Below are 71940 nucleotides of genomic sequence, written 5' to 3'. Positions count from 1 at the left end.
GATCAAAATCAATACAGCTCTTCATGCATCTGGAGCTTGTGAAGGACTTCTTAGTCAGGCAGGACTCCTGTTCACTGCTAAACAGTTACAGCTTCACAGAAAGAACCTTGAGAGCAAACTGCTGCTGAAGCTTAACCATCACTTCACTGAGTGAAGAAATGGCACATTTTTGCTAAATATGCAGAAATAAATGCACACCCATACAACTTATGGTAAACTGAGCTGCCTTGTATGTTGAAGTTGCCGTGTTCTAATGTTTTCTCTGAGGCTGCTGTGCCATTTGGAGCAAAATGAATATAAAGTTTACAGCATATCTTGTCACTAGAAATTGTTTGCACTGTTTATATATTTATATTATTTACTGTAGGTATTGGTGAAAAAAGCTTTATGTTGTGGAAAAACTGAAATCTGGAAATTAGAATTGTTGTGCCTTATTTTGTTGATCTTTTTACATATATTCCTGTTGGAAAATACTACAATTTGTATATTTATTTATTTTTGTTTGTCTGATAGCATTTATTTAAAAAATAAATCGGACATTTCAAACAGTTACTCACTACTTGAGTAGTCTTTTCACCAAGTACTTTTTTACTCTTATTTGAGTACAATTTTTGGATACTCGACCCATCTCTGGTTATCATTGAATACAGAAGTCCCAGTCATGTTAGCCTGTTAGCTAAATCTTTGTTGTCGGTGGCTACATGGCCAATGGAAAACATGTAGTGTAGTACAGCTTGTCTGAAAAAACACTCCAAGCTGTTTGTACTTCAAAAAATTATGAACATGACTGCCAATATAAACCCAAGGTATCGCAATAGTTCAGGGACTACAGGGGCTCATTAAGCTTGTTTGGGCCTGGTTAGAACTTGGATGGAAATACCAGGTGGTTTGAGTGCCTGCGTAGATCAGAACCAGTCCGTTTACCATTACTCAAGCAGTGTGACATCATCTTGTCAGAGAATGGAACAAAGGGAAACAACATCCAAAGAAGAGCTTTGAATGCCCCTCAAGAAGCCTTGAGAACTATTCCTGAAGACTAGTTAAACAAATTACATGAAAGCTTTCACAAGTTCAAGTCATGGTGAAGAATAAAAGTGGTCATACCAAATATTGACTTTCAAGCTAGTTAGAATTGTAAAAACTGTTTTTGCTTTATTCGCTGTATTTCACTCATGTCTGTTTTGATGAATTGCTATTTATACTGCCCAACAAAAGCAGCAGATACCACAGATGTGTGATGGCAGAGGTCTTTAGAGTGAATGAATAAAAAAAATAATAATAATTTAAAGACATTTTTCACAGATAGTAATCTAGAACATGCACAGCTATATGTAATTATATAGCCATTACACTTAATTGCAGGAAACCATTTTCTATTTAATATATATTATTGTTTATACATTATTGCCAATAAGTTTTAAGCACTTATTTATAAACAGTGAAAACCCGTAACATGTCATGTTTGTCATCTTCTTAAATAAATAAATACCATGGCATATATCACATTATACTGCCCTTGAAATGCTGTCAAAGCTCTACAAAAAGAAGCAGTTGAAGGACTGGGTTAGGGCTCTTCATATCTAATTGATATCTCTATAAAATAAGACTCCAAGGATTCACTTCAGTAAATTGCTGTTGTCTCTACTTGTTTTTCATCTATCTGTTTATTGGCGCCTCTGCTACTCCCTGGTGGGAGGAACTAAAACGTGAGGAGAGGAAATGATGTGCAACTGTGAAATGAGAAAAGAGTGTAACATCTCTATGTGCAAACCACTCTGATTGGTGTGGAGGGGTGCGTTTCAAACAGATTACATATTTATATCCACTTATATATTTCTTGATGATGAATGGGAGCAGGAGAGGCATGGAATCATATACATAAAGGAACGTGAAGAGAATAACAGCAAAGTGTTGGCTTTGTTCCACTATTTAATTTAGCTACTTTTTTTCTCACCTGCAGAAAGTTTTCAGTTTCAACTTTTTTATTGGTTCTGTTATGTACGTGTGCTGTCTCCCACACAGGCAATAACGGTAAGAAAATTCAATTCAATTCAATTTTCAATTCAATTTTATTTATATAGCGCTGCTTGCACACTACCTGCAATTAAATGAAGGACCCAAGAAGAGCCAGGAGGCACCTGATGGCTCTTACGCACTCTATCTGGTGTTTCTGTGTTTGGGAAGTCTGAACTGCCTCCTGGATCCCCTGCTCTACTACTTCGGTTGTTCGCACTGATTATGGCTATTGCCCTGTTGTAAAAGCTGTGCTTAAGTCTGTTTGTCCCCAACATCAGTAGCTGAATCTCCTGCCAGACATCAGCAGCTTAAACCCCCGGTGTCCCAGGTGTGTCCAGTCCCGTAGGATGCTGCGTGTCCTCTTGAGACAGCGAGTGCTGTACAGGTCCTTCAGGGAGGGAAGAGGATGTCCAATGATTTTTTTGGGCCATATTGATGACTGAAGTTCCTTTTTGTGTGCCATGGTGCAGCTGGAGAACCATACACAGATGCAGTATGTCAGCACACTTTCAATGGAGGAGAAGACAATCAGCAGCTCCTTCTTCAGCTCCATTTTTCTGAGGATTCTCAGAAAGTGGAGGAGCTGTTGGCCTTCTTTAAAACCGCTGAGGTATTTGAGCTCCATTGGAGGTGTGTGTCTATGTGCCCACCCAGGAACTTGAAACTGGACACCCTTTCCACACTCTCCCCTATTGATCCTGACAGGCTGCACCTCAGATTTCCTCCTTCTGAAGTCGACTACCAGTTCTTTTGTCTTGGTTGTATTGAGGTCCAGGTTGTTGTCTGCACACTAATCCGACAGCCTCTGAACCTCAGCTCAGTATGTTGTCTCGTCGCCACCAGAGATGAGCCCCACCATCTGCGAACTTAATCACTGCATTGCCTGGGTGGGCAGTAGCAGTTTTTGATACGGGCGACACGGGTGGTTGCCCGGGGCGGCATAGTGGTGGGGGGCGGCATCACGGTATCGGCCAAAAAAAAAAAATTGCTCATACTCATGCTGCCCCGACGTCATGCCAGCGCATAGTGGGAATGGCATAGGCACCGATCGGTTTTCTATCGCCCATTTGCTGGGAGAGGGCGGGGCTGCGGGGGATTCTCTGGCTGGAGCAGCATCTACCAGCTCACAAAATAAAACAAAATAAAAAACAAACCAACAAACACGAAAAGACCAGACATCATGATACAGACTTATAATTTGCACTGATGTTTTTTCGAAATTCTTGGATGCAAAAAAAAAATGCAAAACGTGAGCGCGAGAGCCCTCGGTGCGCCTGCTCGCTGCTGAAGTCAAAGTAAACTTTATTGTCATCTCCGCTACATACAGTACAGTACAGTATATAGAGAGACGAGACAACGTGGCTCCAGTTACAGCAGTGCAAGTAAACAGACAATAAATATAAGAAGAGTAAGAAAATAAATATATACTTTAGGACTCGGGGTAAAAGGATCAGTAACAATTTAAAATTTATAATTTACAGTTTGATGATTTAAAGTTTCACACGCAACCCGTCGAAAGGGGAGGGGGGTGGCTGCTTCCAAATAGAGCACATTTCATTCATAATGTTGTAAATCCAAGCCCATTATGTATTCAATGTCAACCTGTTAACGGACTCAGGCGCAGATCAGGAATCCTTGTAGAGAAGACAGTTAATTTATTTATACAGACAACACCAGGTGATAATATATACAACATGCTGGGGGGTGGGGGGGTGGGGTACATGGCTCCAGGGTCCGTGAGGGAAAGGAAGGGGATCAAACGCGCTCCAAAGGGTCTCCAAATCACTCTCCTCACTCCGTAACTGGGTCACACACATCCACACACTCGTTCACAGGATTACAGGCAGGCAGGGAAAAGTCCGGGAAAGATCTGCACACAAAAACTTCAGTTAGAGACGAAACTGATGGAAGCAACTCACAGATTCAGATTCAGATTTTCAAACTACTGAGCGGCAGGTGTGGAGATGGCAGGTGCATGGGCCAGGGGTGGGAGCCCGTAATGAGCACTGCCCCAGCAGGAGAGAGAGAAAGAGCAAAACAACAAAAACACATGCTGCCTAATACAGGATCAGCTCTTGATCACAGGGACCATGACACAACCCGTGGTAGAGAATACACATTTTTCCAGCAACTGGTGGTTGTATCTTTCTAATTAGGTGGACAGCTCTTGTGCACATTATGCCATGTGAAAAACCTGAATATGTTCTTGCCATATTGAGCTTATTTTAAGCTTATTTAAATGTGTCATATATAAAAAGAAGATATGTCGGTATTACAAAATGTAGTAATTAAATGTTGTATTTACTCTCGTTAGAAAAATGGAATGTACAACATTCATAATACATTGTTTAAACCTAATTTTTGTTTTATTTATGGAATATATTAACATGCATGAGAAGCCTTGTGATATTTTCAAGCTAAGTTTGCACCAGCATCCCTGCCTCTGTGTTTCTTGCAGGTAGTGTTACAAAACTGTAAAATAACTGAGAATGTGGCCCAAAATGCTTTTATTTTTAAGCTGCTTTTAAGGAGCTTGTATATGCTTCTGTGCTGGGCTGCACCTAATTAAAATTTTCAACAAAACACTTTTTGCAATAAGAGAATCAAAATAATCAAGTTAGAAGTACTGCTTATAAAAACAAACAAAAGAAAACAGAGAGATGCCAGTTTGTATTGTCACCATGATATACTTGCACATGACTTACTAATTTTGTGGAAAGTCAGTGAAAGCATTGTACACGCACAGTCCACAAAGCATACAAAACGATTAATAATCTTTACATGTTTTCACAGCAGTGGGATCTGTGGGACCCAAAATAATAAAGTGGCTACAATTTCATTTACCAGGAAATGAAATTGGCATGAAATGAGAAGAGAGAGGTGTTTTGAAATAACGCTTGCCATTCTACTATAGCTTGGGAGCAAGTTTAAGATTTGAACAGAAAGAAATCATTTCTGTCTCTTCTTTTGCTCTCGTATAAATTCGCTTGATTGTCTCAGGATCAGGATGAAGAAGAATTGGATTGAGGAAGGTTTCCAGGCTCAAAAGTTACAGTACACAACAGTAAGGGAAGAGTCACATACAATGGTGTGAAAAAGTATTTGCCCCCTTCTTGTTCTTGTTTATTTTTTTCTATGTTTATCACTTTTAAATATTTCATATCATCAAATAAATGTAAATATTAAAAAAGATAACATAAGTGAGCACAAAATCAAGTTACTAATAAAAGGTGTTTATTATTATTACTATAAATATTGTTGCAAGGGAAGAATTCAAAACCACTTGGAAAGAAAAGTATCTGGACTTCTTTAAGTTTTCTTGAAGACGTTTCACCTCTCATCCGAGAAGCTTATTCAATTCTAAATGCAATCAGTGGAGAGTCCCAGATTTGAAGCCCTATGGGAGTGTCCGCACGAGCCAAGGTGTGAAAACGGGTGTGGGTCACAATCAGCCAAGGCTTTGGGTGGACCCATTGTGAAACCTTGCCCAAATATATCATGTGATTTATTGAGGTTGAGCCAGGATGTCTGGGAAGGGATCTCAAAACTGGATTATTTTTTGCCAGACAGTTGGTCTCGTAAGCCACCACCTCTGTTCAAAGACGGTTGTTCACAGTGAACATAGATGGCTTCTTTCACTCCGCTTTCAAACCATCTGTCTTCTCTGTCCAAAATGTGAACATTGACCTTTGTCCTTTAGATGCAGATGGACAGTCGAGTCTTGTCCCGTGGAGGTGGCTCTTCCACGTTGTACCATGCATTTATCAAGTGGCTGTTTTGTCTCTCGAATGTAGATGTCTGAGCATTCCTTGCAACAGGATACAGGATATGTTCTTAAGTTTGTGTTCAGGAGTTTTGTCTTTGGGATAAAACAGTTTTTGTCTGAGTGTGTGGTTGGGTCTGAAGTACAGTGGCATGTTGTCCTTGGAGACTCTCCTGGGTTTTTTCTGATAATCCAGCCCCACAGGGGATGACTATATTGTTGCGTTTGTATTTCTGATTCTTCCTAGTTGGTGTCTGATCTTCTTTTCTGTGCATCTTTGCTAACCTGATGAAAGCCCAATTATATGGCGTTATTTTTGTGCCACTGTTCTGAGCGCACGTAAAATAAATTTGCGCGCACGTAAAAAAAATTTGCAGGTGCAAGTGTTGCATTTTGAGGAGAAATTTATTTTGAGCGAAGAAAAGCTAAATTTGAGTGAACTTTTTGCTGCGTGCAAAAACTGTATTTCAGTGTTTGCTATTATCCATACACACACAATAGCAGCCGCTGTCGCTCAGTGTTTGCATTTGCGCTTGCTCGCAATGTGTTGCTTGCGCTCTCAACATTCAACATTCCGCTCAACTCTTTCTATACACCGTTATAGTTGTGCCACAAAACCAGCCAATCACAGACTTGGATGCAAAAAAATCTGATTGGCTGTTTTGGTCTCCATGACTTAATAATTGCTCAAAAAATCTATTTACTCTGCCTTACAGAAACCTGATTACAGCAGGATGATTATGTTAGTTTAAATGAATCAACTCCCCCGAGTCATTCAAACTATCAGGATACTCGAAGCCAAGGGCGTAGATTTGGTTTTGGCATTGGTGGGGATGGATGATTCAACCACCAAACCCTGCCCTGTTTCTTTTTTTTCCTTTTTGTCTTTGCTTCTTGATAAAAAAAGGGAGAAATATACTTGCCTACATATGCTATTCTACATGCTTTTAAACCATTTAAAATTACAATTCATAGTCTTATATGTGAATTATATAATGTTAAATACTACTAAACAAATGACTAAGTATTTTAGACTTTAGTTTACTTCAGCCATATTCCATATAAATCAGGTATCAAACAAAAATAAAAATAGCTTCAAATACAGTCATGACAGTAAAAGAATATGACTTTAAGGACTTAACAACATTACTTCAGTTATAGTACACCAACATCTCTTATACATTAGCACTAAGGGAAAACTGAATGACCTGGTGATTTTTGTCCATAAAACTACTCATCTAAGATTACCACAAAGTAAAAGATCTCTCAGCAAAATTATGCAACATTTTAGGCACACTATTGCCCCGATCAAATCAGTGAGCTGGTATTTTCTTATTCTAAACATGAACTACTGTTACAGCAACAGTCATGGACACAACAACCAATGGCCACTATGTGAAGGAGCCAAACACATGCTTTCTCCTCTCGTTAACTGAGATAAACTGCTGGCATATTTTTTTGACATCTATACTGTCCTCTCCTGGTGGACATGGCAACACGTTATTCATGGTTACATACAATTTTAGACTGATGTGGGCCAAAGCCTAAAACGATGTGCCGGGAGCTTGCTGTTCTCCCCGGCTCAGATATTTAAAGTTTACACAGCTACATTCTCGCCTGAAAATATGTTAAATGTTTATTTTGCGACACAGAAAGAGTAATAAGAGTAATACTAAAACTAAGGAGCTGCAGTAGTGTTAGCAATTGTTGGAAACTGGAATTAGCTGAGCCAATCTGAGACATGGTTTTTCAATTTTGTTGTCCAGAAGAAACGGAAGAAATTCGGGAGAATGGTGGCTCTGGGAGATTATCGGGAGGGGCACCGAAATTCGGGATTCTCCCGGAAAAAATTTGGAGGGTTGGCATGTATAGCGTAGTGTAGCATAGCGTGTAACATTATAATGAGGGACACATTTTATGAATGAACTTGACTTTAAGTGACTTACAGGTTTCTTTGAAAATTACTTTCTTATATCCAGTGTTGGGACTAACGCCTTATCAGGTTGTTCAGTCTGACGTCACTAGCAGGCCCATATATCAAACAATCACTATGGCATTACTGAGAGTTGAAAAACTGTCTAAAGTCTTTCATCTTTAATAAAATGATCAGCGTTCTGCTCTACCAGGTGTAACAATTGAGTTTAACATCCAGGCATCCATAAAAATGGAATTTATGACATTTAAGGGAGTTAGAAGTTAGCAGGAAGTTAGCTCGCTAGCTTCTATCTAAATACAATATAGCATGTCCTGACTGCGGGGTTTTGGAAACAAATTAAAACGTACAGCTCTGTTATCACTTCCAGCATAAATGAAGACAGGAAACTAAACAGCAGTGACGTTTGTTGGGTTACTGAAGTTGGGCTAGCTGGTATATAATGATGTATATGATATGACATATGACATTTTGTTCATAAGTTATTAGAGTTGCCAACCGTCCTGTCTGGTATTCAGAGAAAATATTACGCGTTTCTTATTAAGGTGAAAAGGAACAGTTTGTCCCGTAATTCAGCTACAATGAAAAAGGCACAAAGCTGGAGTTATTCTGTGTCTTTGCTGCACAGCTGCCTCTTCTTCTTTCATTCTCCCCCTCCCTCTCCCGTTTCTACTTCAATCCTGAAACTGATCAATGATCAGCTGATCGGCTCTCTCGTTTGTTTATCGCCCACTTTGCGCCAGAAAGAGGAAACCAGCTGATGTCGCGTTAAACAACAGCAGCACGTTTAAGCTTGATCAGCTGTTGTTAGAATGTATTTAATATTAATTTCTACTATCAGCTGATGTTTGCTGGAGCCACAGCTGCAAAAAAGCTGCTGGTCATGATATCGTTTGGTTATCTGGTGAGAGGGAAACATGAAGATGAAACCAGGAGATGTCCTTACTGGATCATCAGAGCTGAACAGGTGATGGAGAAACAGGTTTACCTTTTAGGTGACATAAATTAGTTGAAAGGAAGTTATGAACTGTTTCTGAGAGACAAATAACACCAGGATCCTTTTTTACGTAGCTGACAGCTGGTAACTGTGCAGGGGCGGGTCTAGCAAAGTGTTGCCAGGGGGCCAGGTAGGGCATTAACAGGGAAAGGGGGTCACAAAGAAATACTTTTCTTTCTTATTCTCATTTAAAATGTCTAGCTTTTAAAAAATAATTATCTGAATCTTACAACAAACGATTGATAGATTGATACATATATACCATCAAGACAGTGAACATCACTGTCACAACAGCGTTTGTTGGGAGGCTTTATGGTTTTTCCTATAATGACGGGCCAGTCTCTAGTCAAAATGCCCGGGCCAATTTTTTGTCCCAGTCCAGCCCTGTATGCAGCTCATCTGCAGTCTGGTGTTGCCTACATCTTCCTATTCAGAAGGCAGAATTTCAGAGTTCTGAGTACAATCGAAAGCACCATGACTGTGGTTTTTGTGTTGGATGTAAAAGGCGCACATGACACTGTGACGTAGGCTAGAATCATGGCGGTGGTCAATGACGGTCCAGGCGTGGGATTTCTCTCGTGGAAATATGCACATTATCTTTTCCTTTCTATTGTTAGGTGGCACAGTGCACTTGTGGCAAGTAAGCAAGCTAGAAGACTGGCAAAGTTATGGAAGCAACACATTAACAAGAAAATTCTGAGTAAAACCAAAGTTACTTTCCCTAGTAACTCGTTACTTTCAAAGTAACTAGTAATGTAACTACGTTACTAATTTAAAGTAACTTACCCAACACTGCTTATATCCAGGTTCTTCTTTTTTGCTGCCATCCTCCTCTCCTCCTTGCGGGTCTTCGTAGCGCAGGCTTGCCACTGCTAAAATTAAACAGAGCTCCCTGAAAGGCACAGCCAATCACATTGGCCATATTTGTCACATGAGGTAGGACTCCACTAGAGAACGTAATTTAACTCTTTCTGCACCGCTACGTTTTTTTCTGCCTATCGGTTTTGTTTTTCTTTACTCGAACAGATCAAATTATTGGTGGGGACATGTCAAATCTACACCCTTGCTCGAAGCACAGGTGGAGGCGGCAGTGTGGCAGCAATTTTCTACACCTGCATATTAATCAACCAAAGACCAAGACAGACTTTTCATTCATTTGAAAGCTTGATGCTTAGCCTTGTCCATCCTAGCTGCAAAACTTAAAAAACAGTCTTATTTGTGATCACCTATCGTCCAACTGGGCCTTTCGCAGAGTTTCTAATTTCTCAGACTTTTTATCTGATTTAGTGCTCAGCTCAGATAAAATAATTATTGTGGGTGATTTTAACATGCATGTAGATAGTAAAAATGACAGCCTCAACAAAGCATTTTATCTGTTGTTAGGCTCAATTGTCTTCTCTCAAAATGTGAAAGAACCCACCCACCACTTCAGTCACACTATATGGCATAGAAACTGAACATTTAACAGTTTTTCCTGAAAACCCTTTCTTCTCTGATCATTTCCTGATAACATTTAAATTTACAACAATTGATTATAGACTTAATCACAGTAGATGTCTTTCTGAAAATGCTGTAAATAAGTTTAAGAATATAATCCACCCATTGTTATAATCTTCAATGCCCTGTACCAACACAGAGCAGAGCAGCTACGTGAACGCTACACCAACAGAGGTTGAAGGTTTCTTGTTTGATGTGTTATGTTCAGTTTTGCATGTTCTGTCTAGTTGTGTTGCTAGCCCCAGCCATGTTCCCCACGTGTTTCCTGTTTCCTCACCAAATTTAGTATTTGTGACAAGTTATTATGTTTCTGTTAAGTCACAATATTTTTGTTAAGACGTTATGTTAACGCTCCATGTCGGAAATACATTGCAGAAAGCCTCTGTCTGTGTCTGTGTGTGCAAGGGGTGCAGCTGTATTGACAGGAAAAAGTGCACAGCCTGAGGAACAGACAGAACTAGCCTCTCTGATTGGTGGACTGAAATTGAGCAGTTCCAGGCTGTTTGTCATAGATACACACAGGCCACACTCTTAATAGCCCATGTTCATTAAGAGTGTGGCCTGTTCTACCTGAATAGAACTAAAGATTTTTCTCATAGGGTTAATAACATGTCTACCAATTATTTCATGTGCAAATTACTGCTGAGAGTTACTCCAAAAACTTCCTTTTGTCATGGTTCTGGGCCATGTTGGCCCAGTGTTCTTAGTTTCCTTGTATGTTTGTATTTTGTTCCTTGCTTAGGCCATGTTTTCTGAGTTGCCCTGTTGTGTTGTTCCCTAAGTGTTCTCCCTTCATGGCTCTTACCCCCTGTGTGCCCCTCTGTGTATCTGTGAGCCCTCGTCTCTCCTTATGTTTTATTCCATGCTTCCCCTGCCCATTATGTCTAAGTTCTCCCCGTGCTCTCTCTTCCCCCTGTGTGCCCTCTATGTATTTATGAGCCCTCGTCCCCTTTCGTGTTTATTCCGTGTCTCCCCTGCCTGTTACGTTGGTGTTCTACTCGTGCTCTCTCTCCTCCTGTCTGAACCTCTGTACTTCCTGTTTCACCTCTCCCGTCAGTGTTCAGTTCACCCCGCCCTGTCTCGTTATGATTATCAGTGTCACCTGTGTTCCCACTTCCCTCGTTAACCCTCTGTGTATTTCTGTCTGCGTCTCCCTCTGTTCAGCGTGACGTCGTCCCTCATGCTGCGTGGATTTCCCTGTGTCTCTCTCTCTCCGAGTGTTAGTTTACTTTTCCCAGTTTAGTTTTGTATTTCCTATGTTCTGCCTCTTCGGCAATAAAGCTGCCTTTTGAGTTCATCCCCGTGTGTGTGAGTTTTGCATTTTGGGTCCTCCTCCTGCCTGCCACACAGCCGAGCCTTGACAGTACGACGTCACCAGACATGGACCCAGCAGGCTCCTCCCGGGAAAGCGATTTGGCCCGCATCTTCGGCCTGTGGGAGCGAGTTTCCCACGCCTCGGACATTAAAACCATGTCCATTGGGATAAACGCCATCGAGGCTATTCTCAAAGGGAATCCCCATCTCCACGAGCTCTCAGGATTTTCGGGCCTACTGTCCAATCTGCAGAAAGCCAAGGAGACAGTACAAATCCGCGAGCTCGTCATACCGCAACAGCGACCGCCACAATCGGGAAACGTTTCCACGCTGCTGCCACTGGACTCCTCTCCATCCACCCTCCACTCTGACTGTCACTCACCCGCAGCAATGTGGTCGGAGGATGAGGAGCCGGCCGCGATCTCTCCGTCGTTGCCGGTTTCCTCCATCACCGCACCTCCGGCTTCCCGAAGAAAACGGCATTCACGCCGCCGACGCGCCACCCCACAGCCGGACATTCGGCCTTCTAATTCACCTGCTGTGGTGAGTGAGAACTCTGTGTCTTTTCCAGACATTATGACTGTTCATTCAGGGGCTGTGTTTTGTGTGGCGGAAGTCAATGCGAGCTGCTTATCGCCTGCGCAGCCCTTCACAGCTCCGTTAGCTCCCTCGCAGCCCTTCACAGCTCCGTTAGCTCCCTCGCCGCCACCCTCAGTTCAGTCTCCTGTGTCCCCGCTAGCTCAGCCATTAACTCCACCACAAGCTCCATTTTCACCTCTACCATCGCTTCAGTCATCAGTTCGGTCTGCCACTCAGTCGCCCTTAGCTCCATCATCCACACTACCACCTGTTTTTCTTCCACCACAACCGTCACTACACCCAGCCACTCAGGCTGCTACTCAGTCAGTCATTCAACCCATAGCCCTGCCGTTACTATACCCTGTAGCTGAGCCACTAGCCGCCCGACCCACAGCCACTTCAGCCACTCCTTCACCCGTTACACCTCCACTACAACCATCACTGCAGTCTCCAGTGTCCCCAGTGCAGTCTCCAGTGTCCCCAGTGCAGTCTCCAGTGTCCCCAGTGCAGCATCCCTTAGCACAGTCATCCACTCAATCACCAGCTCCACTTTCCCCTCAACTACCACTACCACCTCTAGCTCAATCTCCTGTGCACTCACCTCTGGTTCATTCTCCTGTGAAGTCATCTACTCCACTGCCTACTCCACTCTCACCACCTCCGTTACAACAGACATCAGTTCAGTCCCCTGTGCCAGTGCAGACGCCCTCAGTTCAGTCCCCCGTGCAGTTATCTACTTCACCACCATCAGTAGCTCAGCTCCCACTCTCATCCGCCTCTCCAGTAGCTCAGCTCGCACCTGAACCATTGGCCCAGTCCCCGATAGCAATACGGTCTTCTGTTCGGCTTAACATTCAGCCAGGGGTCCCAAACCTCTCTGGCTCTACATCAGCTCCTGCTGGAAGCTCGGATGAGCTCATCCAGGACTCCGTGGCTCCCACGCCGCCATCTACCTCGGCCGCTGGGGGTTCCAGTGAGCCCGGCCAGCACCTCCCTGTCTCCGCTGGAGGGTCCGAGGGGCCCGTTCAGCCTCCTGTCTCCGCTGGAGGGTCCGAGGGGCCCGTTCAGCCTCCTGTCTCCGCTGGAGGGTCCGAGGGGCCCGTTCAGCCTCCTGTCTCCGCATCAGCTGGAGGGCCCGAGGAGCCCGTCCAGCCTCACGCCGCATCAGCTGGAGGGCCCGAGGAGCCTGTCCAGCCGCCATCTGCGACCGCTTCGTCATCGCCTGGGCCAGCCTCTGCCTGTGCTTCTGCTACGCCTGGTCCGGCCTCAGAGCCTTCGTCTGGCCCAGCCTCCTCAGAGCCTTCGTCTGCTGCAGCCTCCTCAGAGCCTTCGTCTGCTGCAGCCTCCTCAGAGCCTTCGTCTGCTGCAGCCTCAGCCTGTGCTTCGCCTGGTCCCGCCTTGACTGGTCCCGTCTCGACTGGTCCTGTGCCCACCGGGCCTCGGCCAGTACGCCTGACACTGGAGTGCCGCCGCCGTCGCCTTCCGCACGGCCGGCCCCCGGACCCTCTTCTCCTGGGTGGCCGCCGTCGCCTTCCGCACGGCCGGCCCCCCGAACTGCGTCCACGTCGCCGCCGTCGCCTTCCGCGCGGTCGGCCCCCGGACCAGCGCTGTCATCGTCGCCGTCGCCTCCCGCGCGGCCGGCCTCCTGAACTGCTCCGTCGTCTCCTTCGGCGCCGCCTCCCGCGCGGTCGGCCTCCTGAACTGCTCCGTCGTCTCCTTCGCCGCCGCCGTTGCCTTGCGCACGGCCGGCCTCCTGAACTGTTTCCACGTCGCCGCCGTTGCCTTGCGCACGGCCGGCCTCCTGAACTGTTTCCACGTCTCCGCCGTTGCCTTCCGCATGGTCGGCCCCCTGAACTGCTCTGTGTTTGGGTTATTTTCTTGGGCTCCGGTGTCTGCTGTGCTCTTCTTTTGTTTTCTGTTCCGAGCCCTCCGTCCTGGGCCCCCGCCGCCCGCCCTGGGTTGTTTTCTGTTTGGTTTTGTTTTTCTGTGTTTGGGCTGTCTGGAGCCAGCCCTTGAGGGGGGGGTACTGTCATGGTTCTGGGCCATGTTGGCCCAGTGTTCTTAGTTTCCTTGTATGTTTGTATTTTGTTCCTTGCTTAGGCCATGTTTTCTGAGTTGCCCTGTTGTGTTGTTCCCTAAGTGTTCTCCCTTCATGGCTCTTACCCCCTGTGTGCCCCTCTGTGTATCTGTGAGCCCTCGTCTCTCCTTATGTTTTATTCCATGCTTCCCCTGCCCATTATGTCTAAGTTCTCCCCGTGCTCTCTCTTCCCCCTGTGTGCCCTCTATGTATTTATGAGCCCTCGTCCCCTTTCGTGTTTATTCCGTGTCTCCCCTGCCTGTTACGTTGGTGTTCTACTCGTGCTCTCTCTCCTCCTGTCTGAACCTCTGTACTTCCTGTTTCACCTCTCCCGTCAGTGTTCAGTTCACCCCGCCCTGTCTCGTTATGATTATCAGTGTCACCTGTGTTCCCACTTCCCTCGTTAACCCTCTGTGTATTTCTGTCTGCGTCTCCCTCTGTTCAGCGTGACGTCGTCCCTCATGCTGCGTGGATTTCCCTGTGTCTCTCTCTCTCCGAGTGTTAGTTTACTTTTCCCAGTTTAGTTTTGTATTTCCTATGTTCTGCCTCTTCGGCAATAAAGCTGCCTTTTGAGTTCATCCCCGTGTGTGTGAGTTTTGCATTTTGGGTCCTCCTCCTGCCTGCCACACAGCCGAGCCTTGACACCTTTAGTGGCTCTTCATCAGAATATTTATTTATTTGTTGACATGAAAATCAGTCACTGTGTATTTTTAAAACCTACAATTCAATGTGATGGCATTATCCTGCCAAACAACATAAAAGTATCCAAAAAGGTTAAGTATGGAAAATATTATAAATGGGAAATCTTATATTGCACTCTAAGAACAATAAATGTAAAATAGCAGGAAAGATCAATGCTCTGTTGCAGTATGCAGAGTACATGTGTAAAATTTTCACAGTACCAAAAGACACATTGCCTTTGCAGACTGATGATCAAACACAGAGACAAAGGTCACAGAAAAATTACAAATACCAGAACGTTGTTGTCTTATGTCATTCAGTCACCTAAAGGTAGTAGGTTTGACCTTCAGAGGGTCATCATGATTAGGTCTGCATGACTACTGCACCAATTTCCAGTCATGTGACTGGCTGATTAGATATTTGAGCAGGTGTACCTAAGTTACCTGATTTTAGTCATTAGGCCTTTTAAAAAGTATTACTGCCATTTGTGTCTTAATATTTCTAGTAACACTACTTTAACTGCAGTGAGCATGTGAGACATCCCTTTTTATGGAAAAGGAAGGAGAATTAATATTTATTATTATTCACATATTGCACAGACCTCTTCAATCAAATTTGCTTTGGTGGACAGAAAACAACCATTGTAGACAGTTTGGGGTTACCTTTTATAACATCAGACTAGTATTAAATTTTCAAAAGTGAAGTCAGTTCTTCTGACCAGGTTTAGACCAGGATGAACATAAGTATAATATTGAACCTGAAGTATGATCCTCCCGCCCACTAGGGAACCGCTCCCAGCTGTGGGTTCACCTCCTCCTGCTGAACTCGTAGAGCAGCAAACAACCAGTCCAGAGACAGACTCTAATGTAGCATCACTTTGATCCTGAACTCCTGTGAAGCATGACGAATGTGGCCTCTCTAAATATGACTAACTAAGAAAACATGTCAGTAGGCACCCTAGTAATTAATGACTTAATTATTTTGGGTATTATTGTATTATTATCATGTCACAAGAAAAACAATGGTGTGCTTGGTTTCAACGTAACTTTATTCTTTCATGAGTTATTTACAAGTTTCTGACCACTTATAAAATGTGTTCAATGCTGCCCATTGTGTTGGATTGTCAATGCAACCCTCTTCTCCCACTCTTCACATGCTGAAAGCAACACCACAGGAGAAATGCCAGCACAGGGATCCAGTGTCCGTAGTTTCAGGTGCTGCACATCTCGTATCTTCACACCATAGACAATTGCCTTCAGATGACACCAAAGATAAAAGTCTAAGGGGGTCAGATCGGGAGACCTTGGGGGCCATTCAACTGGCCCACGATGACCAATCCACTTTCCAGGAAACTGTTCATCTAGGAATGCTCGGACCTGGCACCCATAATGTGGTGGTGCACCATCTTGCTGGAAAAACTCAGGGAACGTGCCAGCTTCAGTGCATAAAGAGGGAAACACATAATCATGTAGCAATTTCAGATATGAAGAATGGACCCACTATCGTTGTATCCCATATACCACACCAAACCATCACTTTTGTTGTTCCAACAGTCTTGGAGAGATCCAAGATATCAACACAATTTCGATCCGCTCCTCACGTGTTAACCTCTTCGACATGTCAATGGCTGTGAACAAAGAGAAACTTGTAAATAAGTCATGAAAGAATAAAGTTACGTTGAAACCAAGCACACCATTGTTTTTCTTGTGACATTACCAATAAGTTTGATGTGTCACATGGCCCTCTTCCTATTGAAGAAAAAAAAAGTTGTATCCAAAATGGCCGACTTCTAAATGGCCACCATGGTCACCACCCATATTGAGGAGTTTGCCCCCTCACATATACTAATGTAGCTCTGAGCACTGACTGTAGCTCAGGTGGCAGAGCAGGCCAGCCACTAATCAGAAGGTTGGTGGTTCGATCCCAGGCTGCCTCCTGGCTGCATGCCAAATATCCTTGGGCAAGATACTAACCCCGTGTTTGCCTACTGGTGGTGGTCAGAGGGCCCGGTAGCGCCAGTGTCCGGCAGCTTCGCCTCTGTCAGTGCGCCCCAGGGCAGCTGTGGCTACAATGTAGCTTGCCATCGCCAGTGTGTGAATGTGTGTGTGAATGGGTGAATGACTGAATGTAGTGTAAAGCGCTTTGGGGTCCTTAGGGACTAGAAAAGCGCTATACAAATGCAGGCCATTTACCATAATGTGCCACAAACAGGACTTTAATATCACCAACCTTACGGTGTATCCATATAAATGGCCCACCCTGTTACATACCTATCAGGGTATGTAACAGTTTTTGTTTTTACTGCATTTCAATAATTTGAAGAATTTGATGTAGTTTTAAAAGTTGACAAACTTAAAAATCATTTTAAGTAACAATGACTAGATTGCTATTTCTTTGACAGGTGCTGTTCAACACACCGATTCGATTTATGAAACAGTTGTAAAGATCTGCTGGCATCTTCTGGGCTACAGGACTCAGGTAAGACCCAGATTCATGCAAACCAAAGCTGACAGAAAATATCAGGTAATTTCTGAGGACCTAAGAGTGGTGGTGAATAAATGTCTCCTTTTATTTTTAGATTGCGATTAGATTAGATAAAACTTCATTAATCCCTCGGGTGGGTTCCTCTGGGAAATTCGGTTTCCAAATAGCACAGCACCGACAGAAGTTACAGAATGTGAGCAGAATACTATATGTACACATATATAAATACAGAGACATATATAAATAAAGATTATACCAAAGGGATAAATAAAATAAATAGGAATAAGAATACAAGGGAATTGCACATTTCAATTATTGAAGTCTATTAGACCATTGAATATTAGCAAAAAGTATTGCACAGTGAAAAGGCACTACATGATAAGGTTTCCGAAAGAGACTCAGGCGCAGGCCAGGGTATTCCTTTCAGCGAAGAACAGTGCGTTTCTTTACGGTGAACACAATCACCAAGTGGCTATATACAACGTGCAGGGGGGAAAGGGGTCCGGGTCGCCAGGGTCCGTGGGAAACAGGGTTAGGGGAAAAGGTGCTCCACACTTTCTGTACAAAAAGCTCCTCCTCCTCCTCCTCAGTCACTCCTCTCAGAATCCGGTTCCAAAAACGATCTAAACACAAAAGGTCAGGTTAGTTAGGATAATAACAAAGGGCTTTCAAGATTCAGGTCGGCAGATACACACGTTTGACTGACGCTGATAGCTCAACGATCCACCGAAGACTAGCGCAGACTCGCCATCTTAAGTAGTGCAGTAATCAGCTGGGATCAGCGGCCGGTGTGGTGATGAGAGCAGGTGCGTGGGCCAGCAGCGGGAGCCCACAATGAGCGTCGCCGCGGCGAGAGAGAGAGAGCGAGAGAGGAAAAAACCACAAACATATTGCCTAATAGACGGTCGGCCAGCGAGGCACAGGGACCATGACACTACAGCTTGTCCCCCCCCTCCTTTGTCCTCCTGTTTCCCCTCCCTCTCCCCTCCAGAGAGGGGAACTGAGATGTTTATTAACCCTTTAAACAAGATACACAAATTTGTTTCTTGCTATGTCATGTTGTGTATGATATACTTTTATTATGTATTTATTATATTTTTTGTATCGCATTTGATGCATCGGATGTTTTTAGCAACTTTTTGTTAACAACAATGTTAACTTTAGACAAAAAAAAGAGTTTTGTCCATAACATTTTGAAATTATGGCAAGTATTGATCATGTTGATGAGACAGAGGTCTCAGAAACTCATGTATCAAGTATGATACAAAGGGCATTATAGGGTTAACAGTCCAGCTACAGTGTTTCAATATTTAAGTGATGCTTTGAATATGTTTAAAAGATAATTCTTATAATGTTTTTCTACAGAACAACTAAACTCCTCAGCATGGTGAAGGACTACACTGAAAAAGAAGCAGCTGGAACAGCATAACATCAAACTGCTCACTGCGCAGGAGGTAGTGATCGAGGAAGTTCCCCGCGTTCTCCATGGCTTCTGGGAGCTTCCTCCTTGTCCACTCCTAAACATGGCCTCCCAGAATCTAAGCATCCTCTCCACGAGTGTCACCAAGGCCACTTTGGATCGTGTCTCACAGCGATGGAAACACAGGTCATCTTCACCCACTCCATCCGAGACAATATGGTCGACAGCATCCTGATGGAGATCAGACAGAAATTTCCTCAAGAAATTCTGTCTATCACAATTGCAAACTTTGCGCCAGTGTTGCTGAAGACCATTGCTGATGTAGCAATGATCCAGATATCTGAAATGTTTGAGCCTCCTTCAACTCTTCCTGTTGTGAAGAACACAAATGAAGAACCCTCCTCTGACTGTCTTTCAATGGCAAATGTTCCACCAGCCGAAGGGTCTTTTCCAGAAAGTGTTCCAGCGCCTGACGTTCTCTGTAAGGAACTTCTTGCTGAAAGGGCATCAAGTCTGAGTTCTCAAGACCTTAAGATCGAAGGACCTCTTTCAGAAAGTGTGCCAGAGCCTGATGTTCCCTGTGAGGAACTTTCCTGAACCTGAATCCAGTATGAAGTCCAAAGACCTTCAGATCAATAAGAGGAAGAAGAAAAAGGGCTTCTTCAAAAGACTTAAAAGTCTGTTCTGCTGTTGTTGCAGACCAAAAGACACTGACTGACACTGAAACTGAAATTGTCACCGTACTGGGTCTGCGATCTAGTATTGGTGTTCCAGTAACTGTAAATATGTAAATGTGTTCCTTGATGATTGTTGTTCATGTTTTGGGGGTTTCAGTAGTTTTCAGTGGGCTGGGTGTTTTGTTTTTCCCTTCGTGTTCTTTAGTTAATTCTTATTCATAGTTCCTGACTTGTTTTCCTAGTTCTTTTTTCTTAGTTTTTAGTTTCTTGAGTCCAGTTATATGAGTTTTGAGTTTTTGGTTTGTTTTTTGTGACGTTTATCTCTAATGAAAATGTTTTTCCAGCAATAAAAGCTGCCGATTTAAGTTTCATTCTACGTAAGAGTCCTGAGTTTGGTCCTACAACCTGCCTATCACAGCACACCATGACAGAAATCAAATTTTATAAACTCATATTGCTTCATATTTCTACATGAGTCTCCATCTATATTACAAAATCTTTTCTTTCAAACATTTGTAAGAGTCTCTTATTGTCACAGTCCGCTGTGACGGACCGAGTGGAGAATGCGTGTAATGGACCCAGGTGCGTACACAAGTGAACAGACGGGAGTGAGCTTTAACAGAAGGCGAGCCTTTAATATGGCTGAAAACAAGGTGTGCAAATACAGCAGGGATGGCGTGGCTAAACAAAAACCTAAACTGGGAACAAACTATGGTGAGGCTATGGCTTGGAAGACAACAGACCAGGCATGGAAACACGGAGGGTGGGAACACAGACGACGCGACACAGACTGTAAGAAACACAGAGACTAAATACACATGAGGGATGATCAGGGGAAGTGGCCACACATGGGAACGCAGCTGACACACATGAACTTAACGACAGGACAGGAGGAGTGAGCTGAATACACAGACAGTGAATGCAGGCCTTCAAAGTAAAACAGGAAACATGAGACATGAACCGGGGAGACGTAGTACAGGGGGAGGTGACATAACTGACAGCATGAACTTGACAGTACAAGACACACAGACATAAACACACGAAGGGCAAGGGAGACGTAATGCAAGGGTAACATAATTACAAAAAGGACTGGACTACCTTAAAGAACCTAAGCAAACAATAAACATCAAAATAGGTTAAGCATAACACACTGGGTCACACGACCCAGGACCATGACACCTATGGTTCTCAAATTACTGCCATAAGTCCAGTAAGTGTAGTCCAGTAACATAACATATTGATGGTATTATTTTTAATACAATTTGAACTTAGTCTGTTAACATGTTAACAAAAGTAACTGAAACTGGTATATAAAATGCATTTCCTGTAGTACCGTTTCCGGTACGGATTGGGTAGCGACAGCTCTCTCTTTTTTTTCTTCTTTTTTTTGTGAATTTTATTTATAAACAACAGTATAACATACAAGGCACCATCATTAATCTGAATATGTTATATCCTCGGTTGAGCGTTACAACGAGAAAAGAAAAATGCAAAAACAAAACAATAAACACAAAGCCAAAAAGAGTCAACAAAAAAAAAGAAAGAACAGTCATTGATGGGTTTGAAACCAAAGGCTAAAAAAGGAATATGAACAAAGAAAGGGGCAATCATGATCATTAAATAGGGAGGTTTCTTTTTAACATAGATCAAACTTGTTAAATAATTTAACAAGTTTCTGAGCTTTCTTGTTATTCACAAGTTTCAGCGATTTAGCCCAGAGTTTAAAGTCATTCAGCCATCTGTTTATACATGGTTTAGCTTTAAAGTATCTGCATTTGTGAATAAATTTTTTTCCCAGTAACAAAACCGTCCTAATCATCAAGTCAAAATCTGCATTCTCAGCAAGTATTCCAAATTGTATTACTGTCACCGTCAAATAACTGAATTCTCCTGGACTGTAGCCAGCTCCACATGTCAATCCAGAAGGAGTGCACTGATTCACAGTAGAAAAACAAGTGATCCAGACTTTCAATATCATTTTCACAAAATGTGCAGGCGTTCACATCTAAGTTAAATTTCCTTCTTAAGAATTCATTGGTTGGATAAACCTCATTTATAATTTTAAAGTTAACCTCTTTTACTTTAGGGGAAAGAGGAAGTGAGATATACACTCAACAAAAATATAAACGCAACACCTTTGTTACTGCTCCCATTCCCCATGGGATGGACGTAGAGACCTAAAATTCATTCCAGATACACAATATAACCATCCCTCCCAAACAGTGGTCACAAATCAGTCCAAATGTGTGGTAGTGGGCACATCTGCTATATTGAGATAATCCATCCCACCTCACAGGTGTGCCACATCAGGATGCTGATCTGACATCACGAGTAGTGCACAGATGTACCTCAGACTGCCCACAACAAAAGGCCACCCTGGAATGTGCAGTTTTGTCTCACAGCAAAATGCCACAGATGCCACAAGCAATGAGGGAGCGTGCAATTGGCATGCTGACAGCAGGAATGTCAACCAGATCTGTCGCCCGTGCATTGAATGTTCATTTCTCAACCATAAGCCGTCTCCACAGGCGTTTCAGAGAATATGGCAGCACATCCAACCGGCCTCACAACCGCAGACCTCGTGTAACCACACCAGCCCAGGACCTCCACATCCAGCAGGTTCACCTCCAAGATCGTCTGAGACCAGCCACCCAGACAGCTGCTGGAACAATTGGCTTGCACAACCAAACAATTTCTGCACAAACTGTCAGAAACCGTCTCAGGGACGCTCAACTGCATGCCCGTCGTCCTCATCGGGGTCTTGACCTGACTCCAGCTCGTCGCCGTAACAGACTTGTGTGGGCAAATGCTCACATTCGATGGCGTCTGGCACGTTGGAGAGGTGTGCGCTTCACAAATGAATCATGGTTCACATTCTTCAGGGCAGATGGCAGCTGAGAATGTCCCAGTTCTTGCATGGCCAGCATACTCACCGGACATGTCACCCATTGAGCATGTTCGGGATGTGCTTGACCGGCGTATACGACACCGTGTACCAGTTCCCACGAATATCCAACAACCTCGCACAGCCATTGAAGTGGAGTGGACCAACATTCCACAGGCCACAATTGACAATCTGATAGACTCCATGCGACGGTGTGTTGCACTGCATGAGGCAAATGGTGGTCACACCAGATACTGACCGGTTCTGGGTCCCCAGACCCCCAATAGCGCAAAAAACTACACATTCCAGGGTGGCCTTTTGTTGTGGGCAGTCTGAGGTACACCTGTGCACTACTCATGATGTCAGATCAGCATCCTGATGTGGCACACCTGTGAGGTGGGATGGATTATCTCAATATAGCAGATGTGCCCACTACCACACATTTGGACTGATTTGTGACCACTGTTTGGGAGGGATGGTTATATTGTGTATCTGGAATGAATTTTAGGTCTCTACGTCCATCCCATGGGGAATGGGAGCAGTAACAAAGGTGTTGCGTTTATATTTTTGTTGAGTGTACTTTTTTCTTATCGCCTTAACCTCCATGGTCTCGAATTCTTTAAGAATATAATTTATTTTAACTGGATTAGGGCAAATTTCATTTATCAAAATATTCCTGATCACCTTGTTTGTAAACCTGCTGTCACCAAATTCAACTCCAGCTATGCAGAGCTGTCTCAGTCCAGGAGAAATTTTAGAGTGCACAATATCTTCTTTTATCATTGATCTCAAAAGGACCAATGGCAAATGTTCCACCAGCCTTTTATTAGGGATTTATATCTCTTAGCAGTACATCTTACATCAAATTTCTCACAAAACGTCTCATGTTTTAATAAGACCCCATTCTCGTCCATAAAATGAGCTGCAGCCCAAATCCCTTTAGATCTCCATTCATCCATGTGCACAGATTTCCTGCACAAACGGATATACCTGTTGTTCCATATAGGGGTATTGTGAGGAGTAAAGTTATGTTTATAGATTAATTTCCAATAGAGAAGGGCCTGCTGATGGAAAGCTGAGAGTTTAACAGGTAACGAACTGCAATCAAAGTGACAACGTAACAAAAAGTCTGTTCCACCCATTTTGCCAAAAATCACATTGGAAATAATGTTCCAAAAGGAATTTTTGTTCCTAATGAAAGATCTTAAACATTTCAATTTTAGTACACCACTCATAACATCAAAGTCAATGGCATTAGCCCCACCTTCTTCATAATTTTTAATAATATCATTTTTCTTTATATAATGGCATTTGTTCTTCCATATGAACCTAAAATTAAGATTATTTATAGATTTAATTAGTTTTGGAGGTAAGGGCAGAGAAAAGGCTGGATAGATCCATTTTGGTTAGCAAGATTCTCCCAAACAAAGTTATGTCCCTCTGCAGCCACCTGTTTAAAATTGACTTACACTTTTCTATATTGGCACAGATATTCTTATTTTCTGTTGATATCGTATCCTTGCAAATTACAATGCCCAGATACTTCACCTCTTTTTTGATCTGTATATTACTTATTGACTGCAGGCGACACTCATGCAGAGCTAGAATCTCGCATTTACAGCTCTCTCACCCAGGAAACACACAGTCGCAGAGAGAGCGCGTCGCCCTGTAACCATGGCAACCGTAATGCTGCCGCCTGGAACTACAGAACGTAGCTGTCAGACAAAGCCCAAATAGTCCTGACCCGCCAATATGAAACAGGAAAATACCGCCATGTAATCCATTTATTTCAACAAAGTAACTGTATTCTAAATACCACCCTTTTAAACGGTAACTGTAACGGAATAGTTACTCATATTTTGTATTTTAAATACATAACGGCAGTACATGTATTCCGTTACTCCCCAACACTGTTGACTGGCATAGAAACACACAGGACACTCCATGCTCTGTGTGTCTCTGTGTGCCCTTGTGTGTGTATGTTTCTATGTCTGTGTTTATGTTTGCATCCATGTTTGTAAATATTCCTTTGTGGATGTGGGTTATGTGTCACTGCATTTCTCTGTGTGTGTGTCCATATTTGTAAACATTGTTAGGCATGTCATTTTTGCCATTCCGTGCTCCATGTCTGTGTGTTTGTGTGAGCGTCTGTGTGCATGTGTGCGTGCATATGTGTCCATATTTGTAATTTTGTGTATCTGCTGGCTGTTCCTTCTTGCTTTTCTAATGTTTCTGCCAATTTTTCACAGTTGAAAAACAAGTAGTTTTGAGAAAACTTCAGCTTTTTTCAGCTGGCCAGTTTTCTTTTCCAATATTTCTGCTTAAGTTACTTTTCCACTAAATTATACTATTTCTGCTACTATGTTACATTTCAAATTCAAATTCAAATTCAAATTTTTATTTGTCACGTACACAGTCATACACAGTACGATATGTAGTGAAATGCTTGGACAACTGCTCGTGACCTAAAGAAAACAAAAAAAGGAAAAGGCTATGAATAAGATAGGAAATAAATATGAAAAATTAAAAAGGGTAAATTTAACTAGGAAGGAATAAAATATAAATTAAGGTTAAAAATGAAATAACTGTACAACACAAATTAGAATGAAGGGTAAATTTAACTGGGAAGAATAAGATAAAATATATAAATTAAAGTTGAAAATAAAATAACTGTTTTCAACTTTAATTTATATATTTTATCTTATTCTTCATTTCTGCAAAGTTATACTATTATACTGTTACACCATGTCCTCCAAGCTGTTATGTTTGTGCTAAATATTAACATTTCTTCTGAATTACAATTCTTCTGCTGTGTTGTACCATTTCTGCCAAGTTATTATATTTTTACTAAGTTTCTATGCTTGAGCAAAACGATTACAAGTTCACCTACTTTTCAAACACTGACTTAAGCTTCTTCAGCTATTTTCAGCTGTTTTCAGCAGACAGCTTCAGCTTTACAGCATTTACAGAGCATTTTCGCAGGAAATGCAAATTTTTCTAGCACTTAGAGTCCCCCGAGAGCAGCCATTTGGCTTTTCTACCTTTAAAACCCGCCTTCCAGCCAAATGGCTGGTAGGTGTTTAGCTAGGCTTTAGCTTCAGCCAAGTGGAAGCTAAATTGTCTAGTCATTCATATGTAAATTAGATTGTTACCTGAGAATTCTGGAGGGGAGTGGGGGTGTGTGAATGAGGGGGTGGGGGAGCTGCTAAAAGCTGTGAACTTCCTTTTTGTGTTCGTCTTGATGCATTCTCAATCATCCAGGGAAATAAATCTCCAAAAGTCACCAACTTGGAGTGGTTAGTTTCCTGAGCCACAAGGAAACTTGGAGTGTTTCAGTTTGCCATCTTAGGGAGAAATCAACACACATGGGTGTATGTCCTTTGTTGCTGAGATTTATTGATAAAAAACAGTACAAAAAACCAACCATTTGTACACATATTTACAAATAATAATAAAAAGTGAGTGAGTACATTTCAACATTTTCAGCAATCACTCACAATCCTGGCACTGCCATGGTATCTGTAGTCTGCATTTACCACATGTGTATCTGTAGCAGTGAACACATCGCACAGTGGCATGATTGTTCTTGCATTTGTGTTTGACCTGACACATGGCTCTTTTTCCAGGGCTAGGTGTGGAGGGTTGTGTCCAAAGCAACTGTTCTTTTCTTGCCTTCTTCCCAGCTTCCCAACACTACCAAAAGGAAGCCAAACACTGTCACCCTTTACAACAAAACAAAGTGTGGCGTGGATGTGATGGACCAGATGGTTCGGGAGTACACTGTCTGCAGAGGAACACGGCGCTGGCCAGTTGCCGTATTTTACAACATGATTGACATGGCAGCACTGAATGCACATGTGCTGTATCAAGCATGCACCGGGACGAAGGAAAGACGGGTGGACTTCCCGGTGGAGCTTGCAAGAGAGTTGGCTCACTCTCATGTAGCTGGGAAGAAGGCAAGAAAAGAACAGTTGCTTTGGACACTGAAGGCTGGGCACTGCTGCTCTCGGGGGACTCTAAGTGCTAGTTCTAATTATGATCAGCAGTGCCTCCCTCCTCTTTTGCCCTTCCTTCTTTCCCTCCATGTGTATATATAGTGTGTGTTTGTCTATGCTGGTTGTCGGTCCATCTGTGTTTCATGGTGTTCTCTGCATCTCTCTGCTTCCCGCCCCGTGTTTCACCCTGAATGTTATGGTTCCAGGTTCGTTTATTATTTTCCCAGTTTAGGTTATGTCTTAGTTCTGGCCTCGCCATCCTCGCTTTTGTTCGTTATCATTCACTGTTAATAAAGCTCACTTGCATCACAGCCTTTGCCTGCATCTTGGGTCCTTTTTTCACAACACCACACAGCTTGCCCCACAAACCGTGACATACAGTAAGAACTATAAATAGTTTAAAACGCACATTCAGGCTTGTGAGATTCATGCAGACACTCAGAAACTGAGCCATGGCTCTGTGCTACTTGCAGAAATTTCTGCATCTCAGCCATTCAAAGACACATTGTATATACCGGTAGTTTATTTTATGCAATATTCAATACAGGACTGCAAATGTAGTCTTGTTCAAGGAAGCAATTTTTTTATTCAGTGTTTTCAAAAGAGCCGTATTTTTATGCATTTATTAGTAATAGATACAGATATTAGGTTTAACGCCTGGACAAGTTTGAAACCTTTTGCCCCCCACAATGGAAAATGGCTGAAAATAGAAACAGGTATCACTTTAGAAAGCTCCTAATTTTTTTTAAATTTGGCACTCAGCTTTTCTGTCTCCAATATCATTGAAATTCAGCCAGGTGCTACTCTTTTATTTCACTTTTTCCTGAAACACTTGTAGGGGAGACCGGGGATAGTTGTAACATTTTTGACATTTCTGTCTGTAAATTGGAGCTCTTTTAAGGTAGTGGATTCAAAATGTAATGCAAAGTATTTACATGTCTCGGCTATTAAATAGTGCAGCTATTTTCTCTGCAGCACAATTACCCATTGCATGGTATGGTCTCAAACACGAAGAGTGAAATGTTACAATTAACCCCATAGTCTGGGTTAGTTGTAACATATCCTGGGGTAAAATGTAACACAATGAAATAAGGGTACTAACAAAACATTAACATGTAATCTTTGTTTATTCAACACATGAATGCACTTACATCCATTTATGTAGCTCTGTGTGTGTGTGACAGAATGCAGAAATCTAGCTTTTGAACATATTCCAACCCCCCAAAAAAGACAAATTATGGAATTTTCTGCAACTGAATATTTAATTAATTTTGGTTGGTCTTCCTTGAGTTTGGCCTCATTGGCTCAGTGGGCATTATAACCTACAACTCTTGCACCAATTTTGAACATAACAATGAAGCTGAAAAAATGTAGTTGTTCACCAGCATCGCAATTCCATTACTTTTTATCATGGCTTACCTAGGTGTGGTTTGCAAAGTGCTTCAGAAAGATGAGGAAATCTGTTTCTTGCATCCATCCTGACTTATTTCCACTACCAGTACTTCCTACTGGTCCATCTCTGACACAGAGGTCTGCATAATGTATGTGTGGGAACACAAACAGTGGAGGAATTGTGTTGCCAATGGCATTAACCACATATACAAAAGCGACCAGTGAACCTCTCTCTGCTGATGTCGTTGCCCCAACTTGTTTAATATAAGTTAAAGTAATAGTGTGGTAAGTTGTAACATCTGCATTATTGTTACAACTAACCCAGACTGTTGCTGTTACAACTGACCCAGACTCCTATAGCCATGAACTAGCTAACATTACAGCCAACGGCTAAAACATTAGCACTAAAGACCTACACAGAATATATCCCCATAGGCATACAAATAACATAATTTAAGTTTGATGAGTTTAACTGCAAAGCAGATAATGCTATTAAACATTGAAATAAAGTAGAAAAACTTACTTTTTGGCATACAAATTACTTTTTTTCGTGTTAAATTGTCTGTGTTTGACAAAATGTGCTGATTTTTCACATGTGATAGCAGAACTGAATTGGGCATGCACAGGATGAGTCACATCATTTGAAACTTAGCCCTGATTGGAGAAATTGGAAGTGTTACAACTGACCCACGTTACAACTATCCCCGGTCTCCCCTATTTAAATCAAGGGTGTTCCCCACCTCTCTGGGTACCTGCCCTATACCACTACACTCTGAAAGGTCTCCCCCCTTCCTTCTTTCACACAATGTGATTGACGTATGGTGTGCCCATAAAAATAAAGTCCCACCCAATGACTGGATTCTCAGCAGAGCTGAAGATATGTCTCCCACATACTGACAGGCCATTAAGAATTGATATATGAAATTATCTCACGAGCAGGACAACAGACGTTGTTGTCTGCACCCAGTACCAAACTGGCCTGGGTGTGATTGAATGTGGTTAGCAAAGCCATTTAGCCATTATTTCACCACTACACCATTGTTTGTTTATAGTTTTCAGGAAAATTTAGTCTGTAATATAAGACTTACCCATATATGTCAACAAACATGGACACAAAGTAATTCTCGGCAAATTGCCTTAATTGCCTTGCTAATGGTTCAGATGCTCAGGAGACTTCTTTTCTAGGGTTCTAGTTTCCTGTTTTCCATTAGGGATGGGTATCGTTTAGGTTTTATCTGATACCAGTACCAAACCGGTACTTTTGAAACGGTGCCGGTGCTCAAACGGTGCTCGAACCAGTGCTTAAAGAATGGAGAACACAAAATTGGTCCAAAAACCTCTCATGTTCAGCTGTTTTTTTATAAAAAGATAACAATGTTAGCCTTTTCTGCAGCTATAGGGGATTTATGACATCACTCTTGGCTGGAAGCAGTGCTTAATCAATGGAAAAAACAAACTTTGTCCAAAAACCTCTCATGTTTAGTTGTTTTCCACTTTTTCTTTGGTCATTTTAGCCTTTTTGGCCAGGGTGAAGGGAGTATCTGCCATCAAACAAGAAGACAGCCGCATGTAACTACGACGGTGTTTGCTAGTTCACCTTATATGCATTAATGTAATAACGTGGTTAGCCTACTCAACGTGAATTACACACGAACAACATTAAGCTACTCACGCAGAGAAGAACGGCTGCTGCTGCCATCATCATCCATCATCATTTCTGCTACACTGGCAGGGCTGGGGGCCAGGACTCTATTCTTCGGGTTTTTGGGGGATGTTGCTCCGGGTCAGATAACAGGCAACCCACGCGCAGTAGATGTGCTCGGTGTGAGGTCTCGCAGCAAGTTATCAAATATGGTGCATTTCTCGGCTTTTAACAAAATGCTATACGTCGCCAGGTGTTTCATTGGATTCGAGGTGTTACCTCCTTTGCACAGTATCACCTTAAAGCACTTGTTGCAGGCTGCTGAGTTTGCATCTTTTGCTGTGAAGTACAGCCAGACTTTGACCCCTTCGCTTTGGGCATTTTTAATCTGTAGCTCTGCTCTAAAAGAACGTACGTACCTGGGCCCGCCTACTATGCTCGCAAAGGTAAAATGATTGGCTAGAATACAAAGTGTATGACATCTCAGAAAAAAAAAAGCACCGAAATAAAGCACCTAAACTAAAACTAAAACTAAACGAAAGTCGCGGTGCTTTCGATTGTACTCAGAACTCTGAAATTCTGCCTTCTGAATAGGAAGATGTAGGTAACACCAGACTGCAGATGAGCTGCATACAGGGCTGGACTGGGACAAAAAATTGGCACGGGCATTTTGACTAGGGCCCACCATTATAGGAAAAATCATAAAGTCTCACAACAAACGCTGTTGTGACAGTGATGTTCACTGTCTTGATGGTATATATGCATCAATCTATCAATCGTTTGTTGTAAGATTCAGATAATTATTTTTTAAAAGCGAGACATTTTAAATGAGAATAAGAAAGAAAAGTATTTCTTTGTGCCCCCCTCTCCCTATTAATGCCCTACCTGGCCCCCCTGGAAAAACTTTGCTATATCCGCACCTGCACAGTTACCAGCTGTCAGCTACCTAAAAAAGGATCCTGGTGTTATTTGTCTCTCAGAAACAGTTCATAACTTCCCTTCAACTCATTCATGTCACCTAAAGATAAAGCTGTTTCTCCATCACCTGCTCAGCTCTGATGATCCAGTAAGGACATCTCCTGGTTTCATCTTCATGTTTCCCTCTCACCAGATAACCAAACGATATTATGACCAGCAGCTTTTTTGCAGCTGTGGCTCCAGCAAACATCAGCTGATACTAGAAATTAATATTAAATACATTCTAACAACAGCTGATCAAGCTTAAACGTGCTGCTGTTGTTTAACGCGACATCGGCCGGTTTCCTCTTTCTGGCGCAAAGTGGGCGATAAACAAACAAGAGAGCCGATCAGCTGATCATTGATCAGTTTCATGATTGAAGTAGAAACAGGAGAGGGAGGGGGGAGAATGAGAGAAGAAGAGGCAGCTGTGCAGCAAAGACACAGAATAACTCCAGCTTTGTGCCTTTTCCATTGTAGCTGAATTACGGGACAAACTGTTCCTTTTCACCTCAATAAGAAACGTGTAATATTTTCTCTGAATACCAGACGGGACGGTTGGCAACTCTAATAACTTATGAACAAAATAAAGTTTAACATCGTTAACATCATAGCACCCACCCAGCTGTATAGAAACTCCGTCATGCTAGCTAGTACGCAGTACGGAAAAAGTCAGAATAACGGAAATAAACTCCACCTAAACTTGGTTCATATCTGACCCAGAGAGACTGCAGGTCATAACTTCTTACCTGAAGTTCAGTTCACACTTGGACCGGCGGCCGCCTCGGGTCTCTTTTCCTTCTGCGACCCCTTTCCCTCCTCCACCTGCTGGCCTCCACCACTTACTAATGTTATTGAATCTGTGGAAGCTCCGCGATAGCCACCACACGAAGTAACGAGTAACGACCCTATCTAAATCCCAGTAACAACTAACGCGTTCCTGATTTTGGAATAATAACTAGTTACCGTGCTCGTTACCACAATAATAACGTAGTTACTGTAACGCGTTACTTAATAACGCGTTAGTCCCAACACTGATTAGCACAGGTTACATGAACTTGAGTGGCAGGGACATGATTGTGCGACATGGTTCCAGGAAGTAATTCTTGGGACTGACAGGATTAGGTGAATTATGAGCCAGAGGTCAGAATTTCTGTTACCTCGGACTGCAGAAACCCAAGAAAAAGGAGGAAGAGGAGGAACCATCATGGAAGGACAAGCCCCTTCGTGGTATATACCACTGGCAGATTGAGGAAGTGGTTGACATTCATTTTACATGTATATAATTAACTCACAGTTGCCTGCTAGAGAAACCTTTACTCTGTTCTTGGTCACAAAGACAATTAAAAAAAATATATACATTCACCAAGTGGAAACTCAAGATGACTGTAAAATAATCACAAAACTGCTAAATTAAGCATTTAAAGGAAGCCATTACCACTACCAAAAGACAAAATTTGTTTGCGTCACAATGAAATACTAAATGAAGAATTGGAAAAAGCACTGTAATTAAAGAATTGTTTGGTACAACGACCCCTTGCTCATTGACCTCTCTCATTTGTCCCATATTAGAGAGACATTACAGTTGTCCTAACTATAGCAAGGCTAAGTGCATTTAAATTGGCCTATCAAGAAGATGGTATGACTTCATACTGTAAGCATAATAAATATTTAAATAAACATTTCCATTTCCCCAACCTCTTACTGTGATATGATATTAATTTTGTGTTTTTGCAGTTTGTGTGTGTGTGTCTTTCCAATGAAGGCCTCACTCTTATGAGTAAATTGTGATTCATGAGTGCATTATAATTTATCAGTAAATGATAATTTATGAGTAAATTACGGGTCATGGCAAATGGCCGCCCCTCCCTGAGCCTGGTTCAGCTAGAGGTTTCTTGCTGTTAAAAGGGAGGGACGTGAAGAGGGAAGTCTCACTGAGAATATCAAGGATGTAGAGACTGTGAAATGAGAAAAGGCAGACAGTGTCTCTAAGTGCAGTTTGCTCTGACTGGTGGAGGAGCGCGTTTGGAATAGACTGGTTGGACTTTGGGCAGAGCTCATTTACTTGAACATACAGCAGTAGGAACGTGAACGAAGATTAATTGAATTTAATACCATTATCCTAATGGCCACGGTTTTAGTGCCTCGGAAACATTTTCTGTGGGTTCTGTTGTGTGCATGTGCCTTTCCTGCAGGCAACAATGGTAAGAAAGCTTTGAGTTATTTAATGTTAAATTAACACAGGCACTTTTAGTAAACAATTGATGGATATGTTAGAGATGAAATCAGACTATTTTATAATTTTGTCAATCTACATAATATTATAGTTTTTTCTAAAACAAATTTAATTTTGACAGTTATCAAGCAGAAATAATAGTTTCACGGTTGAAGTTTTATTGTCATATACAGATAAACAGTGTAGCCACATTTACTCATAATTAAATTCATTGGCTCGTGTTCCTCAGCTTTACATGAGCCTATAGAAAGTGTGCAGTTATATTTAAGAAGAAAATAACAAGAAAATAACAATAATAATAAAGAAAAAACAAACAAACATTCCTGGTAAGTGAGTTTTCTGTTTCTAGTTGTGATGGACTTACTTTTTACTGCATGTGTTAACCATTGAAAAAATAACACAAACAATTTGTTTTTATCTGCCAGTCTCTCATTTTGTTCTCCCAATTCTCTCTATTTTCATTAATTGTTAAATATGCAACATTAAAATCTTGTTCAACAAGTTCAAAACAGAATATTTGGCATGTTTCTTTTTTACTGATTCAGAGCTTCAACTAATCTATTTGTCATGTAACCTGTGAAAAAAATTATAAAGATCAACTATCATAGTTTTTATAAACAATTTTCTAAATCAAGACTATTGAATAATATAAAAAGAGGCAAAAAGAAGTATTTACACACTAACCATGTGTATCTTTCCTGCAAGCAATAATTATAAGAAAGCTTTAACTCATCATATGTTAAACTTAGAGCGCACTTAACAACCTGTTTATAAGTTGTAGAATGAAAGTCGTTCATTTGTGACCAGTTGTTAAATTTGCAATGTTTAAACTTTTCCTGTCATGATGCCAGGTCTCTCTTGGAAATTCGATTTTTACCTGGAAAAATAAATAATAATACAAAAATAAAATAATAATAAATATTCAGATATTTACACCTGAAATCAGCCAGTAAATTATCTGTATTTCATTTCACTTCTTAAATCACTAGTTTCATAATAACATTCTTACCTTCTGTTAACAGAGCTTTTATCCAATAATCTCAATGATGTAGCTTTAATTTCCATATTAAAGCTACATAGTTGACATATGTTAAAGTGACACATTTTTTTCTTTAAATCTCTCTCTTCGTTTTAGGCACTTCAAACAATACTAGAGGACCGGACGGAGCATCTGGAGCAGGTTTAACATATCAGACATATGAGACCATAGTTAATAAATCCAATGAAACATTTTTAAAAGATGGACTTTCAGAAGAGGCACTGAAGTTTCTAACTGGCCCTGTGTCCACCATCCTTTTACCTTCCTTCTACACGCTGGTCTGCTCCATCAGTGTGCCAATTAACATCTGTGCTCTGCTGGCTTTTGCTCGGGGGATTCGTCCTAAGAAGCCAGCTGCAATCTATATGCTGAACCTGGCCTTAGCCGATCTTCTCTTTGCACTGATGCTCCCCTTCAAGATCTCCTACCACTTTGAAGGCAATGACTGGAAATTTGGCCCGTCCATGTGCAGCGTGGTCACTGCTGCCTTTTACTGGAACATGTATTGTTCTGTTCTTCTCATAGCTTGCATCAGTGTGGACCGTCTGCTTGCTGTTGTTTATCCCATTGACTCTCTGGCTTGGAGGAGGCCAAGGAACACAGTCATAGCCTGCATAACCATGTGGGTGTTATCCTTGACTGGCTCTGTGCCTCTTGTTTCTTCTGACCAGACTTTTCACATCAGTGAGTTGAACATCACCACCTGCCATGATGTCCACTCCACAGATAAGATCACCTGGTTAAAGACATACTTCCTCACCATCTGCTGCATTTTTTTCTTCCTGCCTCTGCTCATCACAGTGGTGTCCTACGCTCAGATAATCTGGTCATTGAGCAGAGTCCAACATGATGTTCCAGGAACATCACAGAGGAGAAGAAGAGCAATGGTGATGACATTGACTGTGCTGGTGATATTTCTACTGTGTTTCATGCCTACAAACTGTCTGCTGCTTGCACACTACCTGCAATTAAAAGAAGAACCCAAGAAGAGCCAGGAGGCACCCGATGGCTCTTACACACTCTATCTGGTGTTTCTGTGTTTGGGAAGTCTGAACTGCCTCCTGGATCCCCTGCTTTACTACTTTGGATCCTCGCAGTGCCAGAAACAACTATCCAATATGCTGAAGTGTAACAAGGTGTCAAAGAGCAGAGATATCACTCATTCAACAACTGATTCCTGGAGATTAAGCGCAAGAACAATGCTGAAACCCAGAAACCTGCAAAATACCAAACACTCTGAATTAAACACATCAGTGGACTCTTTCCATCTTCAACAACCGAAACAAGAAACTACTAGTCTGACTAACTCTCACACTGTGCTGACATTTTAATTAACTCTTATGTATAATTTTAAAGTTTATTTAAAGTTAAAGTTCATTGTAAAATTATTTTTTCTATTCTTTAATGATTTTCTTTCTGAATGCATGTTTATTGATTAAACTGTTATTGAGCTTGAAGTACTGAGATGGAGTGAAATATCTGCCCAAATAGTTTGTTTTATGCTTCCCCCTGGTGGTGCAAACTTTACATTAATTATTGTATATTTAATTCAAGCTTCTTTATTTGATGAATTGATTTATTTGGAATAACACAATGTATTAATATGAGCATCAAAATAATGCTAACAGATATGTCAATATGTAAAAGTATAGTATCATAAGTGAGGTTGCCTATTTGTGTAAGCTCTTAATCTTACGTCTGTGCTGGGCTGCAAGTAATGAGTATTTATAATGGATATTTAGTGTTTTCTGTGAGAAAGAGCAGCAAATAGAGTTATCTTCTCTTGCAATTCCTTAGCTGTTTTTGTTTGTACAACCATCAAACCACACCCTTATACTGAAACCTAGACGTTGGGATACCATCAAATGATATATGACATTTCTAGACACCCAAAAAGTCTTAAAAAATAAATAACTAACATTTATCCTTCTTACATTTGCATGAAAACCTCAAAAGCTTTGACGAGTTACAGCATAGTTATTCAAGCTCAACAGCTACTGGCAGTATGGGGCATAACAATCACAGCAAATATGTAATAAAAGCCTTGATGTAGATAAAAAAGGAAAATATCAGTTAAAGTGTGTCATATCTAAATGGCTTGCTTGGTGTTTTCCTATTAAATGCATGGTTGTATTGAAACCTGTGAGTTATTCTCTTGCAAGAAAATAAACAGATGTTCCCTTTTGACTCGTTCTGACTCCATGTTTTCTCTAGTATACAGGCATCTTTATTTTGGCTCTTTATCCCATCGGAACTGCCACTTCTTTTTCATTTTTGATGTGAGGATTTTACTTCCACGTTACTACCATGAAAACATGAAAAACTATTGTTATACATGAATTTAAAGCAAAAATCATGCCTTATGTCGAATAAATGAATAATGGCAATGATTAATGGTGAGTAATGATGAACATAAAAATTTTCAAATTAGACTGACGTTATCCAAATGAATGTGAAAAATGTATTTTATATTCCTGACTATAATTTTACTAATAAAACGTATTTTCCACGCACAAAACATGTGAATGTGATAAGCCAGCAATTTCATTAACTGCAATGTATGCTCATAATAGAGGTCTTCTTGCCCATTCACAGACGCAGGCACAGGGCCCCGGTGTTCGCTGACATGAATCTTTCTGTTTGACGCAGGGAAGCTTTTTCCAAAGAAGGCAAAGAAGCCTCAACTGACTCTCTTCACATAAACTGCTGCCTGGAAGAAAAAGAAGAATACATGACTTTTTTTTGTCAGTCATCAAGTCACTTGGCTCAATTGCAGCAATACTATTAATAATTGTAACTTCAACATACATGATCATACAAATATTTGTATTTGAAAACAAATGAACATTTTAATTATCACAGAGCCAGAAAAAAGTGAGTGGTGGTTGGCTCTTCAAAGGCCCTGATGTGTTTTTCATTCACAAATCACCCGATTTTTCCCAAGCTCAAAAATCAGGATAGCTTGTTTGGTACCATGCCTGCACAAGTATGTTAATTAGGCTCCTCTCATCATAATATGGCAATACAAACACCAGTTACAAACGCTTTATGTTAGAGGTAAATTAACTAAACCAGTCACAGCAGATGGCTGCCGCTCCCTGAGCCTGGTTTCTTCCTGGTAAAAGTGAAGGAAAATCTGAGAAGATAAGAAGTGTGTACATTATTGTACTTTATTGAGCCCCGTGGGGAAATTGCTCTCTGCATTTAACCCATTCACTCAGTGAAGCAGTGGGCAGCCATTGGGCGCCCGGGGAGCAGTGTGTAGGGACGGTACCTTGCTCAGGGGTACCTCAGGGTAGCTGTTAAGGGGAATCGAACCCCCGACCTTCCGATCATGGGGCAACCACTCTACCTACTGAGCTATCCCTGCCCTGTAGGGTACCAAGCTATTCAAATTCATAAAATACAGGTGCATAAATATGGCTGCAGTTGCTGTTTAAGTGTCGGTTAAAATGCTCGATCCGAGTTGTGCACAGAACTTCCTATTAAGACCGAGCCTTCACCCCTGCTTGCTCACACGTTCTTCCATATCTGAGGGTTCTCTCCTCTATGATCAGTCCTGATGTGCAGGGGTCTGCCAAATCGTCCAAGAATTGCAGTAAATGGTTTCAGCTCGATTATTGTTGGAGCACTGAAGAAACATACCATGCACCGTGAACAGCAAACTCACTATTGCAGTTTTTCTGTAGATAGAACACCCTCCACAGTGACTCTCTTACATGCTGTCTTTGAACCACTATGTTTTTAGAACACAGACTTCGCCTCAGCATCACTTCTCTATCATTTGGATTTTCAGTTTTTATCTTGAACACTATCTGATCCAAAGTATTGTCAGTCATTATATTGAATTTTGACACAGATATTATAGTCTTGCAGTAACTCTTAGAAATTTGGAAAGGATAGACATGTCACAACTGAGAGGTCAGACTAGGTGCAAGGACTTAAAGAGCAGACACAGACTTTTTAAAAGTACACACGTACACGGGTATTTTTGAAAATGGAGATTTTCGGATTATTTTAAAAAAATAATCCCGTCCACACGTAAACGCAGAAATGAAGGAAAACGCTGCTAGGAACATGCCAAAGCAACAGGTGGCGATATATTCCTAACCGTGTAGAAATGTTGGCCAATAGAAGCCTCGGTGGGAAATAGTAAACAAGGATGGGGCATAGAAGCAGAACCGAGTCGTATGTGTGGAAGGACAGTAACTGTGTGTGTATATGTAAGCATTTAAACACTGCAGAGACTACAATTAACAGTAACAGTATTGTAGAAATTCATTTCACTGAAACAATAACGTGGCACACAGTGTGACGTCAAAAAAGGCGCACACCTTTGACGCTGCGTTTTCTCCGTTTTCGTCGTCCACACATAAATGCAAAAACTGAGTTTTCAAAAATATCCACCCTGGCCGGAGTTTTTAAAAATCTCTGTTTTCAGTGACCGAAAACACCGTTTACGTGTGGACGAAAGGTGCAAATGCATAGAAAAATCTGCGTTTTCAAAAATACCCGGGTACGTGTGGACGTAGCCTGAGGCTCAAGTAGATGTGAAAACAGTGCTTTATTTACAAAGTGAGACAAGACTTTAAGGTGACAACTATAAACTGTGAACTATGACAATAGTTTTAAGGTATCGACGATGAACTGTGAACTATGAGACTAAACCAGAAACGAGAAGCGTAATTTGTGAACTAATGTTAAATTCAAAAGTCCATGAAAGTGATCCAATGGGGGAAGAAGGGGCTGTGGCACGGGCAGAGAAGTGCAGAGTCACTAGAATGAGAGTAAACAGGGAGTCTGCTAGGTTCCAGTGATTAACGGTAAGTATGATGGGAAATGTTTCTAATGGCTTACACGTTGCAAGTGGAGTACGGTGTGGAAGGGGCGCAGTCCAAAGGTTTGGGTGAAGTTTCAGTCCTGAGTGAACCCAAGATGTACTGTTCCAGAAGCTGTGGCAGGGAGGCAGGCAGGTGGAGTGCAGCGGGGAAGTGAGCGTAACCAGACTGTGTGATTGGAGGAAGACCGGCGTCCAAAATCAAGCTGAGTATTGTTCAAAAAAGCAACGTGATGACCAGCCAGGTTACAAGAAAAGAGAAAACACAATAAGCGAGAATACTGAGGAAATCACAAGTTAGCTTGGCAGCCTAACACTGATTAGCTGTAGATCTGGTGGAGAACTTCTGAGTATGCTGGTCTTAAATATGGGTAGCTTGATTGCAGACAGGTGAGATGGCTTAATGGAGACTCTGGCCTGAGGTGGAGCCCCAGCTCTATGGAAAAACACTGCACTCACCCTGACCATGACAAGATGTTGCTTCAGTAAAAGATGTTTTTAGGGAATTAACATTTTGAAACGTTGGAAATTTGATGCCTGGTTTGCTTGGTAACCATCCTAGAACACAGCAAATATTATGCCAATAAGCATAGTTCTGTAACAAAAGATGGGCAATTCAAGGTAATTAAACTGTGACAGATTAGCTAGAGATTTGTATTTTAGGCAGGCACGTGAGTGGGATTAATGTTGTTGGTGCTGATGTGACACTGCTCATGCTAGAGCTGTAAGAAGTTAAAAATGTATACTGAATCAGAATTACTACTTTGACAATTATAAAATGCAAGTTTAAAATGAATCAACTGCAATATTATACCACGGAAATATAAAATTCTGCCAGCTAATTTACATGAGTAATTAAGCCTACCAAGCACTATGATATTCCAGTGGAGGTAGTAGGTCTATGTAGTTGGTCCAGATGCATTGCTGGACCAACTACCAATTCTTTTGATCTTTGGGCTGAAGGAAGGACAAGACTCTGTGTATAAATGCTCAATCAACAATCTTTTATTCCATACAATTCAACACTTTATGAGCATAAACCATCCGGAGGGGAGATGAGCGCGGGAGGGTGTCCGCCTAATCCCTGAGCGTGCCTCACATTCTTATAGCTTCAGCCCCCCTCCACCTAGTCATGAAACCTAAACATTCATGTTCTTTCTCTCTCTCAGTGAGCCTAAGTTATGACCTTGGCTTCCTGTGCGGTATGTTCTGTTCTTTTCTAATCAGACAAATAAGGTGATGACTCTCTGAAAACAGTATTTCTTATACCTCAGCAGTATCATGCATCATAGAACAATATCATTCATTCACAATAAATCAGCAGTCTAATGTAATACAAATCAGTTTAATAAGTGTAATAGTTATCACCTCTTCTAAGTCAGGAGAATAATGCAAATTAAAACTACATAATGATTTCACAATCTTTAATTAGGGGTCTAACGTGGCATAAGATAATATAATAATCTCACAATTCCCCCTTTGATCTCTTTTTAAAGAGATCACTTACACCTTGCAATCCAGTGTTGCAGGGTTCATTTCTTCTTACCCCTAAGGCCCTCTGTCCCCCTTCAACGGGTGGATCATATATGAGATGACCTTTACTTTACCAAATTGACCATCCCAGCCTTGCCATAATGGTCCATTTGATTCACCTTTTATTGTTTATTTTATTTTCACTTGCTGAATACGGGACAGACTGGACTGGAGGAAAGAAGGGGAGAAAGAAAGAGGGAAAGAGAAACAGCTGAGAAGAGGGACGGGGGAGAAGGGCAAAAGACAAAAACCAACAGAATGGGCAGAAAAAAAAATGCATATATCAATCACCTGGATCACCTGCTGAGAAAGAAAAAAGAAAAGAAGCAGAAGAGAACAAGAGTAATAGAATAAACAACATCACAATGATATATGGGAATATGACAGTAAATACTAAATATTAAACATTATTGTGCAGCACATAAGATCAACAGAACACAGTGTGCTTTGAGGTAGGAGCCAAAAAGGGTGTAGTTTGTGGGTGTGATCACCCGTGTGTACACCTGTGAGCATGGACGCGCTTGGTTTTTTTTTTAAAAGGTTCCTTCATGTAATGATCTGCTAGAGGGTGTGGGGGGGCCACAGCCCCGACCTCCAGGGCATGAAGCAGGTATGGAGGAGATCAAAACTCCAGACATCCAGAGGCCCCCAGAACACAAGAGACCAAGGAAGACTAACAGAGGGGCAGCCGCGCCACTGTCCCAGAAAGAGCTGAGGAGAGTCCCAGATGAGGGCTCACTCAGCAGCCGCGGAGCAGAAGCCAGGGGGGGTTGCAGTGACGCGTCCGTGAGTTCTGCCAGCAGCCAGCTGTGCCTGAGTGACCGAGCCCCAGGCCGAGAGGCCAGGGGCACCCCACCTCCGAAGTGGCCCGAGCGAGCCCCAGGCTCCAGGCCCCGATAAGCGGCCGCCAAGGAGTGAGCCGGTGTGTACCTGGATGCCCATCCCCAGACACAAAGAACCACCAACGCACCGATGTCTGAGGGAGTCTGCCACTGGCAGGAGAAGTGGTGGTGGGGGGAGATAGGCCTCCAAACCTTGGAGGGCCTGAGATGTCCCCAGAGAGGTGGCGTCTGATACCCAACCTGACATATAGACACAGACATACAGGCACACACAGATACAAACATCCATTCCCACCCTCATGCTCTCATATGCACTTACTCCACACTCAACCAACGTGGAGACAGACATAGACAGACACTGTACACACAATCACACTCCCCAAGCGTACTCTACGAACCGGGTCTAGGTACCCTTGCCCCTGGAGGGGGGAACTGCACCCAGACCCAGGTGGTGTTACCCTTTTCCCTGCGGTGGGGAGAGGCGGACCGCCCCGAGTCCGCAGCAGCAGGGAGGCCCCACACTCCAGACCGCAGTTGGACGGCCAACTCCTCCTCCTAGCCCCCCCCCCCAGAGAGAGAAGACTCCAAACCTCCCTCCACCCGCTCATTGTAGTGTTGATCAGTGTTGGGACTAACGCGTTATTAAGTAACGCGTTACAGTAACTACGTTATTATTGTGGTAACGAGCACGGTAACTAGTTATTATGCCAAAATCAGGAACGCGTTAGTTGTTACTGGGATTTAGATAGGGTCGTTACTCGTTACTTCGTGTGGTGGCTTCCACAGATTCAGTAACATTAGCAAGTGGTGGAGGCCAGCAGGTGGATGAAGGAAAAGGGACGCAGAAGGAAAAGAGACCCGAGGCGGCCGCCGGTCCAAGTGTGAACGAACTTCAGGTAAGAAGTTATGACCTGCAGTCTCTCTGGGTCAGATATGAACCAAGTTTAGGCGGAGTTTATTTTCGTTATGCTGATTTTTCGTACTGCATGCTAGATAGCATGACGGAGTTTCTATACAGCTGGGTGGTGCTATGATGTTACTGATGTTGCACTTTATTTTGTTCATAAGTTATTAGAGTTGCCAACCGTCCCGTCTGGTATTCAGAGAAAATATTACACGTTTTTTATTGAGGTGAAAAGGAACAGTTTGTCCCGTAATTCAGCTACAATGAAAAAGACACAAAGCTGGAGTTATTCTGTGTCTTTGCTGCACAGCTGCCTCTTCTCCTTTCATCCTCTCCCCTCCCTCTCCCGTTTCTACTTCAATCCTGAAACTGATCAATGATCAGCTGATCGGCTCTCTTGTTTGTTTATCGCCCACTTTGCGCCAGAAAGAGGAAACCAGCTGATGTCGCGTTAAACAACAGCAGCACGTTTAAGCTTGATCAGCTATTGTTAGAATTTATTTAACATTAATTTCTAGTATCAGCTGATGTTTGCTGGAGCCACAGCTGCAAAAAAGCTGCTGGTCATGATGTGGTTTGGATATCTGGTGAGAGGGAAACATGAAGATGAAACCAGGAGATGTCCTTACTGGATCATCAGAGCTGAGCAGGTGATGGAGAAACAGGTTTACCTTTTAGGTGACATGAATGAGTTGAAGGGAAGTTATGAACTGTTTCTGAGAGACAAATAACCCCAGGATCCTTTTTTCATGTAGCTGACAGCTGGTAACTGTGCAGGTGCGGATCTAGCAAAGTGTTGCCAGGGGGCAGGTAGGGCATTAACAGGGAAAGGGGGGCACAAAGAAATACTTTCTTATTCTCATTTAAAATGTCTAGCTTTTAAAAAATAATTATCTGAATCTTACAACAAACAATTGATAGATTGATGCATATATACCATCAAAACAGTGAACATCACTGTCACAACAGTGTTTATTTTCATTCAAAGGCTTTATGATTTTTGCTATAATGGCGGCCAGTCTCTAGTCAAAATGTCCGGGCCAATTTTCTGTCCCAGTCCAGCCATGTATGCAGCTCATCTGCAGTCTGGTGTTACCTACATCTTCCTATTCAGAAGGCAACGAGTCCCTGGCGAAGTCTGTGGTCCCCACATGCTTCAAAAGATCCACCATCATCCCTGTGCCCAAGAACAGCAAACCCTCATCCCTGAACGATTACCGGCCAGTTGCACTGACCTCGGTAGTAATGAAGGTGTTTGAGAGGCTGCTGAAGAACATCATCTCCTCCTCCATCCCAGACACCACAGATCCGCTGCAGTTCGCCTACAGATCCAACAGATCCACAGAGGATGCCATTGCCCACGTCCTACACACCACTCTCAGCCACGTGGACAAGAAACAGGGTAACTATGTGCGAATGCTGTTTGTTGATTACAGTTCAGCGTTTAACACAATAGTGCCCTGCAGACTGTTCACAAAGCTGAGGGATCTGGGACTTAACAGCCGTCTGTGTGCATGGGTGTTGGACTTCCTCACTGGCAGAACTCAGGTGGTGAGGGTGGGCAGGTGCTTCTCCAACAGCATCACCATCAACACAGGAGCACCTCAGGGATGTGTCCTCTCGCCACTGCTCTACTCCCTCTACACTTCAGACTGTGTGGCCACCCATGGCTCCAACACCATTGTGAAGTTTGCTGACGACACAGTGGTGTTGGGTGCCATCTCCAACAACGATGAGGCGGCCTACATGGATGAAGTGAAGAATCTGGCATCGTGGTGCCAGGACAACCACCTCCAGCTGAACGTCAGCAAGACCAAGGAGCTGGTGGTGGACTTCAGAAGGGGTCAGCACAGAGACTACAAGCCCATTATCATCAATGGAGCTCCAGTGGAGAGGGTGCAGTCCTTCAAGTATCTTGGTGTCCACATCTCCTCAGACCTGACATGGGCTGCCCACATTCAGGTCCAGACCAAAAAGGCTAGGCAGCGCCTGTATCACCTACGACAACTGAGGAAGTTCAGGGTCTCTCCAAAGATCCTCAGGATTTTCTATACAGGCGCTGTGGAGAGCATCCTCACACAGAACATGACATCGTGGTTCGGGAACAGTTGTGTGAAGGACCAAAAAGCTCTCCAGAGAGTGATCCGTACAGCAGAACGCTGCTGCAGGATTGCTCTCCCCCTGCTTCAGGACACCTACACCAGGAGATGCCGGACTAGAGCAGCGCAGATACTGAAGGACCCGTCCCATCCAGGCAACAAACTGTTCCAACTTCTGCAATCTGGTAGAAGGTTCCGCATCTTCCGGGCAAGGACAGAGAGACTCAAGAGGAGCTTCTATCCCCAAGCCATCCGTGCCCTAAACACACACACCCGCCCTCTCACATCATCTATAATTGACTGAGACAGGACTCTCTTCCAGACACTCTAAACCAAGGCACAATGTACATTTCAATTCCTTTAATTTTAAATATGTTTATATTGTCTATCTTGTAAAATACTCAGATGTCTATTCATATTAATGTACAGAATTCACCTGCTTGCTGCTACTACTGCACATTCACCCAGTGTATATACTATATGTATATATATATATATATATATACACTCAACAAAAATATAAACGCAACACCTTTGTTACTGCTCCCATTCCCCATGGGATGGACGTAGAGACCTAAAATTCATTCCAGATACACAATATAACCATCCCTCCCAAACAGTGGTCACAAATCAGTCCAAATGTGTGGTAGTGGGCACATCTGCTATATTGAGATAATCCATCCCACCTCACAGGTGTGCCACATCAGGATGCTGATCTGACAGCATGAGTAGTGCACAGGTGTACCTCAGACTGCCCACAACAAAAGGCCACCCTGGAATGTGCAGTTTTGTCTCACAGCAAAATGCCACAGATGCCACAAGCAATGAGGGAGCGTGCAATTGGCATGCTGACAGCAGGAATGTCAACCAGATCTGTCGCCCGTGCATTGAATGTTCATTTCTCAACCATAAGCCGTCTCCACAGGCGTTTCAGAGAATATGGCAGCACATCCAACCGGCCTCACAACCGCAGACCTCGTGTAACCACACCAGCCCAGGACCTCCACATCCAGCAGGTTCACCTCCAAGATCGTCTGAGACCAGCCACCCAGACAGCTGCTGGAACAATTGGTTTGCACAACCAAACAATATCTGCACAAACTGTCAGAAACCATCTCAGGGACGCTCAACTGCATGCCCGTCGTCCTCATCGACCTGACTCCAGCTCGTTGCCGTAACAGACTTGTGTGGGCAAATGCTCACATTCGATGGCGTCTGGCACGTTGGAGAGGTGTGCGCTTCACGGATGAATCATGGTTCACATTGTTCAGGGCAGATGGCAGCTGAGAATGTCCCAGTTCTTGCATGGCCAGCATACTCACCAGACATGTCACCCATTGAGCATGTTCGGGATGTGCTTGACCGGCGTATACGACAGCGTGTACCAGTTCCCACGAATATCCAACAACCTCGCACAGCCATTGAAGTGGAGTGGACCAACATTCCACAGGCCACAATTGACAATCTGATAGACTCCATGCGACGATGTGTTGCACTGCATGAGGCAAATGGTGGTCACACCAGATACTGACCGGTTCTGGGTCCCCAGACCCCCAATAGCGCAAAAAACTGCACATTCCAGGGTGGCCTTTTGTTGTGGGCAGTCTGAGGTACACCTGTGCACTACTCATGATGTCAGATCAGCATCCTGATGTGGCACACCTGTGAGGTGGGATGGATTATCTCAATATAGCAGATGTGCCCACTACCACACATTTGGACTGATTTGTGACCACTGTTTGGGAGGGATGGTTATATTGTGTATCTGGAATGAATTTTAGGTCTCTACGTCCATCCCATGGGGAATGGGAGCAGTAACAAAGGTGTTGCGTTTATATTTTTGTTGAGTGTATATATATATATATATATATATATATATATATATATATATATATATAAAATGTTCTTCCTCTACACCCCCCCCCCCCCCCCCCCAATTTTTGCACATGTCGAGGAGTGTGTTATACTTGTATAACTATGCATGTGACAAATAAAGAACCTTGAACCTTGAACCTTGAAATTAATGATAACCACTTAGTTTAGTAAAAGAAATCAAAAACAAATTAACCATTTTTAATTCTAACATTTGCCACCTTTTTCACAAAAATCATGTGTTTCATTCAGCCTGCCGTCCCACAGTTTCCTCTCCAGTATGATACTCAGCTTCTCATGAACACAGGCATTTTATCTTCTAAACGCTATTCAGTTTATTTCAATCATTAATGCTTAAACATGAAAATAATGCTATATGCTTCTCATTGGTTCTCTAAAAATGTCTGGGAACTTTTGGATCATTATAAGCTGAAGTTTTACCATACTTAAATTAGTAAAAACACAACTAAAGTCATAAAAATGTTCATAAAACCATTGTTTGATGTTAAAACTCAACTTCCCCCCTTTTTGACACACTCCCATGTGTCAATTCATCGGAGAAAATTAAAAGAAAAGGTTAGTGACATCCTATCATAATATAAAAATCAGAAATTCTTCTCTCAAGTATCGTTGCTCCAGTCTTGTCATCCTGTGTTAGGGAATGAAATCAATTTAATTATCATATTAGATCTGGCTCCGCCCAGAGCCTGCATCCGCAGAACTGCCTAGAAACAAAACCTGTGTGTTAATATGAACTTCACATTTGTAACTCCCTTTTTACCCACTGTTTTTCCCTTATTGCCCACAGCAGGGGAATTTATGTCTTGATTCAGCCATGAATCCAGCTCACCTGATTCATCACTGAGCCCAACCGTCACTGGCATCTGATTGTGCGGCACTGCATATTCTTCCCTTAATGTCGCTGTTTTCAATCTGTTAATTAGAGTTCTTAAACATGACGTAGACTGCATCCACAACAAGTCAATACAGCTTTGAATGTGGCCAATTATCAATCTACTACCAATCAATAACAAAATGATAGCTTTTATTTTATGCATGCTTTGGTCAAACACTTACCCAGAGGATCTTCAATCCCAGAAAATTCCTTCTCATTTAATAATGTCTGTCATTCTTCCATGCCCTGGTAACTGGTAGCTGTATTATTTTGAAATATACATACAACCAGCCAAACCACACCTTGGTCACACCAACCCTGTTCCCATCCGAGGATGTCCAACGCCATCCTAGTCTGGACTGTCAGAGGTGGCTTTAACACCAACTTTTCCGACACTCCTGTTTATTGCATTCCCTGGTCAGATTAGCCAACCTTTGCACACTAGTATAAACATAATCAACATGGTCAACATTATATTGAGTGTTATTTCAAAATATTATAGATTCAAACCCTCCAAATCTAGATGAGCTCCACTCTGTCTCTAAATTTTGGAGAAATTTTATGTTTGGTGTCGAATTTTAAGAATTTGACCATAAGTGAAATTCATGGTGTTATCACCCCCATCAGGGCTTACCTTTCCCACTTTTGGTGATATTCCTCCCTCGAATATTTGCAATTACCCTCCTTAGGCGTGGTGTTATGGTCAAGCGGGTGCTATAGGAAACAAAAAGCTCAGGACAGAACAGTTATCAGTCATGTGCTTCATACAGAAGTTGCATATTTTATGATTTCATATTGATCCTCTGAGTGTAATGATACATTTTAATTTTAATTTATCAAAACTAAACACAATAGGTTTTTCTTTCTTTACTTTGCTCTTGTTCTTTTGCAGTACCACATCCTATCACATGCCCCTGTCGGTTATATTCTACTTTTTTAAATTATTGACTATTTCATAGGGGTGGGGGAAAAAATCGATACTGTGTAGTATCGTGATATTTTGTTTGCTAATAATGTATTGATACAGGGACAGCAGAAATCGATATTTTGTTACAAATAATTTTTTCGTGGACTGGAACATGCTCTGACTTCAGAGCATGTTGATCAGCTCCTTTTTCTGAGCAAGAATCCTGACATTCCTTCACTGTCCAAATGTGTTTAACTTTTTTTTTGGCAGCAATAAACATGACAGTTTACTTATTTTAATTTAAGACATATTTTATTTTAATGGATGAAAGCAATGATGTCAAAGACACTGCTCAGCTCCTCATTTTTATCCGAGGAATCAACAAAACCTTTGAAATAACGGAGGAGTTTTTGACAATGGAGTCTCTGAAAGGACAAACACGGGGTGAGGACTTGTTTGAACGAGTGTCTGCTGCCATCGAAAACATGAAGCTTCCCTGGAGTAAGCTTGTTAACGTCACCACAGATGGATCTCCAAATTTAACGGGAAAAAACGTTGGCCTGCTGAGGAGAATCCAGAATAAAGTGAAAGATGAAAACCCTGACCAGGATGTGATTTTCCTCGACTGCATCCTCCACCAGGAATCTCTATGTAAATCGGTGTTACAGCTGAATCATGTTGTGAATCCTGTGGTGAAACTTGTCAACTTCATACGCGCACGGGGACTTCAGCACCGTCAGTTCATTGCGTTCCTGGATCACCAGGACCTGCTTTATCACTCCTGTGTCCGCTGGTTGAGTTTGGGCAAAGTGTTTCAACGAGTGTGGGAGCTCAAAGAGGAGATTGGCGTGTTTTTGGAGCGGCAGGGGAAGACTGATGAATTTCCTGAGCTGAGCAACAAGAGCTGGATGTGTAACTTCGCGTTTGCTACGGATGTATTTTCACACTTGAATGAGCTCAATGTGAAACTGCAGGGGAAGGACCAGTTTGTGCATGACATGCACACAAACGTGAAAGCCTTCAAATTAAAGCTGGCTTTATTCTCCAGGCAGATTTTGAACAAGTCATTCACTCATTTTCCTACACTAGCCACGCTGAAAGAGGCCGGAGCAAAAGTAAAGAAATACAGTGAGTCACTGGATGCACTGCACAGAGAATTCTGCCGTCGGTTTTTGGATTTCGATAAAATTGACAAGTCACTTCAATTGGTGGCCTTTCCTCTGTCACAAGACCCCGAAACAGCTCCAGAGGAGCTTCAGCTCGAACTCATCGACCTTCAGTCCGACCCTGCCTTAAAAGGGAAATTCAGCTCTCTGAAACTAAATGACTTCTATGCTTCACTCAATGATGCCGCGTTTCCAAATCTAAGGCGAAAAGCGCAGATGATGTTGGCTTTGTTCGGCTCTACCTTCGTGTGTGAACAGACATTCAGCGTCATGAACATCAACAAAGCCAGCCACAGATCCAAGTTAACAGACCTACACCTCAGATCAATCCTGAGAATCGCCACAACAAAACTAACTCCAGACTTTGATGCGCTGGTTAAAAAAGGAGACCAACAACACTGTTCCCATTAAAATGTGTGTCTCTCCGTGATGCGCACGTTGTTAAAATGAACAGTGCGCGCAGATCAAATATAACGCTTCACAGACTGACTTGCTGACACTGTTTCGTCCTTGCACTGGTCGTTGTTGACTTTTGGCACCGGGGAAACAAATTGAATAAAAGGAACAGGACAAGTACATCTGCATCTCCTACCGTTTTTGAAAAAAAAAAAAAAAAAAAAAGAGTTAGGAGGAGAGTGATGTGATATCCTGAAGGATAACAGAACTTTCAGTGCTTTAAAATAAAATGTTCATTTATTTGATTTTCAGTGTTTAAAGGCTCATTTCGAAGTCAGAGATTTTATTGTAATGCTTTTCTTCATTTTCATTGGAAATTAAAGCACATGTTTTCTCCATATCCCAAGATGTGTATTTTTCCCCCAATGAGGTGATGTTTTCAAAGCATGCCATCTATCTACTCCTGTTCCGGCCCCTTTGTCAAATGTTAGAACTCAATGTGGCCCACGAATCAAAAAGTTTGCCCACCCCTGCAATAAACTCACCAAGTGCTTTGGTGATTGTGGAGACTGCATCCACTAAAATTGCACTACTGCTGAAAGACCACCAAAATGGCTCTTCTAATGTTTTCAGTTAAGTTACCAGAAATGCTCGTAGGAAATAACTGAAGCAACATATGGCGGTTAGAAGTAACCGTTAGGGGACCACAGTCACACATCCTCGCCACTACAGGCACGGTTTTCACAAAGCTTTTATTTTGGTATTTCCTCTGACCAGCAGGATAAATGTGCATATTAGCTAAACATTTAGACGTAGAGCTGGGCGATATAAGATTTTTTCATATCACGATATGTTTTTTTTTTTTCATTTCAGGCGATAACGATATATATCACGATATAAGCCAAATAACTATATTTGTAAGATTTAAATGTGCCGTTGCTCACAAGTAAAATGTGAAATAATCAGCAGCTTGTTTTTATTTAAATATTTATTTCCCATAATAAGTTCAACAGGGTAGATGTACTTAAGGAACATGAGACTTTTTCAGATAAATAATGGCAAATATTGCAAACTACACAAAAGGCAGCCGCTAAAGCGTTTCAAAATAGAACAAACAAAACAGACTACTAAATTGTCAATTCCACTTAGAAACAAAATATTAATTCTAAAAATAAATCTTAGCTTGTTTTACAGAAGAACAGACAAAATTGACTAACTTTTGTCAATATCAAATAAACTGAGAACTCAAAGGAAATTCTCAATCTCTCCTTGTTGTATAGCTTAGCTTTTCAAACAGTTTTAACAGTTACTTTAGTCTGACAAAAGCCGAATGACGAATTAGCGCTTCCAGTCAGAGATTGAGCATGCACCGCTTTATTGTATTTCCAGACTTGCTTTCGGCACAATTTACAGTGCGCGCTACTCTGTTTGACTTGAAATAGCAGAAATACCTTCACACTACGGAACTTCTATGGCTCTTCCGTTCAACAATCTCTCCGGCATTGGAGCCATCATCTGTTTTCTCTTCGGTAACCTTCGGTCACACTCTCGGTTGATTTTTCTCTAATCGGCACACTCATTTCCTCCATTACCCGGGCGGCACGGCGGCGGGCTGCTTCCCAAAACAAATACACATGTGCGGCTTGGCACTTGTGCTGTATGTAACAAGTCACGTGACGTGCCGCTGCGGCTGTGATTGGTTCGGCTCTGCACTACTTAATTTGGATTGGCTGTTCTTTTTATTCTTTTTTTTTTAAGAGAACAAGAGCGGTGAGGCCTATCGCAATAGTTAAATTTTTCTATCGAGAAAAAGTTATTTCGCAATACATATCGTTATCGTTCTATCGCCCAGCTCTATTTAGACGTAACATTTAGATTTTAATATAAAAAGTTACAAATATTGTTGTAAATGTTGTAAAAATTGACTCAAAAAAACGTGTTTTTCTCCAATGAATGCATCGGAAGGCAACTTGGGGTTAGTATATTGCCTAAGGATATTTTGCCGCCCCATGTAGAACTGAGAAGCAATTTATCCAACATCCAGGAATTTTCCTTTCCCTGTGTAAGAGTTCCAAGGAAACCTGGAATCATGCCAGGCAGAAAGCCAGCAAATACAAACAAGTACATTAAGGGCATGTTCTTGTTCTTCTTGTTCTCTAAAACAGACATTTAAGACACTGTTGAATTAAAGGATGCCAAAAAGGAAAGAAAGAGAGAAGCAAACATGGCTTTAACACAGTTGTTGTTACTTCTGTTTTGTTTCTGCTGTATTTCTGCCGCGAACACTTCAGGTAAGTTTGAAAATACTGTGATGTCTTGAATTGGTTGGTCTCTACTCATAAAATCCAAATAAATTACTTATTGTTATCTGTGTTAGAACAAATACAAGACTAATTCAAAAAATGTTTTGGTGAATGCAATAATTTTCAATAGAAATCCTGACATAAAAAAGTGTACTATTTCAAGAACAATGTTAGATTTTAAAATGGACAAAACTGTTTTGTGGTGAGACGATTCAAGCTTTCAAAATCTTTTTTAAAAAGAACAAAATACTGCATTCTCCAGACAAGAGTTATATTTTTATATTTTCTAATGATTTTTTTAAAGATTTCCCGTTTTGTTTAGTGTCAGTTAGTGTCGAGAGGGGGATTATTTTTGTTTTAGTTTCAATTTTTTATGTTAAGTTTTAGTTCATTTTGAATGGCTTTCGGTGTTTGTTATAGTTTTTTAAATTATAATTATTGGATGGAGGGCATATGTCAGAAAGCAAAGATGTTTCATCCATATTTTACCTTAGTTTTAGTTTTATTTTAGTTTCCAACTTCACATAATTGTTCAAATTTGTAGTTTTTATTTCATCTTAATTATTTAAAATGCTTTTTTTTCACATCCATGTTTAGTTTTAGTTTATCTTTAGTTAACTATAATGACCTTGGTACAGACTAAAAAGGAAAGCAAACATCAGGCATGTTATCAGCCCTTAGTTCAAAAGCCTGCATGTATAGTCTTGCACTGATGGCTATGGCACTGGCAGCTTGCACATCTGAAGAGGAACATTAGTGTTGAAAGGTATACACAAATTTTACATCAGATTATATTCACCATGTTCAGAAATTGAAACTGTGATATGCATTTCCTTTTAAAATATATTTGAGATAATGTTCTTGGGTCTGTCAAATTTGTGCACACGTAAAGGTCAGACTGAGTTGTTGTGACCAAACAGCAGCATCCGAAGACTAGCCTCATCAATGTTATTTTGGATGGATGGATGGATGGATAAGCTTTATTTGTTGGTTGCAGTTGCTTGCAACTGAGATGAGAGACCTTTAATTGGCAAACCATCCCAGTCGCTGAGCTTTGTGCAAGTTTTAGGGCAAAACTAGACAAGAGAAGACTTTGGATGTGTTTTAATTCTTTTGTTTAAAAAGTAAATTCAGCGGACAAACAGATTTAAAACTGCGTCTGTTTCTGATTTGTAAACTCTAAGAAAATGTTACCATCATAGTTTTATATCCAGCAAATAACCTTTGATTTCTGTTTTTTAGAATTCACTGACAAGTCTATTTTGTTTTTAAAACAGGAGCGCATGGAGCATCTGGAGCAGTTTTTAACTATGATAATAATAATTCACCACATAATTCATCAAATAAAACATCTTTTGGACTTTCAGAAGAGGCACTGAAGTTTCTAACTGGCACTGTGTCCATCATCCTTTTACCTTTCTTCTACACGCTGGTCTGCTCCATCAGTGTGCCAATTAACTTCTGTGCCGTGATTGTCTTTGCTTGGGGGATCCGTCCCAAGAAGCCAGCTGCAATCTATATGGTGAACCTGGCCTTAGCTGATCTGCTCTTTGCACTGATGCTCCCCTTCAAGATCTCCTACCACTTTGAAGGCAACAACTGGAAATTTGGCCCGTCGATGTGCAGCGTGGTCACTGCTGCCTTTTACTGGAACATGTATTGTTCTGTTCTTCTCATAGCTTGCATCAGTGTGGACCGTCTACTTGCTGTAGCTTACCCTATAGCATCTCTTACTTGGAGGAGCCCACAGGCTGCAGTCATAGCCTGCATAATCATGTGGATGCTATCCTTCGCTGGCTCGATTCCCCTTTTTACCATCCACCAGACATTTTACGTCAGTGAGTTGAACATCACCACCTGCCATGATGTCCACTCTACAGATAAGATCGCCTGGTTAAAGACATACTTCCTCACCATCTGCTGTGTCCTCTTCTTCCTGCCTCTGCTCATCACAGTGGTGTCCTACGCTCAGATAATCTGGTCATTGAGCAGAGTCCAACATGATGTTCCAGGAACATCACAGAGGAGAAGAAGAGCAATGGTGATGACATTGACTGTGCTGGTGATATTTTTACTGTGTTTCATGCCCACAAACTGTCTGCTGCTTGCACACTACCTGCAGTTTAACACCGAGAAGAGCCAGGAGGCACCTGATGGCTCTTACGCACTCTATCTGGTGTTTCTGTGTTTGGGAAGTCTGAACTGCCTCCTGGATCCCCTGCTCTACTACTTTGGATCCTCCCAGTGCCAGAAACGACTATCCAACATGGTCAAGTGTAAGAGCATTACACAGCGCAGAGATATCACTCAGTCAGCAACTTCTTCATGGAGATTCAGGAGGTCTGGAAAAAACATCTCCACCAGAGGGGGTTCTTTTCAATCAAGCCTCAGAAGCCAAAATAAGAAAATACTACTCCTCTGAGCTGATATTTTAAATGACTCTTAGCTGTTAAAGTTATAAAATAACATCAGTGATTTGTCATGAAATTTCAGAAGCTGTGAACATGAGCACGTAGCTAGCAGGAGCGTTTAGAGTTCTGGGCATATCATTCTTCATGATCAGAATGAACTGAATACCTTCCACGGCTATCTCAACAGAAACAGCTTTAAATCTTTGTTTCATAGACACACATGATCAGTCACAGATGCCAAAAGGGACACTGACACCAATCCTCAATAGGAGAACTCATGATGGTTCAGGAGCAGTCAGGCTTACCCGGGTGAGATGTGTTTTTATGTGTTCAATAAATTCTACTTGTATCTTTTAAGATGTGAATATTTATTTTTAATTATCTAGACCAGTTAGTGCAGATTAAGTAAAAAACCTTTGAACTGGTATATGTTAAAAACTGATCCAAATCTAGGACATATCGTAAAAATAAACACGATTTTTCCACTGCATATAAAAAATAAGCCTCAAACATCCTCCCTCATAGTTCCATTTGCTGATTTTGATCTGAATTATATTTATCATTATATCTACATTTATACATCGATTTTCCTTTCTTTTTTTTTCTTTGTGTCAAGCGTATGCCAGTGCTGAGGGGAAGTGGAGGTAATGATGGATAAGGTAAATCAACAGAATGTCACATTCCTGGGTCTGTTGACCCAGCGTTTAAGTTTTAGTTTATTTTGATGTTTATGTTTAAGTTAATTAAGTTAGCCAAGTTCATTTCTTTATTAGATTCCCCTTGTGTCTTCTTCCCCTGTATTTAAGTTTCCCTCAACCTTTATGTGTTTCATGTTTGCATGTCTTTGGTTGAACTTTTATATGTCTGAAATAAAGGGTTATCATCATCAACTGCAGTAATATTAATGCAGTAATATTAAAGTGCCACCATTTAGGTTGATCAGATAAATATGTGGGATCTGTACTATTCATAATAAACCGTTTCTAATCAGAAGTTTGTTTTGTTTTTTAAATTTAAATTTTAAATTTAGTCGCCACATGTGGGGTTACCTGCTGTCGTGACCCCTTGTAATCAGGAAGTAAAATATAACAGAGAAAGCAGATGTCAGAGCAATTCCTAATATCTCTATACTTCTTTTTAAGGATGATACTATATGGATCTAAACTCGCCTGTGCACATGACTTCACCAAGCCCGCTAATAAAAAAAACTGTACCAGTCTGCTTCCTGATTGTGGGATCTCTGGGATTTGTAATCCCCACTGTTGTGTGCATCATAACCTATTTCTCTTCACACACAGGATTTTCAGTTAAGAACAATCATGCTCGCTAAAGACTTCCTGGAATGCTCTTTAGAGTGCATGTTGAATTTAGGTTGTATGTTTGTTTATTTAGAGTAGAGTTGTTTTCACTAGATTAACAGTGTTCCAAAGTAACCTGGGACCAGGCCAGGCAGGAAGCCTGAAACAGCAGGTACAAACAGGTAGGTTTAGGGTGTGTTCTTCAAGGCTGGAACTGTTAGCAGACATTTCAGTTGGCTTTAAGGAAGCCAAAAAAGAAAATATAAAACTGATATATAAATAAAATTAAATTGAATTATTGTCAAACTCAACATGACTTTTTTTTTCTTACAAAGATACATTTTCTCATTTTAAACATTTGATATCTGTTCAATGTGAATAAACTATGGGTTTATGAGATTTGCAAATGATTTAATTCTAATACTATTTACATTTTACAGTGGGTCATAATTTTTATATTTTCTTTTAGAATTGTGGATATATATTTTAACAGTTATTTTTTACCCAGTGTTGTTGTTTCAGTTCCCCGTGGATGATTTTTAGCATTATGATCAATGTTTCAGGCTAAAACGTGTCAGATAAAAATGAAAAGACACCCCAGTGTTATGCCTCAAAATAACTCATCTGGCTCAGTCAACAGTATCAAACCCAGTGATACTAATTTATCAGTGACAAGATGAGATAGAAGATAGCCTTCATTAGCCCAAGACATGGGGAAGTTGTTACAACAGCAAAGTAGACAGGAATAAATAGATGCAACTTACCTAACAACAATAATATATTGCAAAAATAGAAGAAAATATACACTATACAGGGTAGAAGAAATATAATTTAAATATATGTACATAAACATTAAATGTGTTTTTGTGTATATGATAAAATGATACGGTTTACTAGTAGCAGGAAAACAGATCGTGTCACAATGCAGTGGTTGGCTGTTATTAGCTGCAGGTATTGTGTACTGCACACTAAGATATGTACAGACCACAGTCTGTGCATATGTGGTGTGTTTTCACATCTGTACATTCACTGCTCAGTGCAGCAACCTGTCACTGAAGGAACTGCTCAGTGCTGTCCGGGTGATCTGTCTGGGGGTGGGAGGTGTTCTCCAGCAGGGATGACAGTTTGACCACCATTCCCCTATAACTGGCTACCTCCACTGGGTCAAGAGGGTGTGTCCAGTCAAGTCATGTGAACACCTAGGTTCAGTGGTGTAGGTAGAGAATGTTTGTGCCTGCAGCAGACACTCCCTGTGGAGTGTCTGCTGCAGGCACAACTACTCTACTAGACACACGGTCTGGATCCTTACATACTGAGGGCGGTTGGTAAGATAGTCCAGGATCCATGTGGTGAGATGCACTCCAGCTTGTCTTTCAAATTTATGTCTGCGATAGTGTTGAAAGCACTAGAAAAAAAAACCCAAACATAATTTCGAGCTCTCAAAATGTAAAAAAAAAAAGAATTTTTCAAATATTTATATGATAGTGCAGTGTGGTAGGACTTGACTTAAGCAGCCAAAGAAGTGCAGGAGACAGATACTGTCCAGTGAGCAAGTGATTTATTCACCATTTTGTGACCAATATTTACACAAATAAATAAAAAAACTCAACTCCATAATTAACTCAGTTCAAATAAACATAACTGAACTTAAATCGACGGAAATTAAGGTCAAACTGCACACAGCTACACTGACCTGATCCTTCCTCCCTGAACACCTGCGTTCATCTGTTTAAATAGTTCATTCACCCCTGTACTAATCGATTAAGGTAGGTAAGTCAAACTCTTCTATACTCCAACCTGTACTGCTACTCTTCCTAGCAATAAAACTCTAAGGTATAGTCAATACATATTACAACAAATCAATTTCCCTACTAACACTCTAAAATCAACTTTATTAAATTACAAGGATTCTCCCCCTTCTCCTCCTGGTCTCTTCCTGTGACCTCAGATTAACCAGTAAGCTACAGTATAAATACAGGAAGTAAAGCCTTCCTCCTTTTGTTCCTGGAACACAGGTAGGTAAGGTGAGTTTAAACAAGACGAATTAACAGTTGAACTAAATAACATGTTAACTTAACAAACTTGTCAAAAATTGATTTAAACCAAGATGTGATGTTATATAATCTGCAAAAGTGCAAAAGATAGGCAAACATCTACTATCCAGGGTTTGTTTATTGCAGACTACACATGAAATATGGTTAAATCAAAACAAGAATGTTAACTAAGAATATGGACAAGTGGTACTCTCACCCATTTTGTCACATGCAGCATCAGATACACTGAAGGCTAGCCTCACCACTGTGCGACTTTGTGCAGTCAATTGGACCTGTAAAAGCTCAGGAAGTCCTAAAAGTGAATACCGTCTCCTTCTTGCAGCCTATCCCAGCTGCCAAGTGGCAAGGTAAACCCCGGGCAAGTCACCATTCTGTTCCAGGGCAACCATTTTTAGTGTTTATAAAACAAACACAGAAATAAAAAAAGAAACACAAAGGGGCTCTAACACCAACCCAAAAACTCATAGTGGTTCAGGAGCAGTCTTGCCCAGGTTATAAGCATTACTTATGTTTTCAGTAAATTCTACTTTTATCTTTTATGATGGGAATATTTCTTCCTAGTTATCTAGACCAGTTCGTGCAGTAACAGAAGCTTTTTATGTTTTTTTTTCTCACAAGTCTATTATGCTGCATGTGTCAGTTTTCCTTCAGAATGCATGTTGAATTAATCGTCTGTTTGTTTATTTACAATATTGGTTTTCACTGTTCCAAGAAAACCTGGAACCAGGCCATCCAGGAAGATATTACTAAATCAACAGGTACAGCAGGTAGGTTTAGGGTCTGTTTTCTCAAGGTTGTCAACAGGCATTTCACACACTGTTGGTTTTAAGGAAAACAAGAAGGAAAAGTTTAAGGGAAGGGTTTGTAGATTTAAGCACAATAAGGCCAAACCATGTGCTGTAGCTGTACTATAGGGACATGTGTATTTATGCATTATTAAGACATCATTTGTCCAACATCCAAGTTTCACCTGTGAACGGGTTTTTATAATTATATAGAAACTTGATTTTATATTCATTCATGGTTTTATAATTATAAATTCTTTAGGGTAAAACATGTCAGAGAGAAATTACATACAAGATGAAGTTTCAGGGTACATCAAATTTGCCAGAAAAGTCAAACTGAGATGTCTTGGATAGCAAAGCATCAAATAAACAGGAGGCTAGACTCGTAACAAGTCACTTGTTGAGTTTTGTATGATTAGATGGACAAAATAAAATAGGAAAAAAAGTAGGTTTGTACTTTTTCAAATTTATTTTAGCTCTCATATAAACTATTTTCTGCAGTTTATTTGTTCTGATTTTCAGAATACACAGTAAAAAAAAAACTTCAGCTCTGCTGAGAATCCACAGGTGGGGGTGGTACTTTATTTTGATGGGACAGACTGAGAGACAGACTGGCATCATACCATACTGTCTACTCTTTAAATTTTTCAAATAGGCTTGCTACTTCTGGTTTAAGAAATTTGACAGGAGTTATTATTTCACATCGCATGCCAAACATTAGACTGATTTTTAGTCTGAACAGTAACACATGAAAGACAATCTTAATGGTGTATCAGTTGCCTGGGCTTATCGCATACAGAGAGGCAAAAGCATGCATAATTTATAGCATCATCATAGCGTTGTATTGTTTTGTTTTTATTTTGGGTTTGTTCGGCACAGCAACGTAATGAGTGGAGATGTCTTTAGGCTGTGGTCACTGTACTTCAGCATCTAGCTAAAGGGAGTAACTTTAAGTGTCAGGTCATTTCAAATGCTGCACTCAGTGTCCAAACTAAGTTACCTTCTTTTCTGTTTAAACCGTTGAAAAACATGAACTGTAACAGTAAATATGTCTTCTTAACTCACATACGAAAGGGAGATGAATGAACACACTGGCACGCAGCTCACACTCAGCTAATAACCAGTCAATACAGAATCAACCAAGGCAAAAGTGTTACTACTCATTTCTCTTTACATTCCCATTGCATGTAACACAGTCAAAACAACATTTAAAACAACAATGAAGGTATGATATGAGACAAATTTCTCATCTACCACACATACCAACTTTGTACCATCTATAATAACGACAGCATGAACTGTCCACTGACAATTTAGGGGCTGTAATTTACTAATATAATTGTATTAAATTAACTTATACAAGGTTCAGTTATCTTTGCACACAAAAAAGCTGGTCGAAATGTCCTCAAAAGAGCCACTTTTTACTTTACTTACTTTGAGTACATTTCATAGACTACATTTCCACTTTTACTTGAGCAAAGAAGTTGAATCAGTACTTCAACTTTTATCAGAGTACATTTTAACATAAGTATTTAGACCTCAGAATGTCTGTACTTTTTAATTTTAGAACTTGGAAATACAAACCAGCAGACACGGACACCAGAGGCAACTTAGAGTGATGCTCATTGTGGTTCAGAAGCAGTCATTCCCCACTTTTATTTTTGATGATCTGCATATTTATTTAGAAGTATCTAGCTCAGTTAGTGCAGTTCCAGGTTACCCACTGACCCTAAAGACAGAGCTGACCCAATTCATGCCTCCCCTAAATGACAGATGCTTTTGGTTGCTGCATGTGAAGTGAAGTAAAAACCTTTGCATTGAGGGCGTTAATACTGTAGTAGATCCAAATGTAGAACATATCATAAACAAAACATGCACTCTCTGTGTAAAAGTATGTAGTAAAGTTTTAGACATCACATTCATTTAAAAGAAACGATATGAATAAATGTTTTTCAGTTACAGGATTCGAAAACATTCATTTGTTACTGTGTTTTAAACAAGGAAGGACTGAGAAGCAGTGACACATCTTTCCTGATAAGTTTTTGTATATTGCCCTCTGCTGGTGGCAACCTTGCATTAATATTAAAGCTGTATTTAATTCATTTTTAAGAATAACGTCATATTTCTCTGCTGTCATCCGTGGCTCATCGTCCTTTTTTCTTTTTCTTGTCTTTTATTTTGGCATTGGAGGTAGTAAAAGGAAGGTGAATCGGAAGGGTTTTATTTGGAAATCTCCTCCCTAAAATTCAAGATTCTTTATTTGTCACATGCATAGTTATACCAGTACAACATGCAGTGAAATGTATCCTCACACGCTCCTCGACTGTGCATGACTGTGTTGATAGTCTGGATTTTTTTACTGTTGAGGAAATACAGGTTTACCTTAAATAAACAGTTTTATGATATTATCATTAATATGAGAAATAAAGGTACTGAGAGAATTTTCGTCTGGATCATCACTGTTCAGATTGTCCCTCAGATCTACATGGCTTCTCAGAAAGAAAGATTCAGACAAAAGGAACCAGTTTCACTATCAGGATCAGTGCAGCAATCAGCCATCAACAGCAACGCTACCTCAACTTTAAATAGGAGCAAGGAGATGACATGATTGCAAACAGGTGAACTTTGCTCCTCCAGATGTGCAAAATTAAAGGGCAGAAACTCAGAATTAGAATGTCTTTATTGTCATTGTCACAGGTACAACGAAATTAAAAATGGTTCCCGATCAGTGCATCATCCCTAACAATATCAAAATATAAATAAAACAATAAAATTCAATAAAATCAAAAAATAAAATATATAAAATACTTAAAGTGCTAATAAGAATAGTATCAGCAAACATTCACATACATTCCCACATACATACTTCAGTCAGCGAATAGATTAATACGAGTGGCGTGATGGAGATTTTATTGTAGCAGTATTCAGACGTGTTATTGCAGTTGGATAAAAGCTGTTTGAGTTTACAGCAAACGCTGCAGTCCCCTGCAGGAGAGAGAGAGAGAGAGCAACAAAGAAGAGGGACAAATGGAAAGGACAAGTCAGCACAGGAGGATTTGGAAACCATACGAGATTTAATTTCTTTACACAACAGTCACTTAATTTCCCTGAATGGTATTGCCTAAAGTCACCTGCCAGGAAACTTACCTGTGCAGGCCCACAGTGCGTAGAAGTAGTAAATTGTGAGGCCGTTGGCAGCGCAAACGCATATTGATCACATTTTTCACATTTCACATTTTGTAAAAATGGGATTAGATCATCTGTCCTTGCTTTCATAACCTAAAATATGGCAAAGACAATGCTTAATTTATTTAATTTAAGAAGTGAGATCACAAATAAACATTTATTAAAAAATAAACATGAACAAATGATAAATAAAGTGAAGAAAGTAATGCCAAATTTACTGAGACTGAAAATAAGAGTTTCACGTTAGTTTGAATAAAATAAAAGCACTATTTTTTGCCACTGACAGCATGATAAGATACATACATGAGTGTGGAAAATGTTCTTCAGTATGTGTTCTTAATGTATCTGGCTACCGATAATTTTTTCCCACTGAGTAAATGGAGCTCCGAAGAAACCTGAACCAGATCACACAGGCAGATATGACGCAAACAGCAGGCACAAACATGTCATTTAAGGGTGTATTCATTGAAGCTGGCATTTTAAGGAGACGGAAACCTTTAAGGAAGTCAAATAATTTCCTAACAAGAGAGCTACAGACATGGCTTCACCACATTTCTTGTTGTTCCTTCTCATTAATTTCTGCTGCATTTCTGCCTCAAATACCTCAGGTAAGCTTGAAAACACTGTTTTGTCTTGAACTGTTCAGTCTCTGCCCTCTACTCATATACAGAGGGAATATTAATATATTAATAAGATTTTGTTACCTGTCATTATTAATATTTTAAACTCAGTATCCTACACAGAGTCAGTATTTTTTATTTATTTATTTATTTATTTATTTAAGATATTTATGCAATTATCTAGAGACAATCTACCTGCAACACATTTCAATCACAAAATAATACCTTAGCAGAAAAACTAAAGAAATGTGTGGTTGGTTCATTATTTCTTGATGATAACTATGCTCCTTGCCAATAAATATTATTTCTGTTGGAAAACCTCTAAACAGGGAGAACTCAAATACTAAATGCTAAGGACATAGAACACGAAACTAGGGCATAACAAAACCTGAACATGGGAACTTGGATCGTGACATGAGAAGACCAGACGACGTGACGATGAACAAAGGGAAACTCACACAATAAATAAACAGAGAGGTGAGGAGGGGTGTGGAAACACACGGGGCGAGAGAGCAAGTGGACACAGAGGGACGAGAGCCAAAGGTTAATGACACAACCCCCTGACATAAATAATGCCAAATTTGTAAGGAAAATGCATTTTTAGGTTGAGCAACAGAGTTGAGTATGTGGGTTGTACTCATGCTGATGGTGAACAGCATATGCTGCTCTTCTTTAATGTCATTTGTCGAAGTAAAAACACACATTGGCAGTTAAACAATCTATTCTTTTAACAATCTTCTTTTAACAATCCAGTACTTCAGGGTGGAATAATCATACACAGCCACAACAGCCTATTTGGGGTCGGTGCACAAAAGAGAGGAATCTCAGGATGTGCCTAATGTTTTAAAATATTAACATGAAAGTAGTCTATTCTAGCGACAGGTTTATTTTTTAAGAATTCATTCATTCAACCTCCGGAGTTTCAGTTGCCTGTAGATCACGTCTTATAACTATCATGAATGTCTAAGGCTAAAAAGTGTCAAAAAGTAATGGCTCATGTTACAAGCTAGAGTGGCGCTTCAGAATAACAGCCAAGATACTAACTTTTCAGTAAAATGTTGTCAAGGCACTGGGTCATTTAAAGTTTTGTTGATTTAAATGTTCTATTCTGATTTGTTTAATATTTTCAGCATATTTGTTTTGTGTATTCTTGGCGTATTTTCTATAGCTCTCAGTTTCTTTAGTTTAATCCCTCCTTCAGTCTTTCTTCCTTCTGTGCCATGTCGTCTGTGTTTGCTTTATTCATGTTTCTGTGTTTTACCCATTTAGTTTTTGGAGTTCCTCCTTTATTATGAGATTTAATGTTCCTTCTGCTTCCATATCTATATCTTAGATCACAGTGACAGTGTTTTTTTCTCCTTTTAGGCACTCAAAAAAATAAAACAAAGACACCAACTGAAGCAGGTTTTGCTGTCCTACCATCATCAAAAGAAAGAGTTACTTCAGAAGAGGCACTGGAGTTTCTTACTGGCCCTGTGTCCACCATCCTTTTACCTTGCTTCTACACACTGATCTGCTCCATCAGTGTGCCAATTAACATCTTTGCCATAATGGTCTTCAATTGTTGGATCCGTCCCAAGACGCCAGCTGCAATTTATATGCTGAACCTGGCCTTAGCCGATCTGCTCTTTGCACTGATGCTCCCCTTCAAGATCTCCTACCACTTTGAAGGCAACAACTGGAAATTTGGCTCGACCATGTGCCGTGTGGTCACTGCTGCCTTTTACTGGAACATGTATTGCTCTGTTCTTCTCATAGCTTGCATCAGTGTGGACCGTCTACTTGCTGTAGTTTATCCCATTGACTCTCTGGCTTGGAGAAGCTCACGGACCACAGTCATAGCCTGCATAACCATGTGGTTGTTATCCTTTGCTGGCTCTGTGCCTCTTGTTTCCTCTGATCAGACTTTTAACCTAACTAAGTTGAACATCACCACCTGCCATGATGTCCACTCCACAAATAAGATCATCTGGTTAAAGACATACTTCGTCACTCTCTGCTGCTTCCTCTTCTTAATACCTCTCCTCATCACATTGGTGTCCTACACTGGAGTCATCTGCTCGCTGAGCAGACTCCAATATGATGTTCCAGAAACATCACACAGGAAAAGAAGAGCAGTAGTGATGACTTTGACTGTGCTATTGATATTTTTACTGTGTTTCGTGCCTACAAACTGCCTGCTGCTCGCACACTACCTGCAACTTAACACAGAGAAGAGCCAGGAGGCACCTGATGGCTCTTACGCACTCTATCTGGTGTTTCTCTGTTTGGGAAGTCTGAACTGCCTCCTGGATCCCCTGCTCTACTACTTTGGATCCTCGCAGTTCCAGAAACAACTATCCAATATGTTGAAGTGTAATAATGACAATAGCACTCATTCACCGTCTTATTTATGAAGATTCAGCAAAAGACAAATGCTGAAATCCAGTCAAACAGAAAAGTCCAGAATCAAGACCTCAGTTACCAGAGCGGGTTCTTTCCAAACAAGCCTCAAAAGCCAAAAAAGGACAAGCCAAACAAGAAACTACTAGCCTGACTGACTGTCACACTTTCATTGATTCTGAACTGTTATTTTAAAGTTATAATATAACATCAGCAATTTGTCATAATTTGTCAAAGCTGCTGACATAAGAGCATGTAGCTAACAGGAAGATTTTAAATTCTCTATATTCATGATTAGAATAAACTGAATACCTTCCACTTCTTTGTGAACCGGTCATGTCAACAGAAATAGTTTTAAATCTTGGGGTCATGGCTACACATGGTCAATGAGAGATCCTTTTAAGAAACAAGAAAGAAAACACCAGGAGAGAAAATATGCATTTACATAAACAATATACATTCCATAGGACAAGAGGTGGGGTCCAACCTGTGCAAGTTGCCCATCTCTTGCAAAGCTAACATTATGAGTAATTATATCTTAGAAAATAAAGACAACGTGTGGTTCAGGAGTTGTTGGTCTTGGGCAGTTCAGAAGTATTTTTTTTCTGTGTTTAATAAACTGTACTTTAATCTTTTATTATGTGTATTGTGGTTTTTTTTCTTCTAGCTATCTAGAATTAGATGGACACAAATATAATGTCCCAGAGGTATTCTGTTGGATTTCAGTCAGGCGGCCGTGAGGTCTAGTCAATGGTATAAATTCTTTCATTCTGCAGGAACTGCCTGTATATTCTCACATTGTCTTGTACCACAAGAACCCTGCACTGTGAATCCCTCCATGGATATGCCTCCACAGAGCATCACTGACCCATTTCCAAATCTGTCATGCTGAACGATTTACAGGCAACATAACTACTCCATAGGAATCTGCTCTCATCTGTGAAAAGCACAAGGTGCAAGCGGTCGCCCTGGTATTTCTGGTATTCTATGGCAAATGCCAATCTGGCTCCATGGCACCAGGCAGTGAGCACAGTGCCCACTAGAGGACATCAGGAGCTCAGGCCTGAGACCTTTCTGATTGTTTGGTCAGATACATTCAGACCAGTGTCCTGCTGGAGGTCGTTTTGTGCATATTGGGCTGTTCATCTTTGCATAACTGAGATAATCTGATTAAAAAAATGTGTCTTCTATTTTTTTCCTTTTTATTAGGCAGAATATCTGGGATACTCATTTTTTATTTGTATTGAAATACATGCAAAACCTTGTAGAATAAACATCTACACATTGGAGATGTTTTTTTTTTAATCTGTAAGCAGCAATGTCCATGTGCCTTTCTCTCCAGCAGGTAGCGCTACATTACAGTTAAGTAACACTCTCCACAAACACTCTGCATTGTCAAGTTGCAATTAAATCCAAATCCATCTTGGCTGTCCTTCTGATGCATTTTAGGAATTCAGACATCCTTCAACAACATGTACTGAGACTGCGTTTCACATCACAGTCTGGGGCGGCAGAGGATGCATAAGCCGCACCCGCCGGTTAAATTTTCTTGTGGTTCCATTCTAGGTTTTATGGTAGTGTTTGTCTTTCGCTGACTATTGTTTAGGTCCGTAAAATCTTCAATGTAACTTTCAGTGCTTTTAGTATCATACAAAAATCGTGAAATTCTCCGCGGATTTATTTTTAAATAAATAATAACACGCCATACCCCTGAACATTGATCAGCAAAGCTGGAAAAGCACTGCCATAAAGCTTCGGCTAGAAGCGCAAGTCAAGCCCAGACAGGGCTGGCCTGAGTCTTACGCAAGGTCTCTTGTAAAGTCACCTGACATCACGCTGGTATGTAAATTAGCTGACTGTGGGCTCTGTCAGCTAGTTCGCCGGCACTAGCGGTTAAAACATGGTTTAAGGTCGCTGCCGATAGACCGCGTTCGCTATAATATTGTGTTTTAAACTAAGTTTTGCAGTCATGTCGTGGACTACAGGATCGATTCACCTGTTCCTGATTTTGTGTTTTACACAAACTTGCCTGACGATGCACCCAGGTAATATTTCAACCTGTTGATTTAGCCATTATTACCATACCGTAGTGACTGGCAAACTGTTCATTTTGAAAATAATTGGATGTTTTGATTTATTAATTTGATCTTTTTTTAAAGTGCTGAAGTCTTATGTCATTGCTTGATGTTTTAGTCTTGGATACATTCATTTGTTTGCATCAGTGTGATTGGTCAGAAACAGCTACAGTTTAATGGATGTTGTAATGCATACAGGTGACTCATAAACTAACGCAAACGGGTCAAAGTGCCCTAAGCTTAAGGAACTGGGTGTGACATTTGTTCCTATACACACCGTAAACCTGTTATTCTTCTGCTTTTCATATATTTTCATATTGTGACTTCACAGAAACCAGAGGCTTCACAGGTACAGAGAATAATGGAAGCCTGTGGATCAATCCAAATGACGAAAACGTCCTGAGCGGTCGCCTTACAACCGTCTTTCTCCCAATCATTTACATAATTGTGTTTTTGGTGGGTCTCCCCACCAATGCCTTGGCAATCTGGGTCTTCCTCTTCAGGACCAAGAAAAAGCACCCATCTTCGATCTACATGGCCAACCTGGCTCTGGCTGACCTGCTCTTTGTCATCTGGCTCCCCTTAAAAATCGCTTACCACTTCAATGGCAACAACTGGATCTACGGAGAAGGATTATGCAAAGTGCTGGTAGCATTTTTCTACGGCAACATGTACTGCTCAGTTGCCTTTATTGCATGTATAAGTGTTCAGCGTTATTGGGCTGTGGCTCACCCGCTGTCTCAGCAACAGAAGAGAAACCGTGTAGCTGTTTCTGTCTCCGTCACTATCTGGGTGGTGGTCTGGCTCATCAGCATCCCTCTCTATCTGTATAATCAAGAAGTTAAGATAGCAAGACTCGAAATCCTGACCTGCCATGATGTCACCAAGCCCTCTCAGAAGAAGATTGCAGCAGGCTACTTTCTGACAATGGGAATGCTGGGATTTGTCGTTCCCACTATTGTGTGCATCGTATCTTATGTTCTCATGCTGAAGGCTCTCAGGAACAGCATGAAGGATCCTGCCATTGCCAAGAGACGCAAAAAGGCTGTGGTCTTGATCGTCACTGTCCTTGTTATGTTTTTATTGTGCTTCACCCCGAGTAACATTATGCTGATGGTGCATTACATCCTCCTGCTTAAAGGGGCGGACAACAACTTGTATGGGTTTTACATCACGACCCTGTGCTTGGCCAGTCTCAACAGCTGTTTTGACCCTTTTGTTTACTATTTCATCTCCGAAGACTTCAGGGAGCACGTGAAGAACACATTCCTGTGTCGAAGTGAGCGGACAGCGCAGAGGATGAGGGTCTCCTTCAGCGCTTTGAAGTTCTCCAAAAAAAGCAACTCGTATACGTCAGGGTCAGGGAACACACGGAGCACGGATTGTTAGTGAATTCTTGATTTATTTTTTTTTTAAGACTTGTTTTTATCATTTTACTTCCTGGTTTGTTACAGGTGAACAAGTCAGTTTGACTTTTAATGTTACTGATTTTTAAAGTTTTGTAAAATCTTTGCTTTCATTTGTTTTTTTTGTTTTTTTCTTGTTTAATGTGTAACATTTCTTAAAGCTGCTTTAATTTAATTTATCCAGGATGTGATCAATTGCTTTAGACATTACAAACGTGTCCAAAATTGTGCCATAATTTTTATTGAGAGCAACTCTGACAGCTTGTGCTAGAGTGCTTTGCTGCCTTGCTTACATAACATTTAGCGTATATCAAAGAAGATGAAGTCAGTTTTTGTTTGTTTTTTGGTAAATCTTTTTACTATATTTAAAAGGTTCTCAATAAAAGTATCACCTCAATTAATTGTGCTTTCTCACTGCATACTTGTTAGGTGTCATCCATCAGCTCACTATTGCTAACCGAACTGGTTACATTTGTGCACAATTCTTTAAATTAATTGAAGTTCTCTGATTTCAGTGCCATTAATTTAATAAGTAAAAACAATGTTTTATAAAACTGGAAAATGTAATATAATATTAAATGATATTGCTTTTATCAGTTTTCCATTATGCTTCTGACAGTTTGTGAAACAAGTATGCAGTTGCATAAATGCCATTGCATGTGGCATTAAAAGTGTTTCTGTTACTCACTTTGTTTGGTCATCAACATTTCCTCTGACTGTATCATCAGGTAAACACTTAGAAATGTCAAGCTAGATGTTCCTTATTTTCAAAACGCAGTCAGCTGTGTGTTCCAGAAATTTCCGCCGCTGTTCTTTTTGGTGGGTTAACATACACACAGATAGAGATATATACAGTGGGGCAAAAAAGTATTTAGTCAGCCACCGATTGTGCAAGTTCCCCCACTTAAAATGATGACAGAGGTCAATAATTTGCACCAGAGGTACACTTCAACTGTGAGAGACAGAATGTGAAAAAAAAATCCATGAATCCACATGGTAGGATTTGTAAAGAATTTATTCGTAAATTAGGGTGGAAAATAAGTATTTGGTCACCTCAAACAAAGAAAATCTCTGGCTCTCACAGACCTGTAACGTCTTCTGTAAGAAGCTTTTCTGTCCCCCACTCGTTACCTGTATGAATGGCACCTGTTTGAACTCATCATCTGTATAAAAGACACCTGTCCACAGCCTCAAACAGTCAGACTCCAAACTCCGCCATGGCCAAGACCAAAGAGCTTTCGAAGGACACCAGGAAAAGTATTGTAGACCTGCACCAGACTGGGAAGAGTGAATCTACAATAGGCAAGCAGCTTGGTGTGAAAAAATCAACTGTGGGAGCAATCATCAGAAAATGGAAGACATACAAGACCACTGATAATCTCCCTCGATCTGGGGCTCCACGCAAGATCTCATCCCGTGGGGTCAAAATGAGCATGAGAACGGTGAGCAAAGATCCCAGAACCACACGGGGGGACCTGGTGAATGACCTGCAGAGAGCTGGGACCAAAGTAACAAAGGTCACCATCAGTAACACACTACAACGGCAGGGAATCAAATCCCGCAGTGCCAGACGTGTTCCGCTGCTGAAGCCAGTGCATGTCCAGGCCCGTCTGAAGTTTGCCAGAGAGCACATGGATGATACAGCAGAGGATTGGGAGAATGTCATGTGGTCAGATGAAACCAAAGTAGAACTTTTTGGTATAAACTCAACTCGTCGTGTTTGGAGGAAGAAGAATACTGAGTTGCATCCCAAGAACACCATACCTACTGTGAAGCATGGGGGTGGAAACATCATGCTATGGGGCTGTTTTTCTGCCAGGGGGACAGGACGACTGATCCGTGTTAAGGACAGAATGAATGGGGCCATGTATCGTGAGATTTTGAGCCAAAACCTCCTTCCATCAGTGAGAACTTTGAAGATGAAACGAGGCTGGGTCTTCCAACATGACAATGATCCAAAACACACCGCCCGGGCAACAAAGGAGTGGCTCCGTAAGAAGCATTTGAAAGTCCTGGAGTGGCCTAGCCAGTCTCCAGACCTCAACCCCATAGAAAATCTGTGGCGGGAGTTGAAAGTCCGTGTTGCTCGGCGACAGCCCCAAAACATCACTGCTCTCGAGAAGATCTGCATGGAGGAATGGGCCAAAATACCAGCTACTGTGTGTGCAAACCTGGTAGAGACCTATAGTAAACGTTTGACCTCTGTTATTGCCAACAAAGGTTATGTTACAAAGTATTGAGTTGTATTTTTGTTATTGACCAAATACTTATTTTCCACCCTGATTTACGAATAAATTCTTTACAAATCCTACCATGTGGATTCATGGATTTTTTTTTTTTTCACATTCTGTCTCTCACAGTTGAAGTGTACCTCTGGTGCAAATTACTGACCTCTGTCATCATTTTAGGTGGGGGAACTTGCACAATCGGTGGCTGACTAAATACTTTTTTGCCCCACTGTATGTATGTATGTATGTATGTATGTGTGTATATATATATATATATATATATATATATATATATATATATATATATATATATATGAGAGAGAGAGATATACACAAATCATGTACTTTGAATATCTCATTGGAGGACTAAAGAGCTTCATTTTGGGTCTTCTTGTTTTCATGACCTGCCAAATAATGATCACTTACTACAGTACAGTGAGAATTCCTGCATTAAATATACAGTTATAATTTTTGCCTTTGAGCAGAGTTGGGTTTCCTGAAGTTCCCTCACAAAGGGAACTATGAGTTCATACAATTTTTTTTTCTTTCTTTCTACAAGCTCGGATTGTACAGAATGTACCACAGCACACCTCGGCACACCTACACAGGAGAGACAGATCATATCACTTACACAGTTACATGTTTTGCCCCTTTTGCGCTTATTTTCATATAATTTAACTAATTATTTACATGGCTAGATACCAAGAGGAAGAGAGATGGCATGATATCAAAAAACAAACAGTGTGTATTCACAAAATCATAATTTCAGCCACACAAAAACATACTTAAGACCCACCTTTTCCCTACAGTTCATTTATATATTTACAGTGTTGATATTTCCTGTCTGCTGTGCGGTGGTCTGTAGTTTCTGTAACTCTGAAAATAAAACCAAATGACTAGTTAAAGCATCAATCAACAGAACATTCGTCAACTTAACGTGTTTGACTTTAGGCCTGTTTGCTGGCCATGTTTTCTCTTTTTTTCTAAACGATAAACACTCAAAAAACTAATGTCAGATTTGAAATAAGTTTCTACTTCAGTATCAATAAAATTCAGCCACCCTTCATTTAGCACTGACAACGGAATTTTAAAAATGATAATAAAATAATTCTTTATAATGTGTGGTAAAGGTGCCTGTAACTTATATGGCATGTTTATTTACTGCGTGTTTTGTTCTCACTGAATCAACGGAGCTCCACAGAAACCCGTAACAGGAAATGCACCTGAGGGCGGACCGGGCGGGCGGGCGGGTTTGGACATGACGCAAGCGTAGGAACAGGTACTCTCGGGGTGTGTCCTTCAATGTTGGAGAAGTCGTCGGACATTTAAGACTCAGCTGGCTGTTAAGAGGTCGAGAAAAGGAGAATTTGCACCGAGAGAGTCTCAGTGATAGAAACATGGGTTCAACACGGTTACTGTGGCTGTTGGTTATTTTCTGCTGCGGCTCCGTCTCATCACGTAAGTTCAAAATCCCTGCGCTGTCTCGAAATGTCAGGGTGCTGTTATACCGAGCTCGGCTCATGTTTTGTTTTGTTGTTGTTGTCACGGTCTAAAGACGGGTGTCTAAAGAGCAAATATTTTAACCGAGCTCTTTTTAAACTGGGATTGTAGTAACTTCACAAAAGAGAAAACTTTCGGGAAATAAAGGCTTACTTTTCAAAACTTAAGAAGATACTTGACACAGGATCGTTTTTACGGATTTAACAGATCCTTATCATTATCATGTATGCTTTAGACCAAAAGGTTCTGTACCTAATGAAACGACTCCTGTACCTAATGAAACGACTCCTGTCTGAGGCCATTGTGATGCCTCAAATAACTTGTTTGGCTCAGCCAACAGAACTAAACCCAAATTTAGTTTGGGGCGGGGGGTCTGTAATAACAACTTAAATGATAAGCTGTCATTGGTGTTCTGTCTGCTGTTTAATCAGTAATTTAAACTGTAATATTTATTTCCGTTTGTATATGTGTTTTAGAGAGAGGCCGGACGTTCATCGGACAAAAGGACCCTGAAAATTCAAACCAAGTTGTTGTGGATGAGGAAGTATCAGCTACGCTTAAGAGTAGCCTCACCACAGTCTTCTTCCCGATCGTCTACATCATCATATTTGCAGTTGGACTTCCGGCCAATGGCATGGCAATCTGGGTCTTTCTCTTC

At 41.1% G+C, this 71940-nt stretch overlaps 6 protein-coding genes and 1 pseudogene across 6 annotated transcripts in view; all 7 read left to right on the top strand.

Moving 5' to 3' along the window:
• Positions 1-11586: 11586 nt before the first annotated feature.
• Positions 11587-19479, top strand: LOC146629320 (uncharacterized; annotated as a pseudogene).
• Positions 19480-32433: 12954 nt separating this feature from the next.
• On the top strand, positions 32434-34914 carry LOC146629319 (proteinase-activated receptor 1-like). Its single transcript, XM_085358499.1, has 2 exons — positions 32434-32512; positions 33680-34914. Exons 1-2 carry the CDS (start codon positions 32434-32436, stop codon positions 34912-34914), a joined length of 1314 nt encoding a protein of 437 aa, XP_085214625.1.
• Positions 34915-47792: 12878 nt separating this feature from the next.
• LOC146629318 (general transcription factor II-I repeat domain-containing protein 2A-like) lies at positions 47793-49049 on the top strand. Its single transcript, XM_085357127.1, has one exon. The coding sequence runs from the start codon at positions 47793-47795 to the stop codon at positions 49047-49049; it is 1257 nt and encodes a 418-aa protein (XP_085213253.1).
• Positions 49050-51258: 2209 nt separating this feature from the next.
• LOC146629317 (proteinase-activated receptor 1-like) lies at positions 51259-53759 on the top strand. Its single transcript, XM_085358498.1, has 2 exons — positions 51259-51325; positions 52615-53759. Exons 1-2 carry the CDS (start codon positions 51259-51261, stop codon positions 53757-53759), a joined length of 1212 nt encoding a protein of 403 aa, XP_085214624.1.
• A 7850-nt stretch (positions 53760-61609) lies between these two features.
• On the top strand, positions 61610-64087 carry LOC146629316 (proteinase-activated receptor 1-like). The gene is made up of 2 exons (XM_085358497.1): positions 61610-61679; positions 63057-64087. The coding sequence occupies exons 1-2, from the start codon at positions 61610-61612 to the stop codon at positions 64085-64087; spliced, it is 1101 nt and encodes a 366-aa protein (XP_085214623.1).
• Positions 64088-66042: 1955 nt separating this feature from the next.
• LOC146629315 (proteinase-activated receptor 2-like) lies at positions 66043-67537 on the top strand. Its single transcript, XM_085358496.1, has 2 exons — positions 66043-66118; positions 66480-67537. The coding sequence occupies exons 1-2, from the start codon at positions 66043-66045 to the stop codon at positions 67535-67537; spliced, it is 1134 nt and encodes a 377-aa protein (XP_085214622.1).
• Positions 67538-71106: 3569 nt separating this feature from the next.
• f2rl1.2 (coagulation factor II (thrombin) receptor-like 1, tandem duplicate 2) overlaps positions 71107-71940 on the top strand; it is a 2023-nt gene continuing 1189 nt past the window's right edge. The window contains exons 1-2 of the mRNA XM_085358495.1: positions 71107-71240; positions 71759-71940. The exon at positions 71759-71940 is cut by the window's right edge and continues 1189 nt beyond it. Of these exons, the coding sequence (XP_085214621.1) occupies positions 71180-71240; positions 71759-71940 (243 nt within the window). The 5' untranslated portion in view covers positions 71107-71179. The remainder of the gene's footprint in view (positions 71241-71758) is intronic.

Source organism: Diplotaxodon limnothrissa, linkage group LG7 (assembly GCF_057381915.1).
Source record: "Diplotaxodon limnothrissa isolate DT_005_m linkage group LG7, D_limnothrissa_male_GT1.1, whole genome shotgun sequence".
Lineage (NCBI taxonomy): Eukaryota > Metazoa > Chordata > Actinopteri > Cichliformes > Cichlidae > Diplotaxodon > Diplotaxodon limnothrissa.
This window is presented reverse-complemented; position numbering and strand designations above follow the sequence as displayed.

Bases quoted from the DNA above. Each gene is read 5' to 3' on its own strand.
- LOC146629319 (XM_085358499.1), top strand. From the start codon at position 32,434: ATGGCCACGGTTTTAGTGCCTCGGAAACATTTTCTGTGGGTTCTGTTG. The intron at 32,513-33,679 runs GTAAGAAAGCTT...TCTTCGTTTTAG, and splicing joins CTTTCCTGCAGGCAACAATG to GCACTTCAAACAATACTAGA.
- LOC146629316 (XM_085358497.1), top strand. From the start codon at position 61,610: ATGGCTTCACCACATTTCTTGTTGTTCCTTCTCATTAATTTCTGCTGC. The intron at 61,680-63,056 runs GTAAGCTTGAAA...TTCTCCTTTTAG, and splicing joins TTCTGCCTCAAATACCTCAG to GCACTCAAAAAAATAAAACA.
- LOC146629317 (XM_085358498.1), top strand. From the start codon at position 51,259: ATGGCTTTAACACAGTTGTTGTTACTTCTGTTTTGTTTCTGCTGTATT. The intron at 51,326-52,614 runs GTAAGTTTGAAA...TTTTTAAAACAG, and splicing joins TTCTGCCGCGAACACTTCAG to GAGCGCATGGAGCATCTGGA.
- LOC146629315 (XM_085358496.1), top strand. From the start codon at position 66,043: ATGTCGTGGACTACAGGATCGATTCACCTGTTCCTGATTTTGTGTTTT. The intron at 66,119-66,479 runs GTAATATTTCAA...GTGACTTCACAG, and splicing joins TTGCCTGACGATGCACCCAG to AAACCAGAGGCTTCACAGGT.
- LOC146629318 (XM_085357127.1), top strand. From the start codon at position 47,793: ATGGATGAAAGCAATGATGTCAAAGACACTGCTCAGCTCCTCATTTTT.